The 60948-nt window shown below is 36.4% G+C and overlaps 1 protein-coding gene across 1 annotated transcript; it reads right to left on the reverse strand.

Annotated features, from left to right (window-relative positions):
* Window positions 1-6418: 6418 nt before the first annotated feature.
* ALDH1A1 (aldehyde dehydrogenase 1 family member A1) lies at window positions 6419-59900 on the reverse strand. The gene is made up of 13 exons (XM_061425548.1): window positions 59773-59900; window positions 45071-45175; window positions 35897-36037; window positions 33325-33454; window positions 31657-31718; window positions 29997-30125; window positions 28559-28672; window positions 24413-24515; window positions 22456-22640; window positions 19181-19345; window positions 13480-13637; window positions 12134-12208; window positions 6419-7023 (listed from the first exon to the last, which is right to left on the reverse strand). The coding sequence occupies exons 1-13, from the start codon at window positions 59836-59838 to the stop codon at window positions 6951-6953; spliced, it is 1506 nt and encodes a 501-aa protein (XP_061281532.1). The 5' UTR covers window positions 59839-59900; the 3' UTR covers window positions 6419-6950.
* Between the last annotated feature and the right edge of the window lie 1048 nt (window positions 59901-60948).

Raw genomic sequence — 60948 nt, forward strand, 5'->3', positions numbered from 1 at the left:
TATACTTTATTATTTTTGTTAATATTGCTATTAATTTAAGATATTAGTAAATTAGTAATGGGTTGGGCAGTTGTTACATCCTAAGAACCCTGAAAAACATTTTACAAACATTATTTCATTCAATAGAATAATGCAATTAGGTTAAGTACCATTATTGATTTCTTCTTATAGATAAAGAAACTTGAATTCAGAGAGGTGGAGTATCTTGTCCCAAACTCCAAGGCCAATGAGTGCTGAACAAGGATTTGAAACCATATTGCTGTGCTCCAAGGACCATGTGCTTATGTAGAACATTATAATTCTCCCCAAATATCATAGCCCCCATTATCTGTTGAATGATTGCTAAATGAGAAAAGTTTAATAATTAGCATAGGTTAATACCACTAGTGAGCAGTGGAACCAGAATTTAGAATTTCATTGACTCCAGTTGAGCTATTCCAAATCCTGAAAGATGATGCTGTGAAAGTGCTGCTCTCAATATGCCAGCAAATTTGGAAAACTCAGCAGTGGCCACAGGACTGGAAAAGGTCAGTTTTCATTCCAATCCCAAAGAAAGGCAATGCCAAAGAATGCTCAAACTACCGCACAACTGTACTCATCTCACACGCTAGTAAAATAATGCTCAAAATTCTCCAAGTCAGGCTTCAGCACTATGTGAACCGTGAACTTCCTGATGTTCAAGCTGGTTTTAGAAAAGGCAGAGGAACTAGAGATCAAATTGCCAACATCTGCTGGATCATGGAAAAAGCAAGAGAGTTCCAGAAAAACATCTATTTCTGTTTTATTGACTATGCCAAAGCCTTTGACTGTGTGGATCACAATAAACTGTGGAAAATTCTGAAAGAGATAGGAATACCAGACCACCTGATCTGCCTCTTGAGAAATTTGTACGCAGATCAGGAAGCAACAGTTAGAACTGGACATGGAACAACAGTCTGATCCAAATAGGAAAAGGAGTTCGTCAAGGCTGTATACTGTCACCCTGCTTATTTAACTTCTATGCAGAGTACATCATGAGAAACGCTGGACTGGAAGAAACACAAGCTGGAATGAAGATTGCCCAGAGAAATATTAATAACCTCAGATATGCAGATGACACCACTCTTATGGCAGAAAGTGAAGAGGAACTCAAAAGCCTCTTGATGAAAGTGAAAGTGGAGAGTGAAAAAGTTGGCTTAAAGCTCAACATTCAGAAAACTAAGATCATGGCATCTGGTCCCATCACTTCATGGGAAATAGATGGGAAACAGTGGAAACAGTGTCAGACTTTATTTTTCTGGGCTCCAAAATCACTGCAGATGGTGACTGCAGCCATGAAATTAAAAGATGCTTACTCCTTGGAAGGAAAGTTATGACCAACCTAGATAGCATATTCAAAAGCAGAGACATTACTTTGCCAACAAAGGTTCATCTAGTCAAGGCTATGGTTTTTCCTGTGGTCATGTATGGATGTGAGAGTTGGACTGTGAAGAAGGCTGGGTGCTGAAGAATTGATGCTTTTGAACTGTGGTGTTGGAGAAGACTCTTGAGAGTCCCTTGGACTGCGAGGAGATCCAACCAGTCCATTCTGAAGGAGATCAGTCCTGGGATTTCTTTGGAAGAAATGATGCTAAAGCTGAAACTCCAATACTTTGGCCACCTCATGCGAAGTGTTGACTCATTGGAAAAGACTCTGATGCTGGGAGGGATTGGGGGCAAGAGGAGAAGGGGATGACAGAGGATGAGATGGCTGGATGGCATCACTGACTCGATGGACGTGAGTCTGAGTGAACTCCGGGAGTTGGTGATGGACAGGGAGGCCTGGCGTGCTGCGATTCATGGGGTCGCAAAGAGTCGGACATGACTGAGCGACTGATCTGATCTGATCTGACTCCAAAGATCAACATCTTTATGTCCTCATTGTGCTTTGATAGGAAAGTCATTTAGCATGTTTCTATGTGGTTAGAGATTTGTAACTAGTTCAAATTAAAGTACCTCCACAGATGTCATCAGAATACAAGCAATCTGTTATTAAGGGAAAATATTCAAGTAAGTAAGCTAGGAAATAGATTGAAAAAGGGCAATATTTCAGTAGTACAAACTAGGGACAGTCACTAATATCCTCAAGAGAGCATAAAACTTTTCTTTAAAATTGCCCAAGAGAGAAGGTATATTTTCCAATTTATAAATATCCTTGTCAGTTTACCATGGAGGATGGTAATTAATAATCAAATCTTAAAATGAAATATTTATACCTTAAAACTATTGAACCTGCTTTTCTCTGACTCTTGTTAACTCAGTAACTATGAGTTTTGTTTGTCCTGTAGGGTTCTCTCCAGGCCAACAACACAACTTGACAGAATATTAGATGTGTGTATGAGGTATAGTGCCATTATCAAGGAATAGTAAGACAAGAGGAAGCTATGGTTAAGTAAATGCAATGCATGGTCCTAAATTAAGTTATGGATCAAGGTGGGGATATCATAAAGGACATTAGTGGGACAATTAGAGAAAATTGTATGTGGATTGTATATTAGATACTAGTACTTTGTCAATGTTAAATTTCCTGAATTAGATAATTACACTGTAGCTAAGATTTCATTATTTCTAGAAAAAGATACTGAAGTATTTTGGGGTAAAGGGACATGATGCTTAAGAGTTATTCTTAAAAGTTTGTCTCAAGACAAAAAAAAAGAAGAATCTATATAGAGAAAGAGAATGAAAAAGTCAATGAGGAAAAATATTAAATGTTAGTGAATAAAAGATATATGAGAGTTCTTTGTGTTGCTATAACAGTTCCTCCAAAAGTTTAAATTATTTTAAAATGGCAAAGTTAAAAATTATTTGTCATCCTAATCAGATTTGCATTTTTATATTTGCTGTATTTCTCAAGGTCTGATGCATCTTTAAGTGACTTGACAAAAATAAAAAAATCTAAAATCATGAAACTCTGGTGAAATCACTTCAGAATCATGCCTGGTCAGCCTCCCATAAACATTTCTATAAAACTCAGAGATGTCTATTAAAACACAACTAAACTAAACAAAATGAAAGAAAACTAAGCTAAATATGAAACTAGTTAGCATATTACACTGAAGTAATTGTTCAAAAAACATTGCAATACCCTTGGCATAGATATTATACTAGGCAATAAAGTTGAATTTCTAGGGATTTAAAAATTATCCTAAGTGTTTATATATGTTAATAGATGTAAATGCATAATCCTAAATTAAGTTATAGATCATTAAATTATGGATCCTAAATTAAGTTAATGGATGTGACTATTTTTTCTTGGAATAAAACTTCCACCTAGAATCTAAAGAATGATTTAGAGATATAGTCTAGAAAAACCTCAAACTCCCCTGGAAATTTTGTGGCCTTGCCTTCAGAGAGAGATGCATCTCTCTACCCACCCTCTCTCACAGAATGTCAAAGGGATAACTGAGCTATTTCTCCCTCATTTGTGTCTTGATATCTTCCAGACTCCTACAGTCTCATCAGGGTACAAGAGTGAGCTTCCATGCCTTTCTGGTAGTCACTGAATTTTGGTATCCAGGTAATTTAGCTGTCCTCTCCAATTCTCCTTCCTCTATATTTTCTCACTATAAAAAAGGGAAGACTCAAATATACCTCCAGAGAGCACTGAAAAACCCCAAGGGGAATCAACAATGAAGTTGTAATTGGGAACCTAACGCTTCATGTGAAAATATAATCTGGCTGTTTGATATACCCCATAAAAGTCACCAAAAGATAAGTTTACTTGATGACTCATGCACACTTCTAAAATCCGAGCGAAATATTCACTGAGCCCAGGGAAAGGTGTCTTTGGGTCCATTACTCCTCCCTGAATTATGTGAAGAAATAACTAAAATTTCTTACTTTGAGTTAACTCTATTTTTAGTTGGCCACAAGAATTTAAGAAAAATATTTTCTATTTCTCATTGACTATTTAAAAATAAACCCAGAAACATGCATCCTAAAAAATTAAAGAAAAAAAAGGAAAAGACACTAGATATTTGAGAATCCATTGTTGACCCCTGATACTGCCTTTTCCTAAACAGTTACATCTCACTCCTATGAGTTACTTTGGTATTCCTAGAGGTGAAAATACTTCTGCCATGTGGCTATTGAAGACCATGAGGTCACATTTGTGACTGCAGAACTGAATTCTTTATGACAAAATTCCTATTGTACACCCTGTTGCTGCTGCTGCTGCTGCTAAGTCTCTTCAGTCGTGTCCAACTCTGTGCGACCCCATAGACGGCAGCCCACCAGGCTCCCTCGTCCCTGGGATTCTCCAGGCAAGAACACTGGAGTGGGTTGCCATTTCCTTCTCCAATGCATGAAAGTGAAAAGTGAAAGTTAAGTCACTCAGTCATGTCCGACTCCTAGCGACCCCATGGACTGCAGCCCACCAGGCCCCTCCGTCCGTGGGATTTTCCAGGCAAGAGTACTGGAGTGGGTTGCCATTGCCTAGTCATGGGTTAATAAGATATCCTTTAACTTTTCAATGTTTTAAGAATTATAAGCTTTAGAAATCAGAGGAGAAGGAACACAAATAATGTCTACAAGGTCAGAATGAGCCAATATTAAACAGATTTTTTTTGTTTAATCCTGTAATGTCTTATTTATACAAGGAAGATTTAATTTTCAAATATTTACACTTGCTTCTGGCTTTTGTCTTGTTCTATGTTCATCCCTCTTTGTTCAATATTTAAAAATGTTCTGGTGGAACACCATTACAATATTAACTTGTCTATCTATTAATTTATTTGTGTATGACATTAAACATCTTTTCATGATGTAGATCCCGTCTGGTTTTTGGAAAACACAACCTTCCTCTGTATTTGGCTTTTTTCCCTTCTCAGTGTCCTAACATCTTTCGATTCTCCATAGACTGTAATTCCTCCTGTTCTCAAAATGGTCATTATGTCCCAAATTATGTAAAACAGTCCAGACTGCAAATCTTACTGGCCCATACAAATTAGAGAAACTCTTGCAATTAGAAATGAAATTATTTCAGATCTAAGAAGCTAGTAAATTTCATTCATTCACACATTGTTGCACTTGACCATGGCAGCTATTACAATGTCCTAGTAACAGTGTTACTGAGGAATCTGTTAATGTAAAATTACAAGCTTAACCATGTATATAAAATTTGAATCTGGAAAAAAAGCGTTATCCTTAAGATTACTAGGCTTAAATTTTAAGCTGCTGAACTAAGAGTTTTATAATATGTATGAAAGTGAAAGTGAAAGTCACTCAGACATGTCCAACTCTTTGTGACACTATGGACTATATAGTCCATGGAATTCTCTAGGCCAGAATACTGGAGTGGGTAGCTTTTCCCTTCTCTGGGGAATCTTCCCAACCCAGGGATAGAACATCTCCTGTATTGCAGGTGGATTCTTTACCAGCTGAGCCACAAGGGAAGCCCAAGAATACTGGAGTGGGTAGCCTATCCCTGCTCCAGAAGATCTTCCCAACCCAGGAATATACAAAAAACATTATACTTGGGCTTAAGTCACTTCCCATGTGGGAGCATAAAAAGAGGCTCTTTGAAGGCAAAAATACATAAGTATGGTCCAGGTAGTTTTACAGGTGATATTTTCCCTGTTGCTTCCCTTTGACCCCTAGATCTCTGATCAGAACACCTTGTTGCATAGAACAGTACCTTCCAACATGGGGTTCTTAATGTTCATTGGTATTAAATGAGTGAAGGGAAAGCAAAGCCTTTGGTTAAATAAATTTGGGGAAAAAACCTATTAAACAAAACTAAACAAGTTTTATGACTTCTCTCAGAACTTAGACTATGCCAATGTGCAATCAGCAACTCCAAGAGGGGAAAATATTATATAGAATTTTTTGATGGAATGTGTCCAGAGGTACTATTTTGTAGGACTTCTTTCCTCTTTGTAGGACTTTCCTATTTTGTAGGACTTCCTTCCTCATTGCAAATTTGCTCATCATTAAGGTCCATATTCAGTCAAATTTCCTTCATGGTGTTCCCAAGTTCATCGGTATTGGTAACAACTACCCTTTGGCACCTTCCTATCATCTTATGGTCTTTAATTCTCACTTACATTACAGGCCCCATCTTTTTTTTTTTTTTTTCAGACAGTATCTTTGTTCTCTACATATTAAAGCATTTTGGATAATGGACCATCCACTATTAACCTATTTTCTACAACACCTAACATAGTGCCCAGAACTCTATAGGAACTCAGTAAATGCTTGCCACCTAACTCAAATGTTTGCTATTAATTTCAAAAATTCTTCCAGAAAATAAAATTTGTTTCTTTACTTATTTGAGAATGAGTAGATTAAACTTAATTTTTAAATACATCTTTATGCTCAATTTAACACTGCTTTTGAGTAACAGGGACAGTAAATCACTATAGCCAAAAACTCTACTTAAAAAATTCACAATGAACAAGAATCATGCAAGGTTGTTTTTATTAAGCAGTATGTTTAGGTTACATCTAAGTATTTCAGGCATTACTTCACTTGACAAGCAGACATGACATTTTAGGAAACATTTCAACAAATTTCAAGGACTGAACCACTATGGAGAACAGAACATACATAGTCTGAAGTTAACAGGTATGGTAAGTACTTCAAGGGGTCATCAAGAGAAAGATCCTAAATGACAACTTGTTCTCTTCTATAAAGTGATTATCCTAGGCAAGTAGCTACAAAGAGAAGCACATAACTATTACAGAGCTAGAGAGATTGCATCCAAGTCCATTATTTTTATTTCAGGGAGGGCTTGTGTGTCATAGCAGAAGGCTGATGATTCTTTCAGAATAATATACATGTCAAGTTTTCTATGTGTAGTATTAATGCTAATATGATTAGCTTATGTTTAAAGAATCAAGGAAAGAACAATTTTGCATTTAAAACCACTAAGATATATTAGCCACTGCAGGAGATGCTTAGCTATTGAGGAGTCATCTCTGTACTCTCATAGTTTATGAGTTCTTCTGAGAAATTTTGATTGTGACCGTCTTGACTTCTGTGTATTCATGGAAACCATATTCTCCCCTGGAGAGTAGAGAAAAAATGCACAGAATTTAGCAGAGCTGTACAAATACATCATGGTCAATGATTTTGTATAAGTTTGTTCCTGCTTATCTGGCTAGGGACAATGGAAAATATTTTCTGTGGTCTGTGTACAGAAGCATTTCAAAAGGTAGCTAGCCTACCATAAGATATCTGGTCTTATACAAATCCCTTTTGGGAAAACTTTTTACCTTTTTTTTTTGCACACTTTAAATGATCATGTACACTCAGCTGACTTTTAAGGAAATTGTTCATTTTTGACAATTTTTTCTCCTTGACTATAAAAATGCTCACCACACACAAACACAAGTCCAAGAGGAATTTTATCATTTCTAGTTTAGGTTCTAATATATAAGATGGATATATTACTAGAGGAAATGTAGTTATATTCAAAATGTAATCACTTGGGTAGTAGGGAAAAATTGTAGATTCGAGTTCAGTTTAGTGTATTCACCATTTCCAATTGGTCTAGATATGAGGAAGTGGCTAAAAATGACCAGGCTTCTATTTTCATTCTAACTTAGCCTAGTAGTAGTAGTAGTGTTGCTCAGTCGTGTCTGACTCTTTGTGAACCCATGGACTGTGGCCCTCCAGGCTCCTCTGTCCATGGGATTCTCCAGGCAAGAATACTGGAGTGGATTGCCATTCCTTTCTCCAGAGGATCTTCCCCACCCAGGGATCGAACCTGGGTCTCTTGCATTGCAGGCAAGAGACCCTGCTTAGCTTAGCTTATAAAACAGAATAGAATATTTTCTAGTTATAGTAGTATCTTTTGATTCTTGGCAAAGGCAAAAACACCCCAGAATAAAGCAAAACAAAAAGCTTGACCTTATTGTTACAGGTTTGTATTTGAGTGTAGGGTTGATTGTTTTGTTTTGATTTGAGAGGGGGAGAGGGTTCATTGGGCTAAAATGTGGGACTTTTTGTGGATTTTTTGATTCATGAAACCCCTGTCATTTGCTATATAACTCTTAAATCCAACCCAAATGATCAGTAATTAAACTTGAGTCAATCAATCAAAACTCCGATATCTTCCTATCAGTTTTATTGAGACCTCCTACCAGTTTTAGAAACTGTGATTTGCCCTTCCTTAAAGAGATAACTAAAAACAATTAGGTTAACATATTTTCTATATTGTTTTGATAAAAGGATTAAATTACATGAACATAAGAGTACTCTTAAAATCATAACACTCATGCACATGTAGACTTACAGAGGAAAAAGATCTTGATCCTTTTCTACCCCTCCCCTTTAGTGATGTAGACAGGTATGTAGAAGACACCTTTTTCTCCTGGGTAACCTAATCCTCTTACACTGATTATTTTCTTGGACCATTAAGCTTCTGAAAATACCTTCTAAAAGCTTCAGTGAGCATGTTCTTCAAAGTAATTAAAGGGTTTAGCCCCAGTTGTCTGAAACCCATTAAAGGATAATATTTTAGTAAGTATTTTTATCTCACAAAGTTAGATATATTAACCCATGATTTTTGCCAATAGACTTTCCATTGTATTTTGGGTTACATGGACACTTGAAACTCTCAGGAGAGTACAAAGTGTGATAATTGTCTTACTTAAGCTGAAATAAACCTTGCTTCTTAGTATTCTGATGTATAGGCATTCTTGTCTTGGTATAACACAAAATACCTGTTTACATTTCTCTTTATATCACTAGTCTATGAGTTATTGGTTCTGTGCTTCTAAAATTGTCAATGTACCAGTCACCTGGCACTTGATTCAAATGCTGATTTTATTTCAGCAGGTCTGGAGAGAGGCCTGAGACTGCATTTCCAACACACTTTTAGATGATACCTGTGCCTCTATTCCAGGGTGCACTCTGGAGTAATAAGATGCAGTAACATATTATTCCTGTTTTTTACCCTGTGTCCAGAAGTTAGCTTGGCACTAATTAATTAAGTAGGCACAAAGGAAATGTTTGCTGAACTGGTTTGGCAAATATAGTCAAGCAAAATTTATTCATGTTAGCCCACCAGTTTATGATACTTTATTTCTCCCCATTTCTGAAAGGGACAGGAAGAAAGAAACATCTTGTGAGGTGTTGAGAGCCAATTAAGTTTGAAATGGCATGCTAGTAAAATCTCAAGTGACCAATGTTAACCTAAGTAAAAATGAGTCCAATTACACACAGAAAGGGATTTCCGCCATTTAACTCATTCCAGGGCTAACGTCATGAAGGGAGTGCCAACTCTGCTTTGGACACCCAGCATCAGTACCTCAGTGGGGTCTGTATACTATTATTTTTAGCTCTTTAAGGACTCTGTTGATCAATGAGCAACCAGATGATCAATTCTACCTTTCCATCTTTGAGGATAAACTGTACCTGAACTCTTGGGAGTCATTTGAGATTATTGCTTCAGCAATGCTCTTTAAACATCTTGCAGTGGATGACTTGTTTATTAAATTTGCCAACTTTGGTTTCAGATAGACATTAACACTAGAATCCTCAGCTGGGATTTTTGAAATAAAAATTACAGTATAATGTTTTCCTTTATATTTTCAATAAGGAAGTTATCTATACCCATAGTCCACATTTTTGGGGAATAATTTATGGTCGATTCTCCTTTTCATCCTTCTCTTATTTGATTTCCTTATGTCTTGAACATAAAGTTTGACTAAATTGTATCTAAAAATCTAACAAAATTTATATGTCTAGTCTGCTTTAATTATTTCATCCCTTCTGATTATTTTATTTTCAACATTCCTAGGAAATTGTATTGGATATCTGGGCCAGCAATCAACTAATATTCAAAATAATCTAAGTTTCATTATAGTTCTTTGTACAAAGTACTTAGTGCTCCCAAAGGACTCCCCAGTAATGGATATTATACAGAAAAAGAACTTGGGGAGGATGAACTATTTGTTGAGTCCCCACTTTGTGACAGTTACAGTACTAAGGAATGAATAGGAAATATGTTATCTAACTCTCAAAACCATCTTAAAAGGAATATTAACATTTCCCTTTTAAGTAGAAGGAAACAGAGGCTCAGAAGTTAGATAACTTGAACTGGGTTGCAAGGCTAGCAAGTGGTAGAGTCAGGATTCAAATGCAGGCTGGTTTCCAATTATGCTTTCTCAGCTATGTTGTGCACTTTTGAATTGATCTTTTGCTACTCTACATCTCCAACAATATTCTAAAGCTATCCATGGCTTTTTACTGCTCCACTAATAATTGTAAGCTGATTTTCTTGAATTCAGTCCTTCTTAATCTGTATCCTATTTAACTTTGAAATCACACTTTCCCCATAATTCCCTACCAGCCATGCAAATTCACTAACCCCTCAATATGCCACCTGGAATGTTCCTTCACAAATGTCCTTTTCTCTACTTCCTAACATCTGACACTTGTTTCCTGCCCTAGATCAAGTCCTATCTTTTCTGTCACATCTTCTCTTATTCTATCAACTGTCTTTATCAACTGAACTTCCACAGGAGGGTTAGAACCACAGAATCTTAGGCATGGAAAAGAGTTCATAGACCTTTTACTTTCTTCCCTGACTCCTATCCCCACCACAAATGCTGACTTTAACAGATGGGAATAGTGAGACTTAGAGAGATACTGAAAATGTTATAGTCTAGAGGTGCACAGATTTTCTATGCTCTAATATTGAACTCTGCATTTTAATTGCTTCTCTACCTCCATGACCTATGGATTCACAGTCTGTTACTATTTATTTCATAGTATGTGTTTTTTTTTCACTATATATATATATATACACACACACACACTGTATTTTTCACTGTATATATATATTTTGTTTGTTTGTTTGTTTGTTTGTTACAGGTTCCTCATGTCACTACAATTATATGGAAGATGGGACATGGTATTGTGTTTGTAGGGCTCCAAGGACCTCATATATAGACTAACTACTTAATAAAAGTATATTGAGAAAGAGGATGGATCATTTTAACATGGCCCCCTTTCACTGGCTCCCCAAAGACAGTTGTTTCATTGTGATATTGTTTTATTTAAATGACAAGTACCTAGCTATTTCATACTCTCAGACAGAGGCTAATTTTTACTTGCCATTTACAAAATGAGCAGTTTCACTGTTTGATTTCATAATGTTTGAATATGATGTGACTTTTCTTTATGATTTTTTAAATTTATTGATAAATGCAAGAAAATTTTAAGAAATAAAATGATTAAAATTGCTTGAGCAAAATTGATCAAACATAACCACTACTTGCTATGCATAAATATGTATGTGTATATTTTAAAAAGTCAGTATGTCCCAGTTTGAAAAGAAACTGAAGGCTCATAAAATCATTTATATAATATATATATCCTCAATGTAGTCATGATTGTAAAATATGTTTTCCTTGAATAAATTTTCCTTTCAGTTTAAATTTTAGAACCAAAAACAACTCATTCAGGTTATTTAAATTTTTAGTCACATCTCTAAAAATATTAACAATGAGAATCATTCCTCCTACACTGAAAAGTATTTTGAGATAAAGACACCTAATTTGTTCATTTAAGAGATATATTCAAATAGCTAAAGCATTCTTATATTTGCACACTTTTTACAATCACCAGTTGGTAGTTCCCACCTCCTTTCTGGAAATGTTTCCCAAATTACATTCATGTATCCAGCAAACAAAAAGTAGGCGATATTTCAAGAACCAATGTAAAGTGCTTAGTATGATCCCTTACAAAAAGTTTAATAAATAATATTTCCCTCTGCCATCACATTTTTGCACTTTTGAGAGTAAATCCAGCATTTAAAAACTATTTGACAGTATAAATCTCCAGGAAAGCACAGAAGCAGGTTTTAATTTGAATAGTAACTTCCCTGGTGGCTCAGATGGTAAAGAATCCGCCCTCAATGTAGGAGACGTGGGGTTCAATCCCTGTTTTGGGAAGAGCCCCTGCAGAAGGAAATAGCAACCCACTCTAGCATTCTTGCCTGAAGAATTCCATGGACAGAGGAACCTGGCAGGCTACAGTCTATGGGGTTACAAAGAATGGGACACAATTGAGTGACTAACTCACTTTCAAGGATTATCATAATTCCTTCAGAGTGATAACCATTTTTATCAAGATAAATATTTATCTTAATGAAAGTTATTCTTACAGTTCTCGACCATTTCCAGACATCTTGAATCCACCAAAGGGGCACTGGGCAGATACCACACTATAGCAGTTCACCCTGAAAAGGAAAGAAGTACATTATAGGTCACACTTAACCTATTTAGAACTCCTAAATTTGGAACTTTTGAAATTCAGAGAGTTCTTTAACAACTCTATTAATTTTAATGTTACATAGTCACTTAAAAAAAATAACACTATAAATTAGAATGTAGGAGTGTAAGTATATGTATATATACTGACTACAAATAAAAGCAATGATCCCATGCTATGTGTGGATAGCCATGTTGGCAGTGCACCACGTCCCTGAGAAGTTATAGCTTGAATTATAAAAGATAGAATACCAACATACCGTAAGTGGATGGATACCATTTGTGAGAGATTTAGAGTTTGTTGGATGAGTGTTCTTTACTGCCTATATTCAATAAGCTTTGTGGTACTCTTGTGGGTTGTCTCCTTAGGCTAGAATCAATTTTCTTTTGTAATTGTAATATATCTCATATTACTTAGTTCACTTTTTTCATTAATTAATTGAAAAAATTGCCTAAGCAGAGGCTGTGGCAGGAGTTGAATTTCATTATATAATTTTTTTTATCCTTTGCCATATTTTTAAAAAGTTTCAAAATGTCTATATGAACAAATATAAAAACATGAATAATTAGAATTTAAAAAAATTAAAAACTACATCCAGATTCAGTCACAATCACTGATATAATTGGTGGATTTGATGCATACCCACCTCCATCGACATCAGTGTAGATATTTTTAAAGCTCCCCAGACAATTCTAATGCACAGCCAGTCTTGAGAATCACTGCTGTAGAGTCTGAAATAGTCTGAACCTCAGTGGTCATTTATTGTGTGATCTTGATCAATTACATAAACCCACTAAACTACTGTTTTTTTGTCAATAAATTTACCATACCAATTAACAGTTGCAGTAAGGTAAAATGAGATAATAAATGTGAGGACTACAGTATGGGGCTTATGCAGAATACACGGTAATGAAATACTGACTGTCTCATTGCTTCAGAAAAAAAGATTCTAGAGCTATTGAAAAGGACAAGGATTTTGGCTGCCTCCCAAACTTTTCAACATCTCAAGGATAAATACTTTTCATGGATTTGGGTGTGACATTATCAGCAAGAAAAATAATCTTGGGCTGTTACTGGGACTGAGTCGACAAAGTACAATTTGATGGAACAAAAATAACTAACAAAGCAGTCCAGAGACTAGGGGCTAGGCAGGGGATTCAGTGTGAGTCAGAGAAAGTTCAAAGTAGCCTGCTAATGTGGTTAACATGGAAAAGGTGACATTACATAGGTATGACTTACCACACGGTTCCAGACTGCAAAGCAGAGGAGACTGTGATGGCTTTATCAATATCATTGGTAAAAATTCCTGCAGATAACCCATAGAAAGTATTGTTTGCTCTCTTGATTACATCATCTAAAGACTTAAACTTCATGATTTGCTGCACAGGTCCAAATATCTATACAAAAAGAAATGAATGAAATAAGTCAAAGTAATAGATTACAACTAAGTATTTGTATATAATGCTTATAAATATGTCTAAATAATATGTAAATAAAATATTTATATTCATTATATTCAGTTTAATTCAGTTCAGTCTCTTAGTCATGTCCGACTCTTTGCGACCCCATGATCCGCAGCACACCAGGCCTCCCTGTCCATCACCAACTCCTGGAGTTTACCCAAACTCATGTCCATTGAGTCAGTGATGCCCTCCAACCATCTCATCCTCTGTTGCCCCCTTCTCCTCCTGCCCTCAATCTTTCCCAGCATCAGGGTCGTTTCAAATGAGTCAGCTCTCTGCATCAGATGGCCAAAGTTTTGAAGTTTCAGCTTCAACATCAGTTCTTCCAAAGAACACCCAGGACTAATCTCCTTTAGGATGGACTAGTTGGATCTCCTTGCAGTCTAAGGGACTCTCAAGAGTCTTCTCCAATACCACAGATCAAAAGCATCAATTCTTCAGTGCTCAGCTTTCTTTATAGTCCAACTCTCACATCCATACATGACCACTGGAAAAACCATAGCCTTGATTAGATGGGCCTTTGTTGGCAAAGTAATGTCTCTGCTTTTGAATATGCTGTCTAGGTTGGTCATAACTTTCCTGCCAAGGAGTAAGCGTCTTTTAATTTCATGGCTGCAATCACCATCTGCAGTGATTTTGGAGCCCAGAAAAATAAAGTCAGCCACTGTTTCCACTGTTTCTCATCTATTTCCCATGAAGTGATGGGACCAGATGCCATGATCTTAGTTTTCTGAATGTTGAGCTTTAGGCCAACTTTTTCACTCTCCTCTTTCACTTTCATCAAGAGGGTCTTTAGTTCCTCTTCACTTTCTGCCATAAGAGTGGTGTCATCTGCATATCTGAGGTTATTGGTATTTTTCCTGGCAATCTTGATTCCAGCTTGTGCTTCTTCCAGCCCAGCGTTTCTCGTGATGTACTCTGCATATAAGTTAAATAAGCAGGCTGACAATATACAGCCTTGACGTACTCCTTTTCCTATTTGGAACCAGACTGTTGTTCCATGTCCAGTTCTAATTGTTGCTTCCTGACCTGTATACAGGTTTCTCAAGAGGCAGGTCAGGTGGTCTGGTATTCCCATCTCTTTCAGAACTTTCCACAGTTTATTGTGATCTGCATAGTCAAGGGCTTTGGCATAGTCAATAAAGCAGAAATAGATGTTTTTCTGGAACTCTCTTGCTTTTTCCATGATCCAGTGGATGTTGGCAATTTGATCTCTGGTTCCTCTGCCTTTTCTAAAACCAGCTTGAACATCTTGAAGTTCACAGTTCATGTATTGCTGAAGCTTGGCTTGGAGAATTTTGAGCATTACTTTACTAGTGTGTGCTGCTGCTGCTGCTAAGTCACTTCAGTCATGTCCGACTCTGTGCAACCCCAGAGATGGCAGCCCACCAGGCTCCCCCGTCCCTGGGATTCTCCAGGCAAGAACACTGGAGTGGGTTGCCATTTCCTTCTCCAAAGCATGAAAGTGAAAAGTGAAAGCGAAGTCATTCAGTTGTGTCTGACTCTTCACGACCCCATGGACTGCAGCCTACCACTAGCGTGTGAGATGAGTGCAATTGTGCAGTAGTTTGAGCATTCTTTGGTATTGCCTTTCTTTGGGATTGGAATGAAAACTGACCTTTTCCAGTCGTGTGGCCACTGCTGGGTTTTCCAAATTTGCTGGCATATTGAGTGCAGCACTTTCACAGCATCATCATCTTTCAGGATTTGAAATAGCTCAACTGGAATTCCATCACCTCCACTAGCTTTGTTTGTAGTGATGCTTCCTAAGGCCCACTTGACTTCACATTCCAGGATGTCTGGCTCTAGGTGAGTGTGAGTGATCACACCTTCATGATTATCTGGGTCGTGAAGATCTTTTTTGTACAGTTCTTCTGTGTATTCTTGCCACCTCTTCTTAATATCTTCTGCTTCTGTTAGGTCCATATCATTTCTGTCCTTTATTGAGCCCATCTTTGCATGAAATTGGTATTACTAATTTTCTTGAAGAGAATTTATATTCAATATTTCATGTAAATATACTTATGTTTTATATTGACTATAAGGCACTTAGCACATAGTAAACAATCACTAGATGCTATTTTGTTATCAATAAAAACAATAAAAAGTACAGCCAAAATCCCTCAAACCACAGACCATTATAAGCTACAGCAAATATTCCTAAAAAATGTTAGCAATTTGTGTTCACCAATACCTACAAAGAATTATATACCATCACCAAATGAGGTTCATTCTAGAGATGCAAGGCTGATTCAGCATTCAAAACTCAATCAGTATATATCATATTTATAGATTGAGGGAAAAAATACCACATAATCATCTCAGTCGATGCAGGAAAATCATTTGATAAAATCCAATCTCCTTTCCCCCTCAACAAATTAAAAATAAAAAGGCATTTCTGAACCTTATCAAAGGCATTTATGAAAATCTTACAGGTAATATCATATTCAATGGTAAAGACTGAAGGCTTTCCTCCTAAGATAGAGAGCAAAAAGACACCCATGTTTACTGATTTTATTAACACAGTGCTGGAATTATAGCAAGTGAAAAAGGCAAGAAAAAGAAATAAAAAGGCATACAGATTAGAAATGAATAAAATTGTTCCCATTTGTAGATGACATAATCGTCTACATATAAATTACCAAGGAATCTCCAAAAACCTTCTAAAATATACAAGTTCAGTGATGTTACAGGATACAATAAAATATACAAAAATCAAGTACACTTGTATTAATACATACTAGCAATGAACATGTGCATATTGAAATCAGAAATAACCATTTACTCAAAAAAACTTAGGTATAAGTTCAATAAAACATTTATGGGACTTGTACACTGAAAAGTACAAAGTGCTAATGAAAGAAATAAAAGAAGATATACATAAATGGAGAGACCTACTATGATCAATAACTGGAAGTTTTAACACAATAAAGATGTTAATTCTCCCCAAACAGACTGATATGTTTAACACAACTCCTCTCAAAATTCCAGCAAGATTTTAAAATACTTATGAACAGGTTATTCTAAAATTTATATGGAAGAGCAAAAGAATTAGCTTAGCTAAAACAATTTTGAAAAAGAAGAAGAAAGAGAATGCAATCTTTCTGATTTCAAGACTAATTATACAGCTACTAAAATCAAGAGAATATATTTAATATTTTGTAATAATCTATAGTGAAAAGGATCTGAAAAAGAATCACTGAACCACTTTTCTGTGTACCTGAAACTAACACAACATTATAAATCAACTATACTTCAGTAAAAATAATTACATTTTAAAAAGGAGTACAGGTAGAGAAATAGACACATAGGTCAATTGAAGGGTAGAGAACACAGAAATTGATACACACAAATACACATCACTGAAATGCTGACAGTTGCAAACATAATGAAGTGAAGGAAAAACTGCCTTTCCAACAAATGATGCTGGAGCGATTGAACATATAGACAAAAACAAACAACCTTTACTTAAATCTCACACCTTGTATAAAAATTTAACCTAAAATGGATCACAGATTTATGTGTAAAACGTAAACTATAAAGCTTTTAGAAACAATAAAAAAAAATTACACAGAAAATGTTTGTTTGGATCTAGGAGTAAATAAAGTGTAGCTCATAGGAGTTGACACCAAAAATACTATTCATAAAAAGAAAAATAAATAAATTGGATTTCCTTAAAATTAAAAACTTTGGTCTGAGAAGGACCCTGATAAGAAAATGAAAAGACAAGCTACAGCCTGGGAGAAAATATTTGCAAACCACAGAGCTAAAAAACAGTTAAGTGTCTAGACTGTGTAAGGAACTCTCAAAACTCAACAGTAAAAAGCAAACACTCCAATTAGTACATGGGCAAAATAAATCAGACATTTTATCAAGGAAGATATCAGACGGCAAATAATCCCAGGTAAAGATGTTCAATATTACCAGAAACTGCTTCTGCTGCTGCTGCTAAGTCCCTTTAGTCGTGTCCAGCTCTGTGCAACTCCATAGATGGCAGGCAGCCCACCAGGCTCCCCTGGGATTCTCCACGCAACAATACTGGAGTGGGTTGCCATTTCCTTCTCCAATGCATGCATGCTGCTGAGTTGCTTCAGTTGTGTCTGACTCTGTGCGACCCTATGGACAGCAGCCCTGCAGGCTCCTCTGTCCACAGGATTCTCCAGGCAAGAATACTGGAGTGGGTTGCCATTTCCTTCTCCCTACCAGCCACTAAGGAAATGCAAATTTAAACCTCAATGAGCTATCACACCTATCAGAATGATTAAAATAAAAAATAGTCACAGCATCAAAATAGTTAGCAAGGATGCAGAGAAATTGGGATCATTCATATACTGCTAATGGGAATATGAAATTGTTCAGCCATTCTGGAAGATTAGCAGTTTCTTAAAAAGTTGTATCTACCACATGACCCAGGAATTATATTTCTGGGCATTTACTCCAGAGAAGTGAAAACTTACGTTTACACAAAAGCCTGTATACTGATATTTATAACAGCATTATTTAAAGTAGTCTCAAACTGGAAACAGCCCAAACTTCTTCAATGAGTGAATGGTTAAACAACTACGGTGCACTCATTATGAAATAGTCACCTATAAATAGGAGCAAATTATTCTTACATTCAACAACCTAGATAAATCTACAGAGAATTATGATGGGTGAAAAAAAAGTCAATCCAAAAAGGTTGCATGACGTATGAATTCACTTATGTAACATTCTTGAAATGACAAAATTATAGAAATAAAGACGACATTAGTGGTGAAGAGAAAGCTGAGGATTGAGGATGGGGTGGCCTAGGAGGATGTAGATCTGACTACGAAAGGGAAACATGAGAAATTCATGTGATGATGAAATGTTCTATGTCTTGACTGTATCAATGTTAACATACTTGTTGTTATATTATAGTTTTATAAGATGTTACCTATTGAAGGAAACCGACAGGGGCGGTCCTAAGATGGTGGAGGAATAGGACGGGGAGACCACTTTCTCCCCCACAAATTCATCAAAAGAACATTTAAATGCTGGAGGAAACCAAGTAAAGAGTACATGGGATCTTTCTGTATTAGTATTTCTCACAATGACAACTGGATCTATAATTATCTCAAAATAAGGAGTTTAATTTTTAAAAACTGCATATCACTTTATTCTTTTCCAATTATTTTCAAATACATTATTTGCAAAGGAGAAAAAAGCATCAGTGAATGTGGAACTGTATTTTCCATTTAAGTTTGTGAAGGAAGCATTTAGCAATTGTTAAGCATCCTTATCTGTGGTCATCTGGAAATTCTTGGCCTGACCAATGAATTCCTGACTATTTTTAGTCTTAATAAAAAATTATCATTTATCAGTATTAGAAATGAAGAGTAACATTTATTGAGAAAGGTGTTCAAAGAACTGAGTATGTTAAAGGAACACTTCGTATATATCCATGCAGACAAAATATGGCAAAAAAGAGAACAGAACAGAATGAAACCATTTACCTCCTCTTTGGCAATGCGCATATCATCAGTAACATCAGAGAAAACTGTGGGTTGGATAAAGTAGCCTTTATTCCCCCAAGGGCCTCCACCACATTCCAGCTTGGCCCCCTCCTTCTTCCCACTTTCAATGAGGTCAAGTATTTTTTCATATTGTTCTTTATCAATCTATTGGAAAAATATCACACGAAAAGTTAGAAAAAAGTGGCAACTTGTAAAGATAATACTTTGCCCAGCCTGTAAATAAGGGTTTCAAAATGCTCAGATATTGTTATTAAGTTAAATATTCCAACCAAAACAGCTGACAGAGGCTCAGATTCATTGTTGGGCATGTTTAATTCTCATGACTTTTCTGGAAAGAAACCTTGAAGATAAATGTTTGTATTTAGCGTTGGTTTTACAGTTATACAAGAGACGTATATTGGCACTGCAAACATGTGTATACCTTTTCATGTGTGTGTGTGCCCAGACACTAAGTTGCGTCCTACTCTTTGTGACCCCACGGAACATATCCCAACAGGCTCCTCTGTCCATGGGATTTTCCCAGGCAAGAATACTGGAGTGGGTTGCCATTTCCTCCTCCAGGGGATCTTCCTGACCCAGGGATTGAACATGCATCTCTTGTGTCTCCTGCACTGGCAGGCAGATTCTTTGCCTTGAGCCACCTGGGAAGCCCATAATTTTCCATACAACTGTCATTTACTTACATGGAAAGAAATGCCTGTTAATCATCAACCAGTCTTACCTGGAAACTGTAATCCTAACTGAAATTAAAAGACAGAAGAAAAAAAAAGAAAACTTTGATACTGGGTTTCATTAGACATGGTAGCTATAAAGCAGATGCTTTGTGACTTCAGGAAGACTTTCAGATCTTTAGACCTCAGGATGAGATTCTTCTCCTGACCGCCCTCTGTGGCCAGGTCCATGCTGACCACAGCCTAGTTATCTCACCCACTTCAGGTCCCTCCAAGGCAGTCAATAGGTCTGGTTCTAATTTCTGACCTGTCCTGATTGTTGCCAACCTGCTTTGTTAAACAGACCACATCTAAATATATTTTAAGAACTACAAAACTTAAACACTTTGTTTTACGATATATTTATAAGGAAAAGAATGACTCCAGAATTCTAACTGGGAACGTCAGGAGCACATACCTCTACTCCATGCACTGGGATTGGGCCTACCTATTACCTCGATTCCTACTTGGTGTGGGGGCAAGGAGGGGACTCCAAATCACTGGTGAAGACTGCCTTGTCTCAGATGTGGCTGGAGTTAAGTTTTAAAGGGACAACACTGGGGATCCAGGAGTTAAGGTGAAAGCCTCTCACCAATTTACCTTGTCTCTACTCATTATTTAAAAAGTTGTTCTTTATCTTTCTCTTTGACACTACAATCTTCCGTGTCTTCTAAATCCCAGCAAAAGACTTCATGAAGTTCTCAATGCACATAATCCAGCTCCTATATCAATTAGATTAAGCGCTATGTGTGTGTATATATATACAAATATATATAAAACAAATTCTTCCTTGGTAAAGTCCCTTTGCAATTTAATTTCAAAGACCAGAATGTGTATTTCCTTAAGGATTTGGAAATAATCAGTATTTTCACTCGAAAAAGAAGTTATAATATCCATATATATACATAATTTTACAAGTTACAACACATATTAAAGCTTATAAATGAGTGTCCCCACAAGCTCCTTCTTATAACAATAGAGAGTATTTTAAAAGGTAAAGACGTCTCATGGACTTTTTAGTCTTTTCCTTCTCAAAGTCCCAACATATCTACTTTTTCTGCTTATTCAATGCAACCTGTGACCAAAATCTTTTCACTTATAAAGATTAAATTATTATGTTAAGCAGTTAGATCACTAAGTTAGATCACTCACTTAAGAATCCTATGGATGGAAATTTACCTCAAGTCTATTTTAACTTCCTTCTCTTAGGAATAATGAAGTGTCCTAGCTCAATTTTTGAGCCTCTGGTTGAATCTTGCAGATCCCCCGATGGGGAGAAGTATTGCCCAACAACACTGAATATTAAGTTATCTTCTCTTCCCTCATTCTCTCTTCTTCTTTCCTTTTCTCTTTGCATATATATGTTTCTATCTACCTATTTATCTATCCACCGATATCTATCATCTATCTATCTATTTATCTATGTCTATTTGATATATTTGTCTCAAATGGGAAATGTGCTTTACTTTTCCATAGACATATATTTAGAGAAAGAAATAATCACAGGTAAAACCTTAGAGTCTCATCCTTTCTTAGAATAGGAGACCAAGTCAAAATTGAATTTACTATATGTCTTGGCATCCATAAGAAAAGTTGCCAAATATGATCAAAATTAGCAACTACTTTTATGTACTCACTAAACACAAAGATAAATATAAAGCATAACAGGCTTAGACTTAACAAAATGTATACATCCTTTTTACCAGTTACTTTAGGGCTTTTAGGTTTCAATATTTGGTATTGCCTAAGTCCTAAAATTTTCCTAGTTGAATATCTTGGCATGAGGAGGAAAATACAAGACAGCCTCTTAGCTTTCTACACTGTAAACTCTATGAGATCACGTAAAAATTCTGCTCTGGATCAAGACCTCAAAGAGCAGGAGTAAATTTAGCACCTAAGGTCCAGGAGCTTGAAAACAGACAAAGAACAAAGAACTGTGTAAGGGAGAGGGAAAGCTGGGCTTAGGACAAGAGAGACACTGACAGTGGTTCTAAGCCGACAGAAGAAAATGGGGACCCTCAGGAATAACTGGGCTTTAACAACTAAAATGGGAAGTTCGGTACAAAGTCAGAACTCAGGACATTTTAGGACACTCATGCTATTTTTAGAAGATCAGAGTGAATTTAGTCATGCCGGCTGCCTATATCTGTGGGATGGAAGCTGAAAAAAAGGATTGATGCTGAAGACGAAATAAGCGATAGGATGGTATAAGAACTTCCAAGTGGATAGGAACTGTATATAGGACATCAGAGATGTACAGACTGAGAAAAAGAAATCTTTAGTATTTGTTACTTTTCTTCACGTCTTTAATTTCCAACATCTCTTTAACTGTTTCTGGATGTGAAAACTGGGCAACACAAAATCAAGATACTTTCTTTACCATTGGGAGTTCAATTCATTATTTTTTTAATCACTAAACTGATCAATATCATCACCAAGGAATATATGTGGATGGGAAATAATCATATTCAATTAAAACCAGACCTAAAGAAGATACTTTACTCTTAAGCCCTGTGAATGCTATTCCATCGATTTTACACTCACCTGAGGGCCTTGACTGACTCCTGGGGTCAGAGGATTTCCAAGAACATACTTTTTCGCCCGCTCAACACTCCTTCGAACAAACTCATCGTAAATTGATTCTTCTACAAAGAGACGGGATGCAGCTATACAACACTGGCCCTGGTGATAGAATACTCCTTGGTGTGCAAATTCAACAGCATTGTCCACTGCAGAGAAGACATTCATGTTAAAGAAAAGGCATTTTCTAAAATTAATTTGTTTTTTATGTATCTTTCTTAGAGGCGATATGATGGTATAAAAAAGTCATGAGTCATGTAGTCAAACATAGATTCAATATATTCTACCTCTCACCAGTCAGGTGACAATTGAGCCTTTCTGATCCTTTATTTGCTACTCAAATGACAGTAAAATAGTAAATTCTGAAATATAATGGTTATCAATACAACTTTGATATGAATAATTCCAAAATTTGGAAAGTAATCTATGATTAAATCTTACTTCAAGTGACTTTTATAAGTCACATTTATAGTTAAATGACTGAATATTTCTTTCAGGTCTGAGGTTTTAACTAATGACAAAGAAAATATAAAATATCCACTATGTTAAGAATGTAAAAACATTCTTATATACTCTGATCAATAGAAAAAGTGGTATTTCTAAGAAAAATCATAACCCCCTCAAAACCCCAAACAACTAATATTCAGAATTGCTCAACCACCTTACAACCCTATTCTATGAAAAATTTTCCAAATTTATCTAAAGTGTGCCATGTTATTTCACATATGCCTATAAATTCTTATCTGTTTATTTGAAATGGTTACAAGGGTCTTAAAAAGAGGAAATAGTTTGTTACATTAGTAGATCCTAAACAACCAGAAGAAAGTTTTCTTTGCATTTTAATTTTATGAATGCAGGAGATTTAACATTATAGCAACTGGCTATTGTTATCTTTATTTGGGGCTTCCCTGGTTGTTCAGATGGTAAAGAGTCTGTCTGCAATGCAGGAGACCTGGGTTTGATACCTGAGTTGGGAAGATCCTCTGGAGGAGGGCATGGCAACCCATTCCAGTATTCTTGCCTGGAGAACTCTGATAGAGGAGTCTGGCGGGCTACAGTCCATGAGGTTACAAAGAGTTGGACATGACTGAGCGACTAAGCATAGCATCTTTATTTTGTGAACTAATCACATATGCTTAAGTTGTAGCAAAAGCATTTTACAGAAAGGTTTGGTAAAATGAGAAATCACGTCATGTCTGTAGAATGTATAATAAGGTAGTGTGCTCTAAATGGTTGATTGCCTCAAACCAATAATGCAGCTCTTAAAGATACAGAGGAATGTTTGATTGTTTTCTGCTAACTCCCCAATTAGGAAATAATTGTGGCATTTTACTTGATAATATAATCAGGATGAACTTAGGATATAATGGAGTTCCATCATAATTAAATATTTAATATATGTAAATTCAACTACACCTGCTAGAAAAAAAAATGAAAGAAATTATTTAAGTAGTTGGTGTCCTTTCCTCTGGCCATTTCATTCAGTAAACGTGTGATCCTGACAGAAGGGAGATGACAAATGCACAACTTGCTGTTTCTCCAGCTGGTCTTAGTGCAACATGTCTGAGGGTATCTTACCACACTTAAGGTGATGCTAATATTTAAGGTATGAAATTAAGAATATATTTTATGGCTCCTAAATGCATAACAGTTTCTTGAGAGTTCAACTGAGAAAACACCAACTGAGCTATGAAGGAAGCCCGAGAAAACAGCAAACTATTCCAAATTAGGAAGAAATTGTGTCTGTGTTGGACTTATCTAGGCTTTATAACTTTAGGACGGTTTAACAGATTTTTAAGAGTGTATTTGAACTCTGGTTAATGCCTTACATTTTGACATTAGAAGGAAACCCTTTACCATATGGTACTACCCGGCCAAAAAGGAGGAAGTGTGAGAAGTGAGCAGAGTGGCTTTTACTCACAGTCGGCATCAGCAAACACAATGCAAGGACTCTTTCCCCCGAGTTCCAGGGACACCCTTTTCAGATTGCTTTTCCCAGCAGCTTCTTTGATCAGTTTGCCAACCTGAAATGGAGCATTACAAAGGAGGAGGCTTAATCTGCTCCCATCAAGGCAAGATTCTTTAGCAATTTAAATTTATATGACATTTGTGGGAGAAATGGCATTTTTTTTTTCAGATTTGACAGCTTCCGCTACCAAAGGCTCTTCCATCCAAGCATAAACATATGATATATCATGAAAACAGATATATTGAATGTAATAACTGATTTGATATACATGATTTTGCTGTACATGGCACAACAGGTTTTTCATTTTAACCAGAGCTTCATCTTTCTTCTGTTCAATCTGATATATCATGATTCAACCATAACTTAATCTATTTTGACTTTTCATCCCTCTGTTGAAATACAGAAAACTCTATCCATATCCAAACAAAGTGGCATAACTACCACCCCCAAATCTCTGTGTCTCAGTACATGCTCACCCCAACTTGGGCTGCCTCCAATCCTATCATTCCTGGGTCCAGCTTGTGTCTTAGCTCCTCTTTAGCATTCTATGATGACTCAAGATGAACGTGACCCTTTCTTTCTCTGATCCCCAGTAAATTCCCTCAAAGGAACTCTTTCAGAGTTTCCCGTGGATTATATCATTTGTATACATATCAGTTTCCCAAACAGATGTCACCTGCCTGGTAGCAGTAACTGTTTCTCTCTCACTCCCTCTTTCTCCTGCTGTCCTCCATACCTTGAATATTGGAACTTGGAGAAAGAAATTGGATCTGTGCTCTGTGCTGCTACTTTAGTTAGCTGGAATCTTGTACTTGTTTCTTCTTTAATGCTAGTGGCCTATCTTCAGGGAAAGAGTTTTCTTTTTTTTTCCTCTGCAGATCACTTCCCATCAAGATTATTTTCTGTAGTTGTTTATGTTTTTCTCGTTTCTGAAACCTGGTCTTGTTTTACAACTATTTCCTCTTTATTATTTCTTATTGAAGTCTTAGTACACTAAAATGATCTTTGCTTTTCTTTTTTACAAGATGATTCATTTTATCTTGCTTTTTTTATTCTCTGGATCACTTTTCTTTTTCAATGCATCAATTTTAATAACAAGTTTCTATCCTGACTAAATAAATGATAGGTAGACGTTGCTGAGTGGGTGTTTAAATTTTAAGTGACTACTGAACTGACCCCTACTGTGCATTACAGAGTAAAGCATTAATTAATCTGCTAATATTTTCATCTTATGTAAAATTTACATGCCCCAAATCAAACCTATAAAGGTAAGTTAATTAAAATAATAAAAATAAACTAAAAGTAGACTGGCAATGGGGAAACCCTGTTTGAAATTTCTATAATATCCTATTTTGCTTCCACAACATATTAATATTTCTCATGACCAGTTTCAAACACTGAATTTTCATTTCAGGTGATTAGGAATCTTGTATTTCCTAAAAATGCCTTTTTCCCTTTGAATTCTCCAAATTCTTTCTGCATCTTTTTTATGTTTTTTTTTTCTTTTATTGGCTTAGAAAGATTTGCTGGAGATACTTTATTAAAGTAGATCATTTTTGTCTTGGGGAAGGGAGTAAAACGAGAGGTATTTTTCTAAAAGCTACAGGTGTTAAACTAGCATGAAGAATGGTTAGAAGTATGAGTGAGAAAGAAAGGTTATACTTTTGTTTGTGTAATTTGCAGATAAAAGGTTTGCTTGAGTTTTCCCAAGTTCAGTTCAGTTCAGTTCAGTCGCTCAGTCGTGTCCGACTCTTTGCGACCCCATGGACTGCAGCCAAAGGTCTAGGTAAAGTCAAAATAAGGAAGAATCAGTCTTTGCCCCATACTTTTGTTTCCTCATTTGGAAAAAAAGTGAAACTTTATAATTTTTTTCTCAAAGAAAAGGTAAGCACTGCAATGAAGAGAAGGGAAGCACTATTAAGACTGTTGTAAAAGATACATTCCATGATATTGTGGCATTGCCATGTGGGGCAGAAGTAGCGAAAGCTCATAAACATGTTCTAACTTAGCACGTCTCATACAACATGGGTTGATTACTATTTTAAATGAATCTAATGGGACATTAAAATTCTAACCTTGCCAGAAACATTTTTATATGAGCATAGCTGCTATAAAGGACTGCAAAAATATAAAATCCATAGTTTGCCTCTTTCATGGCATTTGGCAAGTTTATCTCTACCTGCTAAGCCACAAACTTGAAGCTAAAAGAGGACAACCCATAAAGACTGATTTTTCTGTGTGATTTCTAAAGTCATCTTAGTCAAACTTAATTCTTTAATACTCAATCAGAAGTAGTTACTATACTGGTTTCTGGAGGTAAGAATGGATAAGATAGTCTTTGAGGAAAGTCAGCAAAGTGGAGAGAGATACATAACAAAGCAAGGGGCATGTGCTGTTACAATTATATATCAAGATATCAAGGACGATGGGAGCACAGATGGAAAGCTTTTAAATTTAGGATGCTCCTGGGACTGCAGAGAAAGTCCAGGTGGCCTGTGGTGGGAGCCCCATTGTGGGAGGTGTGGCCATGCATGAACAAAAACTTATGGGAATGAAAAAATACAGGGAACAATCAGAAAATGATGGGGCAGTGATGAAGAAATATTATGTGGAGAGGGGACCTCTTCCCTCACACCTGAACTAGTGTGAAAAATTAAAGAGTGAGGGAAGGAACAAGAGAATGGAAATGACTATAGAACACATAGTCATCATGCCATTTAGTGGATACTTCGTAGGATGCTAAATGTTTTACCACTCATTAGCTTATTCAGTTTTATTTGATACAATTCAATAAGGTAGATATTATTATTCCCATTTTACATATAAAGAAACTCAACTTTAGCAAGGATACTTAACTTTTGGAAGACACACTGCTATGAGGCATAGACTTAGCATTTGAACACAGATGTTTCTTGGTCTTCTAATATCAAAGTTTTGAGGGAGAGGGGCAGATAAAGTGCTCCCAAAGTGCTATATCATCTCAGGGATGAGTTAAGACCAACAGGCAGTGCTGTGGAGATGGCATCTGGGAACAGCAGCCTCTGACTCAGACAAGCTAGAGAAGTGTGTGGGCCAGACCTGGCCCATAAGCAGTACATGGGCCCTGATGAGGATGGTCTACAATACTAGGCTGAGGAATTTGAAATTTCACGCTTTACCTCCTCTGCTATGATTTCAACCTGTGACTTCATAATTTTTCAGTTTATTGCTCTATCTCAAACATTCCCAATTGTTTTATCCCCAGACTCCTGAATGAAGAATTGGTTTTCTCCTATCTCAATAAGGAATTTGTAGAATGTCAACTTTTTCTACTCTATGTCTATAAAACAACAAGAAAAAGTATATAGTTATCTAGCTTAAAAAGGATCAAGAAAAATAAAATTTTATTTTCTATTACTTTAGTTCTCTACGTAAACTTAATTTTTATATTGAAGTGGCTAATCAGGAGTATAAAATAATCAAATTAGCTTTCCCTTACTATCTGGAATGTTCTTCCTGTTTCTTTCTCCAAAGTTTTAAAAAGTAAACATTTTCAACACCCAGAGCATTTAGAGAGCATTTACCAGCTCTCCTCTCCTCTGAAGCGCCTATGGCTGGGATCCTGTTCTTTCACCTTCTGGATAGCCAAGCTGGAGCCAGTGAAACAGAAAAGTTAGGATCCAGGAAGCGAAGCTGCTGGCTTCTTTTCGGAATGTTCACGGGAGAGCGCCAAATAAGGAGCTAAGGGTGAGGCTCTGTTCTTTGATCTTCCTAATCTACAGGTTAAAGCTACAATTCATTCATACACATCACTGTGGCCTAATTTATATCTTCTATCATAAACCTTACAAATCATATGACAAGTTCTGATCAGTCATATTTCTCATCACACAAAGTAATAACATACTAAAAACAGTCTACTCCAATCCTCCCACATTGTTAATAGGTATTCCGTTTCATCTCAATGACATCTGCTTATGTTCTATAAACATGTTTGAAGGCTAGAATAAGGAACAAATCATTAAAAGAACTTTTGTTTTAAGGAAACGTCGGCTTAAAGGCAGTAACATAAAACACGCTTCTGACTGCTTCACTACTGGCCTAAGTAAATGATGTTACCTCTGTCGATCCTGTGAAGGCCACTTTGTCTACATCCATGTGAGAAGAAATGGCTGCCCCTGCAGTAGGCCCATAACCAGGGACAATATTCACTACTCCAGGAGGAAACCCTGCCTAAAAGACAAGTAAAATAGTTAGAACAGAGTTGATCATTTAATTCTACAGAAAAAGAGGAGAGTATGGAGCCAAAGCTCCCTCTTGATGCTAATCTTAGGAGTTACTCTACAAGTTAAGATTTATCTAAGTGGTTTTATCATTTCTTCTTCTTCTTATTCACTGCTTAGCTCACTTAACCTCAAGGGTTGCATTAAAGTCCACGTTTGACTTTCATGGTTCTTCACCCAGTGATGGCTGTCTCAAATTTCATAATACTAACTCAAGATAGTATGTGTAAAAGTGTTTGGTAAATTATTCACATGGAAGGAAAATAATGTCTTTTATTATCCATTCAGCAAAATTAAGAAGCCAAGGGGATGTTAATATTTTTAGCTTTTACCTGTTCATTGTCAGGGCGTACTAATTTGTTTGCAAATTCCTATCCACATTATTTAATCAGAAAAAATGTTAGGTTAAAAATGCAATGGTCACTGCATTCATGATCAAGCATCACAGATTGATTCCAATCCAATTATAGAATTATCAAGTATAAAACAGTGTGGCAAATGAAATAGCACATTAAAATTTCATGTTATTTGCATCAAAAAGTCTCATTTTTACATTTCTTTTGCCTACTTTTAATTTGGAGTGCAGAATATTTTTAAGATATGGGTCCAGATTTTCTAAATTTTAAATTTCTCAGAACTAATTCTTATTTTTAAAATATTGGTAAGATGTGAAGGAACAAGGTCAAGAACTTGTTTACAAGAAAAAATAAAACAACCTGGATAGTCAATGAAAATAAATTTTATGTGTTCTTTTGTCAGCTTTTGAGCAAGAAAGTAAATGCAAAAGAAACTGTAATAGAAAAGAGAATACAAACTTATTCCCTCACGGGTGAATTGTTTAGAAATAATATAGCCCAGTACCACAAACAAGCTCAGAGGACTCCAACCTTCAGATAGGCCAGTTTAAATAAATATGCAGAACTTCCAAGTCATTAATAGCAGTTATAAACCAACTTGCATTTCAACATCTGGAAAAAAATCATACCAATTTCAACATGAATCTGCATTTGTTAATATTGGGCAAAAGAAATAAAAAAGAGCTCATAGGTGACAGTTTGACATGAAGCTTTTGAGTCTGACTTCCTGTCTCCCTTTGGGCAGAGGTTCATTTGGGTTGACTGCCAGAAATCCTTGCCAATAGCCACGTGTAATGTGTCCCCACTGGATAGGCGCCGTTGGCAGATAATGTAGTTTATAGTAGCACCAGATGAGGTCTTCCTACTATCAGTTAGGATTCCTGAGATCTTGCACACATTTTGATTTTGCAAACATACCTCTTTTATTAAAGATCCCATGTGAAGAGCAGTCAGAGGGGTTTGCTCTGCTGGTTTGACAACCACTGTGTTTCCGCAGCTAAGGGCAGGCCCTATCTTCCAGAGGAACATGAGCAATGGGAAATTCCACTAGAAAGCAATTTATAACAATAGATTCTTTGTATTACTGAAAGCCACATTTGCTAATCTAACTTCTACATTTTATGCTCCCCGTAGATGTTAAATAAGAATTGTAGTAGTTTTGTTTAACCCTCTGTTATATCCTAATTAAGTTCATTGCTCAAAGCAACTCATAAATGCTAAAAACAACAACAACAACAACAAAACAAACTCCGAATAAACTAGATACAGGAAGAGAGTAGGAGAAAGTCATAAAATTTTATCAAGTGCTATTATTTTGAGTTTATTTTCTACCAGGAAAAAAAATCACTGCATGGTTTAGAAAACAAATCTTACTATTAAATATAAGTTATCTGTGTTTAAAAAGTGTAACTATTCCTCACTCCTTAATAGGTCTTTAATTACAACTATTTACCCAATAATAATATTTACTAATATTTACTTCCACTGAAAACAGCTTGCTAAAGGCAGAAGTCTAAAGTCTGGAGACTGACAGGTTGGTTCAAATCTCAGCTCAATCACTGAGCAGCCATATGAATTCAGACAAGTTATATGCACTCTATATATGATTTCATCATCTGCACATGCTGACAACAATTCTCTTTATTTCAGAACGCTGTCCTGAGGACTCACATAGAAAGTGGTCCAAATGTTTAACACAATGATTGGTTCACCACAGACAAACAGTAAATATTAGCAATTACTACTATTCAGGATTGCGTAATTTTATGGATATTATTGGGAGTTTTGAACTAACAAGCAATTTCATTCAAAACGTTGGTATGTGTATATTTTAGTCTCATTGGAGCAAAAGATAGTCATTACCACTTCCTCATCTAAGAACATCAGGGCATTTTACCATCTTTTTTTTTTTGCCTTTTTGAATATGTCATTTAAAGGAAAATCACTGGTAGTCTCCTATTTGTTGGACTTAGAAGGAAATCTTCATGATTCTGCTTAAATATGGTACTTTCTCAAAGAAGAATATGGAGTATCAAAGCCTTTTATCTAAAGATAAAATATATTCCATACTGTGCTTCAAATGCCTCTGGCATGGTTTCTTTCATTTAGTTAAGAAATTTCATTCAAGAATTTGAACACTCTGGTTGCTACTATTCTCCATGCTGAGAAGTCCCAATGCAGATATATGAAGTGTTGGAGAGCAGTTGGCCATACTATACTTCATTAAAATGGCTGATGTCTTGCACAATGACTGCTTTGCTATGTACATGTTAATCATAAGAGTTTACAACATAGCTTTTTAAAACAAACCTTAGAGTAAAAGGTTAAGATTTGGTGATACTGTACTATGGAAACACACTCAAGAGATGTACCAGAGTATAGATAGGATTTAGATTACCTAGTTCATATTCAAAGGGTATAGTCACAGAGAGACCTAAGTTCAACAATGACTATATTTGCTGCACATTTAGCAAATATCTAAGCATTCATTTGTGCCTGAGAAAGCATCATTACCAAATGAAATAGAATTAGAACTCATTTCTTTTGAGACTGAAAGTTACATAAGGGAACAACTTACAGGAATGATTTGGCCACACACACCAACAGGCTCACTTCTTGTATATGTAAAAAAGTTTCCATCTGGAAAATAAAATGCACAAATATTTATGGACAAATGTGCTTGACAGTCACAGAATGGTGGTTTGGGGCTGATGTGAGAGGAAGATATAGACAATAATTTAAAAAGAGTTTATATTTCTGATTATTTACAAAATGAAAATCCTAAAATAGGGTGAGCCCTCAAATAGTAATTTGAAGTAAGAGGAACCATAAAACTGAGTTAGGTGCACAATTGGAAAAGATCTGAATGATGTTTATTCTATCTCTGATCCTCCCAGAGGACTACTTTCTAATTCATACTTATTCTCAAAATTTCCTTTCTTTCATGATAAAGGAAATAAAAGATATGTAAATAGGAAAGAAACAGAGCTCTGTTTCTGATGACTCTTAAGTTCTACCAGTAATTTTTAAAGTACCTAATATAATTTAAAAAATAGTAAAATTAAAACATGGTAGAATTAAAAAATAGCTCTCTATGACTGGCAAGTTTTTCCCACTGACTTGTTCTAAAAAGTCCTCTTTTTTTTTTTTTTGCCTACCAAATGATAAAAGCAAATTCTCTTAATCTAGGAAAAAGATGTCAGAAGTAGAAGACATTTCTTTTCAGTCTGGATCTGATTGATACATATGCCTCAATGAATGATCACATGTGACCTTGATGTGCTCATCCTGAGTTTGCACTATGCTTTGTGATTTGTTCTGTTCTAGTTCCCACAAAAGTTTCCTGGCTGTCATAGCAAGAAGGCCCCTTGTCAAGATGTATTTGTACTCTAAATGGCTTCTCCTGTTTTGTCAAAGGGTAAAATAAAAGTTTCTAAAATATCCACAGTTCTTGGACCCATCATGGTCTCTCTCTCTCCTTTCTACTTCCTGGTGCTCACTTCTAAGCTGAGGGCCGCTCCAATTAGATGGAAATGCACATCAGGGCCAGTCCTGGAGGATATTTTGTTTTCATAGTCAGTAAGTTTATATGAATTAAATTCAGCTCCTGGTGTTTTCCAAATTGATGTTTTTCATATTCTTATCCCATTATGTGTATACTGTATTAAAATGCTAAAAAGCAAACATATTCACTCAGACAAATTCTTAAGCTATAAACACAGGCTCACCTTTCTTTGAAACTATTTGAAACAAATCAATGTGAATTAGTTTGTTTAATTAGCCTGCTCTAACTATACTGAGTTAGACCAGGCACACAGAATGGCCAGAGCTGACTCATACTGGAACATACAAAGAGGCTTAAATAATTACATTATAGGAAGAATGTAAATGTCACTGTTGGAATAAAATCCAAATAAATAATTTCAGAGGCCAGCTTTGAAAAGTTTCCTTAGAGAGACAACTGCTTAAATCAGTAATTGTGGGCATACAGATGTTCTTACTCTAATACTTTCTAAAGTATCTGTAGTGTTATCTTCTGCATGATTATGCTGGAACAATTTTAAAATCCATATGATGAATCTTAGCAGAACTTCCAGGTTCAGACTGCATTGTCTCAAAGTCAAGAAGAAAATAATTTTCCCCTACTTGGTTGACATCTTTAAAAGGGAGAGTTAGGAATTATTCATCTCTACAGTATTCTCCTCATCCCTACCCTCACTCTGGGTGGTTTCCTAAAGTTACTTACCCATGGGTATTGTACGGCCCTGGATCTTGTCAGCCCAGCCTGCACAGTAGCGTAGTGTTTTTATGCAGCCTCCTAAATCCATCAGATATGCATTGGAAAATAGTTTTCCACCATTCATTGCCTCCATTGTCTGAAAAAGAGATCATCCCAAGTCTGAAGTTCCATAGAAATTTTAGATTAAAAAGATAGTCAATATTTCATCACTTCATGGCAAACAGATGGGGAAACAATGGAAACAGTGACAGACTTTATTTTCTTGGGCTCCAAAATCATTCAGATGGTGACTGCAGCCATGAAATTAAAAGACACTTGCTCCTTGGAAGAAAAGCTATGACAAACCTAGACAGCATTTTAAAAAGCAGAGACATTACTTTGCCAACAAAGGACCATCTAGTCAAAGCTATGGTTTTTCCAGTAGTCATATATGGATGTGAGAGTTGGACCATAAAGAAGGCTGGACACCAAAGAATTGATGCTTTTGAACTGTGGTGTTGGAGAAGACTCTTGAGACTCCTTTGAACTGCAAGGAGATCAAATCAGTCAATCTTAAAAGAAATCAGTCCTGGATATTCATTGGAAGGACTGATGCTGAAGCTGAAACTCCAATACTTTGGCCGCCTGATGTGAAGAACTGACTCTTTTGAAAAGACCCTGATGCTGGGAAAGATTGAAGGCAGGAGGAGAAGGGAATGACATAGGATGAGATGGTTGGATGGCATCACTGACTTGATGGACATGAGTTTGAGCAAGCTCTGGGAGTTGGTGATGGACAGGGAAGCCTGGCATGCTGCAGTCCATGGGGTTGCAAAGAGTTGGACATGACTGAGTGACTGAAATGAACTGAATATTTTGAATAGTCATGTGCTAGGGAATTTTGAAAACACTGGAAGAAATCCTGTGAGCAATCTTGTATAACTTCCTCTTTGTAAAAAGGAGATTAAAAAAAAGAGTTAAAATGACTTGCTTAAGGACATAAGATCTGAGTAGAAAAGGTATTGAGATTCTGGTTTCTAAACTTTAGTGCCCTTCCGTCTCATTCTGAGCACCCCTAGTGAACCAACTTTCCAGGAATTGGTCACAATTTGATATATGCACAGCTTGTGAGAGTGGTGCTTAGTCTCTTTAGTCAGATCAGGGTTCCAACAAGATTTTACTTGTTGCATGATACAACAGTGGGTGTCTATTTACTGCCAGTGACCATTAATAATGCCTCAATAATCATTTTTAATTTTTACATTCCATGTGGATATTCTCACACAATTCACACAAACTTAGGTAACCTCTAAATTTTTTTTAATCCATGAGTTTTCTGCAACAAAATATTGAATTGTGAAACTCTGAGTTTTGTTACTAATACCATAATTATTTGAATGGTTAGGCTGTAAAGTTCAACATTTTTTAGTCCAGTGCCCTAATGGTTTTAGGATGACTATCTCTTATTTTCCTCCTTTTCTTAAGCAGAACTTCTAAGACTTTGGGGCCTGATGTTCTGCTGAGGCAAGAATGTACAGGTGACAAACTCTTAAATCAGTTCCTTGTCTGTTGTACAATATTCTGTCTCTGTAATTCACAGATTAAATAAATTAAGGAAGCCAAGTTTTAACATGTTCTGCTTTCTTCCTGTAGGACATTTTCAGTTAATGTTATATTGTGTATAACTTCTAATTCCATACTTTTGCATATTTTATGCTGAATCTTTGGATAATAACACTTTGATTAACTATAACTAACAATATTCATTTAAAAAAGAAAGCCTTCTTGTTACTGCAAGTTAAGGTTCTAAAACTAGTAAAAGCTTACTCTGAAATCTTCTGTTGTTGTTGCTTTGTGTTAAATTGGCTTCTCAAGGAGAAAACAAGGAAACACCCCCCCTACCCATTTTATGTGCTGATCCATATAACTGCTGAAATGTTTTTTTAAAAGGAGTATACATAAAAATAACATTTTTATAAACACATGAATGGATTTTTCTTTATTACTCTCTCACCTACAAAAAGAATATAATTTAATCAAGACCATTGTGAATGTGTATCAGTTCATTTCAGGAAGGGAAAAAGTGGCCACTTATTAACTGTTTTGGTGGGCTAAGACTGGAGAAATGAGTCATTTTAAAGAAATATTCTGGACACCTTAAAGAAACTCCATGAGATTTTTTTCACTCAGAGTTCAGTAGTCAAGTAAATTCAAGAAAGCTAGTCTATTATTCTAGAATCTTCATGCTGCAGATGACCTTGTTAAAGACTCAAAAATTCTACAGTTAAGGAAAGAAATTTGTTTAATCTGTTTTAACTCAGCATCTGCCAAAGTTTAGATTGCAAAGTCTATTTTGGGAGTAGATATTAACATCATCTAGAACCCGAGTGCAGAGTACTTACTGTCTGAAAATAAGCTCAGTGATATGGTTCATATACAAGAGCTGATAGAAGTTTTTTGTTTTGTTTCTAGAAAGGATATTGTTGTTATTGTTGTTTAGAGAGTATGTAGTGACCACTAACCACAAAACAACTTACCAATCTGAACTATGAATGCTTTCTAGAGATTTTGAGTTCTGCCCAGTTCAGTTAATACTCACTGCCAGGAGCAGATGATCTCTTTCAATTAAGTCAGCCAACTTGTTTAACAGCCGTCCTCTCTCTGAAGCATCCATAGTACGCCATGGAGAGCCAATCTGAAAAGCTTGTCTTGCAGCCTTCACTGCTTTGTCAACATCCTCCTGCAAGTCAAAGTGAATTCAATTAGTGGGCTGCTGCTGCTGCTGCTGCTAAGTCGCTTCAGTCGTGTCCGACTCTGTGCAACCCCATAGACGGCAGCCCACGAGGCTCCCCCATCCCTGGGATTCTCCAGGCAAGAACACTGGAATGGGTTGCCACTGCCTCCTCCAATGCATGAAACGGAAAAGTGAAAGTGAAATTGCTGAGTCTTGTCCGACTCTTAGCGACCCCATGGACTGCGGCCCACCAGGCTCCTTCATCCATGGGATTTTCCAGGCAAGAGTACTGGAGTGGGGTGCCATTGCCTTCTCCGAATTAGTGGGCTAAATATATTCATAAATTCAATGGTAATAACCATATAAAATAGACTAGAGTTCCTCATAAGCTGTGTCTTCATCAGCTCAAACTCCAGCACATTGGACTCAACTACTGTATATTAGAATTATATCTGCGGCCTACTTTTTGGAATGATCAGAGCCATATACAAAGCACATGCATGATTTCCTAGAATAGAAATATTATATTTTAATAGTTGCTATCATTGGAGTGTTTACCTTATATCAGGTAATGTTCTAATTGCTTTACACATATTAACTCATTTAATTTTCAATAGCTTTATGAGACAGATACATTTTCTATTTTACAGATGAGGAAACTAAAGCAAAAAAGAAGGTTGAGATTTGCTCAAGCTCAGTAGCTGAAAGTGGCTGAACTATGTTTTTAAACAGAGCCTAGCTGGTGGTAGAATCTTCGCTCTTCACCACTACATTTCACTGTTTTGGTGACTGTGTTGCCAAAAGTTCCAGGGAAACTCAAGATCTAAAACAGTGAGTATCTTCTTGGATCTCTGTTGATTTTATGGGCTGTGCACTCTCATGAAGAACCTACTGAAGGGTGAATAAGCACTGTGTTTTGCTGTTGAAGAGCAAACATTATAAACATATCCTCAGTCCTCTTGCGCAGAGGGAAAAAATGTATAGAGGCAGCAGGGTCTGATATAAAGAAGGGCAGTATATTACAACCTCTCATTTCCCAACCGGGTGCAGAGATTCTTTCAATCCCTAAATAGGTAAAAAAGTCAGTTTCTTACTATTCAGGTACTGCTTTAATTATATTAATTCAAACAAAAGTAATCAAGAAATTTCACACTCAATCTAGGTTTCTTGCCTTCATTAGTGTGTCTTTACTCACACCTTTTCCTAAACTGATTTATTCCTCCTGTTCTTTCCTACTCTGCCTCAGTTAAATCCTCTCCCTGACGACTCACTCCCATAGATCTTTGTTCAGATCCCATATGAGCTCCTTTAGAATCCATCTACTACAAAAATCACTGCCTCTTCCCTTACTACTTCATGTGTCCTTTTTCCTTTCCCCATCAAATCAGTTGCAAATACTTTAAACACATACATCATCCCAGTGTTCTTTTGTACATCAGTCTGGTCGCTATGTGAAGCTATATAAGCTCCACAAATCATGGTACCTCTTAGGCCAGTGTGTTTTCTTTTGGGTAGGAGTGATAGTTTCCTGAAAGAAACTGAAGATAAAATTGTTCTATTTTTTTTTAAGTTGCCCAAATTAAACTGAACCCATTCAACAATGGTATCTTCCCTTGAGGAGGCATGGATCTCAGATTAATATTCCCTGTCTTTGATTATATTTAGTTAAGAAGTCCCAAACTGGAAGTTCCCTGGTGGTCCAGTGACCAAGATTTACTCTTCCACTTCAAGGGGCACAGATTTGATCTCTGTTTGAAGAACTAAGATCTAGTGTAGTGTGGCCAAAAAGTAAAAAAAAAAGAAATCATCCCAAACTTACAAGTCTGCAAATTAAAATACAAGCAGAGTAAATTATTTTTACAACATTTATTGCCACGCTAAGATGATCTTGGGCCAGAGAAATGTTTTAGAAGCATAATCTGGTCTAAGTGATATATTATCACAATACAGATTACAAGCAAATATTCTTTCACTGTAAGCATCATACACTTGTATATATTACTGTTTAACTTTTGAGGGAATGACGATTATATACAATAAAATACATGTATTATTACTCTCCATTCCTAAGAAACACATATATATATATATACACACACACATACATAGTTCCTATTTTGAGCATTCAGTTAACCACATTGATTGCTTATATTTAGACATTGTTTTAGGCCATAGGTTCTCACCTTCTCCAAATCATTTTGGAAGAGTGCTGTTGAAAAACATTAAAGGCAAACTGCAAGAATCTGAAATTGCCAGCATGATCTGTAGATACCACAGCTTATAAAATACATGCTCTGTGTTTAAAAAGGTCTGTATGACACAGCTTTCACTGGGATCCTTCTGCTCAGTGTTCTATCATCAGCCTTAGCCAAATACAGCTTATCATAGGCATCCTGGCCTCTCAGAGGGATATGGAATAATTGGCTTCAAGACAAGTAACTCTGCCATATGGAAAATATGTTCGTGGAGAATGCTGCTATAAATAAGGACAGTTTTGTGGTTATGTTCCTTGGATCATGCTTCTCCTTTTCTCATATATTTTATCTTTTAGGCACAGAAATAGAGTAATGGTAGTTAATATATAGCTCTGGAACAAAACAACCCAGATCTGAATTCTGGTTCCTCACCTATTAATTATGTAAGTTTTGAAGTATCCATCTATTCATCCATTTATGATTTGCTAAACACTAAAGATTTGCTAAACAACACTAAAGATTTGCTAAACATTCTATTCTGTAGCATTCTTATCAGGTTGCTAATGATAAAATAGTGAAGTAAAGAGACCAACCTTTTGAAAATCCTAATTGTATGGGGGAAACATACAACCACATAATCACATCTCTATTACAAACCATGAGAAATTTGTTCAGTTCATCCTGAAGTGAACTATATTGTTACATGACTTCTCTAGCCTTCCATTTTTGGATTATTTAAGCTGTGTCGGGTCTTAGCTGTGGCATGTGGGATCTTTTGTTGTGGCACACAGATACCCTAGTGGTGGCACACAAGCTTAGTGGTTGTGGCGTGTGGGCTTAGTTGCTCTGCTGCTTGTGGGATCTTAGTTTCCCAACCAGGCATTGAACCTGTGTCCCTTGCATTGCAAGGAGGATTCGTAACCATTGGACCACCAGAGAAGTATCTTCTTATCTTTAAAATAGGGGTAATTTATCTCACGTGCTTCCCAGGTGGCTCAGTGGTAAAGAATCTGCCTGCCAAAACAGGACATGGGCTCATTCCCTTAGTCGAGAAGATCTCCTGGAGAAAGAAATGGCAACCCACACCAGTATTCTTGCCTGGAAAATTCCATGGATGGAGGAGCTTAGCAGGCTACTGTCCAGGGGCTTGCAAGGAGATGGACACCACTTAGCGACTAAATCACCACCATAATTTACCTCATGGAGTTGTGTTGAAGACTAAATAAAGTGATATTTGAAACATTTTCTGTGTGACAGACATTATGTTAAATGTTCATTAAGTGGTAGTACGTTCTATTGGAGTTGGAATGAGTCAAAACAAACTTAACTCTCAGCAATTCTAGTGTATTTTAATCCTTCCTTTCAGTTTTCACTGCCCTGTATTATTTTAGGCTATCATCTTGCATTGTTGCTAACTCTCCTAGGTCCATTCTCTTGCCTCCTCAGATTGTTTGCCTACTGCATTGCTTAGTCAGTCAGTTGTGTTCAACTCTTTGCAACTCCATGAACTGTAGCCTGCCAGGCTCCTCTGTCCATCGGATTTCCCAGGCAAGTATACTAGAGTGGGTAGACATTTCCTCTTCCAGGGGATCTTCCCAACCCAGGGATCAAACCTGCATCTCCTGCATCTCTTGTATTGGCAGGTAGATTCTTCACCACTGTGCCACCACTTTGTGGTCTTGCCTGTTCCTACCAGGCTCATCTTCCTCAAATAATTTGACCATATCACTTTCCCTTCCCTGTATTTGCAAATGCTCCCTTTTGCCCACAGTCCTGAAGCCAGTCTCCTCTTTCTGATTTTCAAGGCCTAGCATTTCCGGCTCTAAGTCACCTACTCAAACTTGTGTTTATACGTTTTCTACTCTAGGTAGCCTTCTATTTCTCACATTTGCTTTTGTAATTTTCCTTCCTAGAATGTTCTCCCAGCTCATCCCTTCCTTTCAAAATCCTTGATATTCTTTAAGACCCAGCTCAAATATCACAACCTACCTAAACCGTTGCCAAACTAAACCAGCTTGATAATAGCTACTAGTTAAAAGCTTACTAAGTTCCTGGCACTATGCTACTGCTGTAGTTAAGCATCACAGACTTGGTTTTATAGGACATGAGACGTAGCAATAGTAGAACCAAAATTTGATTCCAAATCTGACTCTAAAATCCAGTTTTAGGATAGCTTTAAAGCTATCCTGATAATGATCTCCTTTGCAATGAATATTTACTGCTACCTCTAGTATAAGCTATAATATTTCTTACTCTTTGGGTCTATGATAGGCAGTTAATAAATATTTAAACATTTTATTATGTATCTTATAATGAGTTTTCATTATGTTACATTGATTTCATATAAGGGGTGCTCCTTATATAAATAATCTTTTATTGATATTTATAAAATAATTCATATCTTAATTGATTCCATTATATAGCACAGCTTTTACATTAATCAAACTATTAGGTATAGAGGTTTTTAAAAAATTATTATTATTATCCCAAGACTATTATTGCTTGGATTTTTAATCCAGGACTAGCATATCCAAGACATAATTTTAAATAATTAGAAAACAATTTGATACATTAACTCAAATTTTCTGCCATCAATAGCGCTTTTACCTGATAGTGTTTAAAGTGTTCCTTTTTTAAAGTAAGGGACCACAAGTTGAACAGAAGAAGTTAAGGAAGGACTGAACTCATCCATTCCTGCCAGACCATGTATTTCCACATTACATGCATCCATATTTGGAGAAAATAGTTATCAGACCAGTTTTACACCTGTCACAGACACTTACTGTAATGGACATTTACTTTTATCCCCACCAATTATTTGCTAGGTCATGCTGTAGTATTAAAAGCAGCTTGTGGGATTAGGCAATATAGCCTAAAAGAGCCACTGAAGTGAAAAGAAAACAGTTCCCACCCACATCTGTGCTTTGCTTTGTAACCTCCATTTGTTCTTGCCCCTCCTCCTCTCTTTATAATACCATTGAAAGGCTGTATGTAGCCCATTGTTAGCTCCATTCTACTCATAAATTAAATCCTTAAAACCTCTTGGCTCATTATCTAAAGAGTCAGTTCCAGAATATTAGGTTTACTGTGACCCTGTAATTTACTAGATTTGTACCTTCACTAAGCAACGTTAGAAGTTACCATACATTTGTCGGCAAACTTGTGAGAACAGCAATAATTATTTAAAAACAAAAGCTGGTAGATTATTTCAGAAAAGAATATGATGACAAGAGCACTGGATCTTAAGCAAACAGTTGCTTGCTATGGACAGTTTATACCATAAACAATCTAACTTGAGAGATAAGTATTCAGCCAACTCCATTAGCACAGTGACCTGATTTGAAGCTTTGTTGGACGTTAATGAATGTTTTTAATCTACATTTGCACAGACAGTTCTTCTCTTGGACAAGCAGCAGTAACCGTCAATAAGCAGAGAGCAAATGGATAATAGGTATTTCTAAAGCTTCAGGTGTGATCATCAGCTTTCCCTCACTCCACTTTAGAAGAGGGTAAATCTCACCAACGATGCCAAGTCCTCAGATGACCTGACAAGATTTCACCTGGAATTCCAGGCACAGATTTGTTTTACTGAGGAAGCTCATTCCAGAAGCTAGGGGCAAAGTGAGAGATCCAAGGCCCCAGAGCTAAAGAATTAAGAAATGTTTTTTCTTTCGCGAACGCAAACTGCAAACGGTTCTGCGGTATCCCTCCTGAGAGGCCGGGACACCTCTGGAGAGAAAGAGTATGCAACCATCAGGGGCTCAACTCTGCCCTCAGCTTGCCTGTTATTGTTTTCCCATCTCTTCAGGGTTGTCAGAGCCACTCAAGTAACTAGGATATTTGAGGTCATGTAATGCCTGGAGAATCCCAGGGACGGGGGAGCCTGGTAGGCTGCCGTCTCTGGGGTCGCACAGAGTTGGACACGACTTAAGCGACTTAGCAGCAGCAGCAGCAATGCTGGGTTGGGAGCTTCCCTGGTGGCTCAGTGGTCAAGAATCCACCTGCAATACAGGAGCTGTGGGAGATACAGTTTGGATCCCTGGATCAGGAAGATCCCTTGAAGGAGGGAATGGCAACCCATTCCGGTATTCCTGCCAGGAAAATCCCACTGAGCCTGGTGGGCTACAGTCCACAGGGTTGCAAAGAGTCCGACATGACTGAAGTGATTTAGCACGCACAGAATGCTGGGTAGATCTCTAGGAGTCTCTGATTAAAAGCTACTTTTCCTTATTGAATGTGAAGAACCAATTTTTCTCTTATTTCTGGGAATGGCTCATGGGACCCAGGGTTCTGAGTTTCCTGAATACTTCATCAGTATTTCTTGCCCTAGTTCAGTCTTATGCCATTTCAGAGAGATGCAGATTGATTGTCTTAGCACAGTTCCCAATCATTAACTTCCGTACTTGTCAGAATCCCTGCCTCCTGTTAAATGTTAATAACACCCGAGGGGAGATCCAACTTATGATTTAATATATTTGTTCAGTGGTTCTCAAAGTAGATTCCCTTATCCTGATCCCAACAACATCAGCTTCAGCTAAGAATTTGTCAGAAATGCAGGTCCTCAGGTCTCACTCTAGAATTATTGAAACAAACTTTGGGATAGGTGGGGCTCAGGGATCAGTGTTTTAATAAGCCCCCCACCCCCCAGGAAATTCTAAAGCATCCAAAATTTCTAGAATTACTACTTTAGTCAATAGTCAATTTAGTACTAGATTTCTGAGATGTATGAAATATACAGAAACAAAACTTGATACAGGAGTAAATTATTTCATTTATTCATTACTTATAGTGTGTTAGATACCATGAGCATAAAGGTGAGATGTAGTTCATCTCTACAAGTTCATCTCTAAACCAAGTTCATCTCATGTCTTCTATCTCTACAAGAAGCATATTGTCTCAGACAAATTAACCAATAAGCAATAAAAGACAAGGCTTAGAATATACAAAAATGTGGTGTTCTATAATGACATAGAAGAGAGCAATTCTACCTGGAAATGTTAGAGAAAGCTTAAAGAAGTGTGAAACCTATAACAATGGAAGCTTCATTGTATGCCTGGTGCTATTAAAACACTTCACTTATTTGTTTTATTTTTTTTTTTTTCCCCAGTTCTTTTGCAGGGAGGGCAGTCAACCGCAAGGTATGTGAGAGCTTAGTTTCCTGACCAGGAATTGAACCTGCACCCCATGCATTGAAAGCATGGAGTCTTAACCACTGGACCACCAGGAAAGTCCCCCATGTTTTCTTAAACTCTCCCAAGTTTTTCCTATCTCCTTCTTTTATACAAAAAGTAATAGAAGCTCCAAAAGGTTAAATGATAAATGCAGCTGTGGATCTGTTGTGCTCTTATCACAGATGATGACTTGAACTTGGTCCCAAGGACAGTACCATGGCCATCGTCTAGAGGCAGTGACCAACATGCAATGTTCGGGACATGGTAAAGGTTGAAACTCTTACACTGATAGGGAAAAATAGAAGCCAGAAGCAAAGATTTTTTTCCCCAGAGTCAATGAGAAACCCTTGAGGAATTTATGCATGGATGAACTCTGGTATATAGAAAGTGAAATCTGAAAGCAGATGACATGTGTCTCCATTCTATTTTGCTTCTACTTCTCAAGCTGTTGACTCCTCTGTCTAAACTCTGCATTCTTGCCCCTCAAGGCATGGGTCTTATTTCTTCTGATAATACTGCAACCTGAATCCAGGGCCTTTCCTAAATCCTAAAGAGCCCTTCAGGTATATCACTGTTTTCAAATAGGTTTGCAAGGTGTAATATCTTGAGATTAGTTGATTGGGAAGAAGATAAGGAAAGAATGGTGACAGGACAAGAAGACATGACTGCTGCCATGAACTGACAGTGTCGAGAGTAGTATTATCCTTGAGTTTTGCTGAGTTTTCATCTTCCAATAAGTAGTCTTTTCATGTAGCAAAATAATTAACCTCTTTATATCTTACATGACAGAAATTAAAATCTTGATAAGAGCTAGACAACTAAAGACCAGAAAAATCCTTTCCAGTTAGACCATATTCTTTTTAAGATATGTGTTCAGATAAAAATTCTGAAGGCTTTTAATCTCTTCACTCCCTGACCTATTTAATATCACCCTCTCTTACTTTAATAATATTAACAAAGAGAGTAGCCCTGCCAGTCACAGGTTCTGGAGTCAGAACTCATTATATATTAGCAATATCATCTTGAGTAAATTACCCTTTTATTTCTGCTATTCTATCATCAACTGTAAAAGTGGCTAGCAGTAATATAGGGTTGCATTGTGCACTAAATTTTTTTTAATTAGTATTAAAAATTATCACCATAAAAGTTAGCTTTTTTTGTTATATTATTAGCTAAAAAGAAACAACACAATTTGTGATTCAACTTTAATCCTTTAAAATTCAGTTTTTTAGGTACTGATTAATGCTAATTCAATGACTGTTAATGCAATGACTTGGCAATGTATTGTTACTAAAGTCCTGTATTAAAATTTTTTTTTAGTTTCCTTTTGTCACTTAAGAAAAATGTTTTATATAAATGAAGGATTTCTCCACTTTTTAAACCTATGACCACTCACTTCATACGCAGTCTGTTCATACAGTAAATATAGATACTATTTAAATTGAAAAACAAGCAAGGAAAATAATATGAAAAGAAACTCCACACCCAGAAGAACAGGCTCATCATTATTAGGCGACTATTGAGTACCCTTTATGTACCAATATTTCCCCAGATGCCCTGGAAACCATATTTTCATGACATGACTATTTGAAGGTGGAATAGGGGTTAGGCACTCAGAATGGTGAGAAACAAAGAAACCTGGCATAAAATGCAAATAGTGTTACAAAACTCACCTTATCTCCTTCTTCCACCTCACAGAGTTTCTCCTCAGTTGCAGGATTAAAGACTGGAAATTTCTTACCACTCACTGAACTATGCCATTCATTGTTTATGAAGATCTGTAGACAGAGAGAAGGTAAGTAAAAAGGCATTTAAATATCCAGCCAATTTCAGAAACTTTTTATAAACTTAAACTAAAGCACTAAATGAAGCCAATGTTACAACCTTACCTCCCTCAGCTACTTGCCTTCTCCAGGAATTTTTAGACTGTTTAAAACATTTTACACACAAACACACACATGCATGCATATATAACACACTAAAATGAAGTCATACTTTACAATTTCACTAAGATATGGGGTCATTTAAAGAACAGAAAATACAGACTGGAGAAAACAATTTAGAAAAAAATGCTGTTATCTGAAATAACCATGAATTTGAGGCAAGAGTGGAGGCTTAATTGGGCTTGATCTTTATGAATCATTGTCTATTTTCCACTTCAGATTCTGAACATGCTCATCTTGGGCTACTGGTGATTTGGTATGGTAAGTGACTATTTTCTGATTCTTTTGTTTACTGTCTTAGAAGTAGCCTGAGGGAGGATTTTAAAAGAGGATTGCTTAGGGAAAAAATCAGTGACATTTTTTCATCGACTTTTTAAAGAAATAAGGGTTTCATTCTTCTTTTTAAAAGGTTGTCTAGTAAATTATTTGTCCTCAGATGAAATCAGGTACAATGCTTCTTGGTTCTATCTATGAGAAAGAGACCTGCCTTAAAAGAAACAGGGGGTCCAGAAAATAACTGAATTTTGTTCTGTGTACACAAAGAGTAAGAATATTAAGAAGTGTTAGTACGTCATTTAAAAAGTCTGAGTTTCAATTTTTGCAATGCTGAATTTGCATTTCTTTATGGAAACTATAATACCTTTGATATCTCATTCATCTTTTCACAGAATAAAAATATCTTACGTAGCCAAATTAAGAAGTACTATTTTTGTGATGAATAAAGTTTATATTTTGTTTCTGACAAAAGCTAGAATTTCTTCTTTCTCCTCTCATCCCATTATTTCTTGTTTATTCTCTTTCTTATTCATTATTGAAATACAAAAAAATCATAAGTACAGTGTTGAATATTATGTATTGTGACTTCCTGTTAGATTATTTTTACAACATGAACTAGTTTATTTAATTTTAAACCACAGGTAATTGACCCATGAAATTTTAAATGAAAGGTGACATACACAGTGGATCTGTAATATATATCTTAACTCAGACACCTCCTCTTAACTTGATATTTAAAGATAAGTTATTAATTGTGCAACTCTGAGGGAGAATGTATTGAAACACTGCCACTCAAGGTTTAAATTGGTTGTTATGCTAAATACAAATTACTGAACTATTAAAGATTCCCCAGTGACAACTCTCAAGATTATACATTGTTGATTTAATTATTTATATTGTGTATATTTGAAATAAAAGTAGTCTTTTAAATTAACCTGTGAGTTTGCACTGACTTAGCTATTCTGTGCAGTGTCCAAATTTAGCTTAACATTCTGTCAAATTAATGATATATATTACTATATATCACAAAATGCTTACACATGATTAATTCTATAGTCTGTGATTTACAAGATTGTTACCCCCCAAAATTAAAAAATTATTACAAAAGCATTCCCTGTTCTCCTACATGTCTACTATAAAGCTTGTCACTTTTTTAAAAACTCATTTTTATTTATTTATTTTATTTATTTATTTTTTTTAATTTTTATTTTTAAACTTTACAATATTGTATTAGTTTTGCCAAATATCGAAATGAATCTGTCACAGGTATACCTGTTTTCCCCATCCTGAACCCTCCTCCCTCCTCCCTCCCCATACCCTCCCTCTGGGTCGTCCCAGTGCACCAGCTCCAAGCATCCAGTATCGTGCATTGAACCTGGACTGGCGACTCGTTTCATACATGATATTATACATATTTCAATGCCATTCTCCCAAATCTCCCCACCCTCTCCCTCTCCCACAGAGTCCATAAGACTGTAAAATGTCTGCCTTCCCTCTTAAGCTGTAAGTTAAGATAAGGTCAAGGACAGTGTGTGTCCGTTTCTCTGATTTATCCTCAGAACAAAAAGATCCCAAAGTGTTCAGCACAATCCCAGCCCTCAAGTGATCTTAACCTCAGTGAAGAACTCTTTACTAAGTAACTTAAAATTGAATCAAAGAACCTAGAATCCAGTAGTTACATATGGGTAGGATCTATAATATTCTGCACATGTGTCCACATTGATATTTTGACTTGGTAAAAAAACAAGAGGAAGGATATGTCTCCTTAGTCGCCTATTCATGCCAATGTAACCTATGTATTTGGAGGAGTTCCAAAGAATTGTAGTGCTAGCCTGGAACTGACAGGAAAAAGATGTGGACATGAGTAAATTAAAGGGGAAGTGGTACAAAGCAGTTCAGATAAAGAGACTAGATGTCCAAAGACACAAATATGGAAGTGTGAGAAAGATAGAAGTATCGAGAAAATCCTTGTTTCTCTGATAGGGTAATATAATACAGACAAAGACCATAAAATTCCTATTAGCCTCTAGGAAAAAAATATAAACTTCTTAGTTGAACTTAAAGAAAAATAAATTTAGATTACAACTACTGACTTGCTCAACATCTTTTGGAGTGAATCAGCATTGTAGCTTTTATTATTTTTTTTTATTTACAATATTTTATTTAATGATAAAATTCATTTTTAAAAGATGGCTGAGGGAGAAATAAAAAACTGTTATACCATTATTGTAAATATAAGATTTAAATATTCAATGAAATTTATCTTTAGATACTGAAAGGTTAGAGGAAATTTATGATGAACAAGAAAATACCATCAACTTACAGTCACAGCTTAATTGTGCATAGAAGCCTTGCTCTGATTGCTTACCCACTTTATACCCTAGATGAAGTTTAAACGATTTTAGCCTACTTGTGAAAATCAAATCTACTTTCAAAGGATAAACATTTATTATCTTTTGATAACAAAGATATTAAAAATAATTTGTTCTAAGTTCTAAAGGCAAATTTGAAGGAAAATTCTTCCTTTTTGGGCCTAACAACAAATCTTAATCTCGTACAAATAGTTGAAACAAGTGTAGATACCTAAAATTGACTGCTTTGAAAGAAATGACTACTAGGCTGAATGTGTAAATTTTGATATGTTTGCCAAAGAGTCCTTCACTATATGTTATCTTTTTTTCCCTGAAGTTATTGCAGGCTTTACAGTTCATATTCTTCAAGTTTACAGTGTTTTCTTTCCTATGTCTTTAGTCCTATTTTTCCCCCAAGAGATCACTGGGAAGCACCTTAATCAAACTGTCCCAAGTTCAGCTCGTTGTCATTTCTAGCTTTACACTGCTCTCACTTCAAACTAAGGTTCTAAAACTTGTTCTTGCATTCTCTCTCTCACACACACACACACCCCTTCCCTCTTCTGTTAAAGACACACAGAACCCCTACTCATCCTTTTTTATCACTGTGTTCTATGCTATCCGGAGAAGGGAAAGTCTATCCACTCCAGTATTCTGGCCTGGAGAATTCCGTGGACTGTATAGTCCGTGGGCTCGCAAACAGTTGGACACGACTGAGTGACTTTCGCTCACTTACTCACTCTATACTATCTTGAAAAAAAAAAAAACAAAAAACTTTCCCTATTCTCCCTGCCCCCTGTCTCTGCCTAATTGATTTTTCATCTTGTTATAATCTTCCCAAGAAAAACCAGTTCAAATTGTGTCACCTTCTCAGAACATGTGGGTTGTTCTCCCTTCTCAAACTCCTCAGCATGGTGTTCGAGGTGTCTCACCACTTGGCCCCAAGATCATTTTCCAACCTTTTTCCCACTCTTTCCCCTTTGTTTCAGCCTCATTCTACACTGTTTATCAGACTGGAGTTTCATTATTTTCTTCTCCTCATACTTCAAGCTCTTTTAAAATGTCATTTCCTCCTGAGGATTTCACTAGTTGGTCCAGTTGGATTTAACCTCTTTTTTTCCTGTTTCCTAACATAGCATTTTAATATCCTACTAATAAATTACTTATTATGTTTTGTTTTGAATTAAAGCTAGCTATCTACACATCAGCTCATCAGCTAACAAACAGAAACTAAAGACATCATGTTATTTGTCCTATATTCTTTAGCCAGCCTTGCAAATTTCTAATTCTGCATTTTCTCTGCTCTAAAGATAGTATGACCTCCTCCAATTTTGTATCTCTAAACTAAGAGAGCACAAAGTCTCCCCCTGTCAGAAATATGCCCAGAGTTCCACCCTTCCACAGTGCAATTTCACCAAAACTCTAATAAAAAGAAGGTACAGAATGTATTATATTTTGTTAGGCCCGTGGTGAAGCTTATCATCTCTCACCTAAGTCCTCTTACACTGATAATTTGTGGTTTCAACTCTTCAATAATATGCTCTCAATATATTACAACTTACTTTTTTTTAATTTATTTTAATTGGAGGCTAATTACTTTACAGTATTGTAGTGGTTTTTGCCATACATTGACATGAATCAGCCATGGGTGTACATGTGTTCCCCATCCTGAACCCTCCTCTCATCTCCCTCCCTATCCCATCCCTCAGGGTCATCCCAGTGTATTACAAATTATTTTAATCCCTTCATACATTCTCTTTGGTGAAAGAACCATTATAATATGTATGTACTATCTATTTTCATTATCAGACTCTTGTATTTAAACTGTACATAAAACTCCCTTTTCAGACTAAAGTCAGTGAATATTTTGTAAGTGAACATTAAAGGAAGAACAGAAGTTTATCTATCCTCCTCCAGGCTACTAAAGAGATCAGTGGCAGATGATCTCAAATTACCAGCAATTACTCTGCATTATTCAGTTTCCATCTTTAATATAGGGAAATACAGTGAACTTAGTTTTTGTCGAATTTGTGCTTATACTCATATGACACAAAATCATTATTTTTGTTTTATCAGAAAAGTGTTAGTCAAATAATGAGTAGACGCCTGAGAAATACTCTGTTGGTAATAGGGAAACATGGAAGATTAGTGAGCTATGGCCCTGCTTCCAAGTGGCTATGATCTAAGAGGAGAGTATATTTATATCATGATCAGTCAGTAAAGAATTGAAGATTGTAGAGTACCATGACCAAAGCAGTGCTTTAATTAGTAAGTTGCACAGAGAAACTCATAGAAGAAAGGAGCATGACCTGGAAGAATCCAACCTTGAAAATTTGGACTGAATTGGTAGAAAGAAGGAAAACAAGGAGCAGAGAGAGGGAACCCTCTTGGGATATTTGGACAGTCAAGAAATCAGCCCCAAGCAGAGAATTCCAATGGAAACAAGTCTTAGATAAATTCCAACAGTGAAAATGAAACCAGTTAGTGATGGATTTTGACACCCAAGTTACTTTATCCTGGATGTTATAAGACAGTGACAGGATCATATGGATGTTTTAGAAATACTGATTTTAACATACCAAAAATGGATTTGAGATAGAGCAAACAGAGTCAGGCTTCTCTGGTGGCTCAACAGTAAAGAATCTGCCTGCCAGTGCAGGAGACACAGGTTCAATCCCTGGTCTGGGAAGATCCCTTGGAGAAGGAAATAAGAACCCACTCTAGTATTCTTATCTGGGAAATCACATGGACAGAGAGGCCTCACGGACTATGGTCCACAGGGTCACAAAAGTTTCCGACAAGATAGACTTAGTGACTAAACAACAACAACAACAACAGAGTCCAAGGGATTAGCCTAGACACCATTTAAACATTCCAGGCATGAGGTCTTAGGGCTTTAGAGAAGAGTGATGTATCAACATAGTCTGTAAATTATCAATGATATACATTCTCCCCCAAACAGCAAGCCTTTGAGTATGAAAACAAAATTCGGCACAGATAATGAGATGAAAGAATCTGGCATTGTACTATCCTTTTCTTCCCCTTAGCTGTGGAGAATTTATTGGTAGGCACTGTCTTGATCATCTTGTTCTCTGTTTTAATTTTATTCAGTTTATATATGCCTTACAGCCAACTGTGTAGCTGAATGTTTTTGAATAATCATCCTTCCTATAGTTATATAAAATGGTTATATGGAGATGTATAGGTTAATAGATGTTTACTAAAATGATTATGAAACCATTTTAGGTCTGTTGAAATGATCTATCCTGATTAAAACTTCATTTTCCATTTGCTATTTGCCTTTAGCAAGTTTGGAGGGAAAGGGATCATGCTATAAAAGTAAAAAACAATTATTGGATCCTATTTAACCACTATATTAACTATATTCTAATTATGAAGTTTGGACTCAGGATACTTTTGAATAATATATATGTGCAGTAGACTCCAAGTTCACAATACTGATGGGAAATTATAGATGCCTAGGCATACTCTTAAACTTCAAGTGCTTCTTACTTGGGGAAACAATCAATGGAAATGTTGAGGCAACTTAATAATTGATTTTTACTCTTTAAATTTTAGATACGTCAGATTGTAAGAGATACATTATATAAAGTTTGATTTAAAAAAAGAAAATGGCTGTTTCCTGAATGTAGTTTAGTGTCCAAGAATAAGTCATAATTTTGAATGAAAAAAAGCCTTTCCTGAGGAAAAGTTCGTATATCTTAGTGTGTTTGGTATAAAGCTACAATTCTAAATAAATAGGCACTTTCCTCAAAATATGACTGGTTTAGATGAAGTTAGATTTGTCTAATAGGCAAATAAAACCTATTAGCCTTATCTGCTGAGATTTTGAAACCCATTGGCTTAAAAGAGAAGCCCTGATTCCCTCCAGAAGTTTCTTGGGGTGCCCCAAATTCATCTGATCTATGCAGGACTGCAACTGGGCCAGCAGCTCTGGATGCAGTAAGAGAAGCCAGCGCTGTCTTGGTGGCAGAGAGATTTTAACAGATCACATTTTCAACGCACAAAGAATCTCTTTTAAGTCATGCCAAGAGTGAGGAAGGGTGAAGGGATTCTCCATTTTATGTCACCTGTGTGAAATTCCAAACCGGACACCCTGAGTCTCGGCCACGTGGAATAATGGGTACAGTTGAAAATGTATAGGAAGTGCTGCATGTTGTAAATGTGTTAACTTTTCCCCCGCATTAGGAAACAAAAATGTACCAAAGACCCGGAGGGTGGGGAGTGGGGCAGGGAGAAAGAACCAAGATGGGAGCTAATGAGAGAGAGAGACTAAGCAAAAGTCAGGTGGGGGTGTTAAACATTTTAAAGTAACAAAGCTAGATCTTCTGGCAATTATTTTTAACCCAAACCCTGAGGCAGCAAAGCAAAATGTTGAGACTCAAAGTTAAAAAAAAAAAAAAAAAAAAATCCAAAAGGAAATTAAGAAGGAAATAACAGATGGGAGGAAAATGCTTAACTGCAGTCAAAAGAATGAAAATAAAATGAGAGGGTGGCCAAAACAAAAGTAGGAGAAATAAAGTTTTTCCTTTTCATTTCTGTTTTATATTATAGTCTGAGTTCAGTAACATAAGTGTATACTCTTTTCTTACTTGTCTTTGGAAGAGCCTTTTCATCCTTTTCAACTCAATCAGGGAAAAAGAAAAGATGCTGAAGCTTTTCTGATTTGAGCCACATCATCATTTTGTCCCACAGCTGACAAAAATACTCATCAATAATTTCCATACATTATGTATACCCTATATCAGAAGTAAGCTGCAGAAGCACTAGAAAGTTCTGTAAATATTTAATACTTAACAATACTAAGACCCAAAATATAATTGCTTGCATATATACCTTCCTTCTAAAGAAAGTGCCAAATGTAGAGCATAATTCAGCCGTTTGATATTTACATTTCTTTGACTTCTGAAAAAGTACTCGGAGAGCAGTGGAAATGGTCAGTTAATGGACTCAAGGTGAGGGAGAGAGTTGTTCAGATAAAATTTTAAGAAGTGTGATGTTTATGCAAATGCCCAGTCAAGAAATTCACATTAATAATTCCAACATTACAATAAAGGCATCAGGTATAGATATTATAATATCAGAAAGTCAAATATTAGCAACATTTTACACACCTTGCAAGCAATGCTGGTATTTGTGGGAACTTTTGACAGACAGACTCACACACACTTACATACTCGCGCACATATATACTCAAAATGTATCACTATGATGAAATACAGTTTACACAAAAATTTACTTTTCTGATTTGCTTATTAGCAGTGGCTCTTAATTAAATGTTTAATAATGAAGTAATTATTGCTCATATTTTTTGGAACAGGGCTCAATATGGCCACTTCAATCTAATAAACGTATAACGCATTTGGCCACAATTATAATAGCATCATGAATACCCAAACCACCACCACTCTATGCTAGATAATTGCCACTTTAAGAGAAGTGCATGGCCATTTTATCAATGCTAGTATTCCCAGGAGGGTTCTTTTATGCTGCTCTGTGTTATATCATCCCATAGATTACCCAGGCCATTTTAGAGATACTAATCTAACTTTGGGTTGCTCTTCAAATGAGTTGTTTCTCATACTCTTCAAGAGTTTTTCTCACCCCACCCCCTTATTCTGGCAAGTAGTTAATGACAAATATGTGAAGTCCAGTTTAAGGAAACCCTGTGAACACTGGTTCTGAGAGCTCTTACGAAATGGGAATAACATCCTCTTTTAGGCAATGTGCTATTTACTTTAGGATTTTGTTGATAAGATTTTCTTAAAGCTAATCAGGTGTCTGAGAACAAAACAGTTTGCCAAGACACAGTCTTCAGAGATGAGTTAAATATTACATTCTTAAAGAAGGTTTATATCCCAGGAAAAAAATCAAAGTTGGTTCCATCACTGGCTCGTGGCCATGATCTAGTTCTTGCAGGACTTGGCACTTTCTGAAGGAGAAAATAAATACTTCTGACCTGGCTGGGTGTGAGTGGACTTTCCTATTTCTCCCAGAAAGTGTGACAGCCACTTTCTGGGAGAAACAGCACGTCAGGTCCCTAATTCAGTGGTGACCACCGTGTAGGCAAAGTTATAACGCTGACTCAATGCTTTTCGACAATTGCTGCTGGTCAACAAACCATGCTTTAAGTAGCATCAACAAATCCTAGAAGTCTATTAGAAATCCAGAATACCAGATCTCACCTCAGACCTACAGCATTGGAATTTGCATTTCAATATGGTCTGTAAGTGTCACTTACATAATTAAATTTGAGATTATACTGCTCTGGAGTATCTTCTTTCTACCAGTCCACCTGTTTAGGGATCTGATGTCCAAATCATCTCTCTTCTTTTATCATCCAAATTGCCATTCTCTCAGTCAGAGTAAGGAATGAATGATACAAATTAAGTAACAGGTGCAAAAGCACTTGTTAGAGACAATCTAATGAGATTCAAATATTAAATACTGCTATTTTCAGTGTTGAGGGGAAAAAATGAACTCTCGTGGAAAAGAATCAGATCTGAAATGAGAAGATTCAGCTCATTCTGTCTTTGCCTCTTAAAAGCTGTGTGACCTTGAACAAGTCACTTAAGCTATCTAAGCTCAGGTTCCTCAGCCTTAAAATGAGACATCTTCCCTATCTCCTTCCTGACAGTTAATTATGAACTTCAAATGAGACCAACAGATGAATGTAGTTTTGAACTGTGACAAGCAGTGCAAGCATTTGATTTGCTTACATTGGCAACTGAAAGTTTTTAGAATTCTAGGAATCATCTTGGGAAGGAGAGGGTTAAAAAGAGCCTGGACCAAGGAGCTAATAAGTAAGTGCCAGGCACTTTCCACAAATTACCCTAATTCTCACAGCCACTTTCCAAGGTAGTCATTATTATTCCTAATTTACAGACAAAGGAACTGAAAGTCAAGGAGCTTAGAAGCTTGGCCAAGGTCATATCATTAAATAAGTAGAAGAGCTGGAAATCGAAGCCGGACTTATCTTGTTAAGCTACCTCACCTTGCAGCCATCCCGCTATGTATTCAACTGCTTCCCAGCCAAGAGCAAACAAAATATTCCGTCAGTCAGAGGGGAGCTAAACGATCTCCCAAATGAAAGCAGTGGCACAGCACAGTCGTCTTTGTCTTGAACCTAGGTCCTGTCCTGTTCTAAGCACCCCTCGGTGGTTTGCTCCAATGAAACCCATCAGGCAGTCTGGCAGCAGCCTCATCTCCAGCCTTATCCATGCTCTCTCTTCCTCACTTCATTCCAACCATGGTTGCCTTTGGATAGTTCCTTGAATATACCATGCCCTTGTCCACAGATGTCCCTGCTGCTGTTCTTACTCTGGGTCTTTGTTTCCTCAATTCCATGGCCACCTTGTGTCTGCCTCCCTCAGACTTCCCTTAACTGTCCCCTTCCTAAAGAGCCTTTCCCTGACACCTCATCCAAAGAAAGCTCTTCTCCTCATATTGTCTCAGCTTTCAGTTTTCTTCTTTTTAGTTTTCTTCCTACCCCCTCCAGGAATACAAGCTCCACGAGGCAAGAATCATTCTTGCTTTCTGATATCATAAGAACTATCATAAGAACAATTCGATGATTTGGTAAATAAAGGGATATAAAATGAGAGAGAGAGGAAGGGAAAAAAGGAGAAACGAGTGAAAAGAATGGGATATTTGGAAATGCATGTGGCATGAATTTGTTTGTTTTAAGAATTTAAAGGGAGATAATGATGAAACACACACATACACAGACACACACAGACACACACACACACTTTAAATTGTGCCTAGCACATAGTATTCAATGATTCATAAACCTTCTTTATCAAAAACATATATTTAACCTACATGGGTTAAGTGATAATACCAGAAAGCTGGGGAAATATAGCCTCCTCCAAAATTTATTATTTTATTATAAAAATAAATTTATAATTTTATTATTCCCTAGGAGTTGAAGAAATACAGTTCTCACAGGAATTGCACACCTGTGTCATAGTCTTCTACATCACAGCCTCTCCCAGCTCAAACCCCACCTTTTCAATCAAATTGGAAAGTTTGTTTGTTTCCAACCTTTCTTATTGTTCTCCACTTTTTCTAAATTGGTGGCAAACTTCCTCCTGTTGGCCTGGAAACAGCTGAGCAACAGCTGGAAAGGCTCATAGGCATGTCCCCTCCAGTAATCAGGACTGGACAAATGAAAGTCAGAATAAAGATAGACTAGGATGCCAGCAACTCCATGTCCCAAAGTAGTGATACTGGTCTTAGACGAGTCACTTGGGGTGAGGGCTGAAGCTGCCAGCGTTCCAAGTCTAGCTTTGTCATTTACTGGCTGTGTAACTTAAGGAAAGTTACTTTGCCACTCTATTCTTCAGTCTCCTCAAATACAAAGCAGGAATAGTAACATCCTCATAGGGTTATTATAAAGAGAAAATAAAACCATCATAAATAACTAAAACAGTCATTGGCACAGAGTAAACACAATGAAACTTAACTATATTTCCTGTCTGTGTGAGTGTCTGTGTGGGTATGTGAAATGTCATTAGCCAATGAAGATCTTTTCTAGCATGAATAAGTCATTCATTATTGAATGAGTTACATTTAAGAGTCAAACTAAATATTTGGGGGTTTGATTCCTGTCTGAGAAAGCTTTCTTCTTGAATTTTCTATTTGTCTTTAAGGTAGAAAATAGTGTTGTAAAGGGAGAATGGAAAACAAAGATACCAAATCCTGTAAGAGAAAGTTCTTGATCCCTGAAATCCAGGATAAACCCTTGGAACTTAGTTCCAATGAAATCCTTGTCAGGTGGGGCATGACTGTGCAAGAAAGAGTGACAGAAAAGCTAGGGGATGACAATGAAGTGAGAAGAACCCTTGTGGGAAACAGATCTAGGAAAGGCTGAGTAAAAGAAGGTCCTGGAAAATTGGATAGAATTCAGAAAAATAAATCGGACTAAGATGGCTAATGTTAATCAATCACTTCCCATGTGTCAGGTACTATTTAAAGGACTTCATATACATTAAATGCATGTAATGCTTACTTCAACCTTAAGAATTCCCATTTCACATGTAAGGAAACCAAGGCAGAGAGAGGTAATGTAGTTTTCCCAAAGATCACACAATTTCCGAAGAACCTCATCCTTTAAAAGGATGAGCAGAGAGCTGGCAGAGAGAGAGTTTGTTTAGAACTGGAAATGGGGTGGGGGGCAGGGCGCGGATATGAGGATAGGGACAGACTCTGAGTTTGAGTGCACTTATACTGATGTTACTGAGATTTTAAATTCCAAAAACTTTGGTATCATTTTATAAAGTATTTCTTAAACTGGGATCTCTGTTTTATGCACCTTAAAAAACAAAGTAGACTGTAAAGTCATGAAAGTTAGGCATCAATGAGATCTTTTGTTTGGACTAGAAGCAGTCTCAAGCTTGAGAGCATGTATAGATCTTCTACTGTAGTTGCAATAGTTTTTTGTTACTCAGTCTTGCTTGTCTCTTTCCTCCACCTTGCTCCAACAACCAACATATTCTAATGATAATAAACATGAACACTAAAATAGTGCAAGAAAAATAACGTAGTTTAGGGGCTTGCTATACAAGGTAATTTCTCAGACACTATAAAATCCCTTATTTTGTTTGCAAGCAGGAAAGTTAGCTAATAACCATCTTTTTCCAACTCCTCTTGCAAGTGCAAATCCAATACAGTTCTTCAGTTAGGCACAGTAAAAAGAAAATGCAAAGGCATTTGAAAAAGCTCACCCATTTAGATTTAATTACATACATAACTGGTGTCCTCCCAAGTGTGAAAATGCTGTAACCAATAAATCAGACAATAAAATGCTATCTGAGCAGAACAGATTTATAGAGAAGATGTGTGAGCAATCGAAATTCACTGACTTGCTTGCACTGGGTATTTTTACCCAGAAAAGTTCTTATATGCAAGAGCAAATTCCTGCTCTTGGAATCTTGCCTCCTTTTGAGCACTTAGGTCAGTTAGTTTCCCTAGAGGGTGTTCTTGTGTAATGACTTTTAAATGAACAGGCTATATTAATCTTAAAATCATCTCTATATGTTAAAGAATCACTAGATCTGTGTTTGTATCTATATTTTGAGGACTATCTCATTTGTCCACTACTGTTTCTCACATGTTTAATTAATAACTACTTAATGAAGCTTAGTTCAGTAGAAAGAATATTTCATGTTAGAGTTTGCTGGAAATTCACAGACAAGGAAGACTTCAAACTTTTGCAAACCAAATTTTTAAAAGATGTGACATTCAGACTACCAGAAAATGTGACATTCAGACTATCAAAATATCTTCCCAGTATCATGGGGAAAAACAAAACAAAACTATGTTATAATAGTAAGGGGATAGATAACTCAATCATTGCCAGTGGTTTTGATCTTTATAAAACGAATGCATTTTTAAATGTATTTACTTTGGACTGAAATATCTTGCAATGACAAACAGAAAGTTGGGAAAACTGGAGTCTTGTTATCTGTTAGGCGTGCTTTTGCCAAGTGCAAAATCTTTGGAGGGTATAGTCTCATCACATTTTTCATGTTCCCATTTGGAATAAAATCAAACGGACAAAAAAATATTTTCCCTTTTAATAAAACCTTGTAAAACTAATACTTTAATACACTTTATAACTGTTGGTCAACCATGTTAAAGGCACAATCTGATCTCTGCAGACACTTTTCTATGGAAAAGAGCCAGTCAGCTGAACAACTTCCTCATTTGTTGTGCTTATGAAAATGAAAATTTAACAGACGAGAATTTCAAAACCATCCATGGTTACAAGTAAGGAAACAATAATAGCAGGACTTTATCATTAACTTACAGTGCTCTTGGAATTTCCTTGGTTAAGTCAGACAGCAAAGTGGCTCTCCCTGAGTGGGAATAGTTCCTTTCTTACTTTCCTTTCTGCATCACACCATAAAGCTCACTTCTTAAATGATCTTGGTTAGATTGGTTTTGTTATTTGTTTCTCTGAAAGTTCTAGGCTCTGACTAGAAAGCAGGAATGTAACAGTGTGAAACTGGCAAAGTTCAGAGATACTCTTAATTGACTTAAATAGGATCCATTTCCTCCTTCTCCCTAACTGTGGATTTTTAAGTCTGGGTCTGGCTCCTGCTCTTTTTTCTCTAAATATTTATTAGCTAACAATTACATGCCGGCTCCAATGGCAACAAATTTGGCTGAGAAATAAATAAGAAGGCTTTCTTTTCCCAAATATGCTAAATAATGCAAGGACCATGTAGTTATTTGTAACTGGAGTTTTCCTTCATCCAATTATCAGATTCAGGTCTTTCAATTTCAACACTCATTTGACATATATAAAAATCATGTTACTTCAGTATGCTCTGTTTTACTTCACTATACTCTGTTTCTCTCTCTCTTTTTTATTTTCCTTTAAAAAAAAACAAAACGATTTCCCATTTGTTTGCCTGTTTCCAGTAAGTTGCTCTAGTAAGTATTTGCCTCTCTTGTATATGCTGGGTACTCTGCCTAAAGTTAATAGAACTGCTTAGTAAAGTCCACTGAATCCTGGCACAAGAACCTATTACAGTGAAGAGCATTCCTTTTACTTAGAAATATTTTAAGAAATAAATTTCTGAAAAGTTGCCTGATACGATTTAGAATTCATTATGTGATCAAGACACTAAACCCAGACCTGCATTTTGCAAGCCTTTTATTTTTATATTTGCAAAGGGCTCTCTACACCAGTTTACTTAAATTGACCTTTTGTGCTTTAAATAAATGTAGTTTTTATAAAGCTGAGGCAAAGCAGCAAGCAGAAGTTGTACTAACCTTAGTATATTTAAACTGCAAATTGGTGAGTGGGGCAGGTACGTCTGGCATGGCTGAGGACGACATTGCTGGTTCCGCTCCTGGAACACAGGTGACAGGCTCAGCGATTTGGTTCTGATAGAGCACTTGGCTTTATTTGTTCCTTTTTATCTGCTTGGGCTAAGGTTTATTTGCATACTGGGATATGATTGGATGAACAAACTCTGAGCAAAAAGAAAACGACACTACTTATTTGTAACACCTAGAGCAGGAAGCCCTTGACTTTAAACTTAAATCCTTAAGAAACCAGTGCTCCAGTATTGAAGCTGCGTCCGGAGTCAGGGCACTATTTGCAGACGAATTAATTTACAAAGCCGAAACCTGTGATAAGTGTAGGAAGCACAGCTGCTCTGGCCACTAAGGCCAGTTATTATTTTTTTGGCTTTTCGTGCTTTTTATGTTACTGTGAAACTTTCTGTGTTCTGACAGACTTGGAATCAGAGAATTCGAGGATTGAAAAGGAATCTCAAAGGGCACTTGTTCTTTGCAGAGGCGAGTGAGGGAAGGATCCTGGCCAGGTGTCTTTAGGACAGTGCTATCGGCTAATCTGTCCATGTCCCAGAAAAGCAGGGTGCTTTTCGTTAGGTCCCCTCTAGAGACCCTACCCCAAGGCCACTTTAAAAGAATCATACCCATCAAATGTATTTCAGTGCTTGGTAAGCAGACCTACTAGGATTTCAGGAGCTCTAAATTATCTTTATTTAAATTATCTTTATCTTTATTTAAATGGTCTTTATCTAAATTATCTTTTATATGTGGGAACAGAAATGTCAGCAGGATTTTTTAGGGAACTCAGACTGTGCTGTCACACACTCACCACAATAGCAAATGGCAATATCGTCTGCTAAAACTTGCTTAAAATGAAAGTAACCTCTGGTTTTGGAAGTTGGCTGGTATTTATCAATCACTGACGCAGGCAATTGTACCAAGAGTGAATTTAAACAGGACTCTTGAGTAATATAGGTTCTTAAAATGAGATTAATGTTTCAAGTTGGGAACATTCAAAAAGGACAAATTTTAACTGTACTACTCCCATTTTTAAGTATAAAAGTTTATTTTATCAAAAGTCTAGCAAAAGTTACAGTCAGAACAAGATGGAAAACGTTGGGTGCTTTTAATCAATTACCAAGAATTAAG

This window comes from Bos javanicus, chromosome 8, assembly GCF_032452875.1.
Source record: "Bos javanicus breed banteng chromosome 8, ARS-OSU_banteng_1.0, whole genome shotgun sequence".
Taxonomy (NCBI): domain Eukaryota; kingdom Metazoa; phylum Chordata; class Mammalia; order Artiodactyla; family Bovidae; genus Bos; species Bos javanicus.

What these genes read in the sequence shown, in the direction of transcription:
- ALDH1A1 (XM_061425548.1), bottom strand. Translation starts at nt 59,838, where the DNA reads ATGTCGTCCTCAGCCATGCCAGACGTACCTGCCCCACTCACCAATTTG. An exon ending in AGGTGGAAGAAGGAGATAAG is followed by an intron (nt 36,038 to 45,070) that starts GTGAGTTTTGTA and finishes TTTGACTTGCAG; the next exon opens with GAGGATGTTGACAAAGCAGT. An exon ending in TCTGGAAATGGTCGAGAACT is followed by an intron (nt 7,024 to 12,133) that starts GTAAGAATAACT and finishes TCTACTCTCCAG; the next exon opens with GGGAGAATATGGTTTCCATG.